This window comes from Salvelinus alpinus, chromosome 20 (genome assembly GCF_045679555.1).
Source record: "Salvelinus alpinus chromosome 20, SLU_Salpinus.1, whole genome shotgun sequence".
NCBI classification, from domain to species: domain Eukaryota; kingdom Metazoa; phylum Chordata; class Actinopteri; order Salmoniformes; family Salmonidae; genus Salvelinus; species Salvelinus alpinus.
This window is the reverse complement of record NC_092105.1, coordinates 34,498,667-34,570,755: the sequence shown is the minus strand read 5'-3', so window position 1 is coordinate 34,570,755 and position 72,089 is coordinate 34,498,667. Positions and strand designations below refer to the sequence as shown.

General features: G+C 43.5%; 3 protein-coding genes across 11 annotated transcripts; 2 read left to right on the top strand and 1 right to left on the bottom strand.

Moving 5' to 3' along the window:
* The first annotated feature begins 18,222 nt into the window (after window positions 1–18,222).
* Window positions 18,223–31,557, top strand: LOC139546732 (cyclic AMP-responsive element-binding protein 1). 5 transcript variants are annotated; one of them, XM_071355462.1, is made up of 8 exons: window positions 18,223–18,362; window positions 22,216–22,328; window positions 22,932–23,078; window positions 23,316–23,416; window positions 23,510–23,658; window positions 23,914–24,096; window positions 24,190–24,346; window positions 31,090–31,557. In XM_071355462.1, exons 2-8 carry the CDS (start codon window positions 22,224–22,226, stop codon window positions 31,109–31,111), a joined length of 864 nt encoding a protein of 287 aa, XP_071211563.1. In that variant the 5' UTR covers window positions 18,223–18,362; window positions 22,216–22,223; the 3' UTR covers window positions 31,112–31,557. The 5 variants fall into 5 exon arrangements, with proteins under 5 accessions (XP_071211563.1, XP_071211562.1, XP_071211561.1 ...); XM_071355461.1 differs by having other exon boundaries at window positions 22,908–23,078; XM_071355460.1 differs by lacking the exon at window positions 31,090–31,557 and adding an exon at window positions 24,788–25,078.
* Window positions 31,558–40,849: 9,292 nt separating this feature from the next.
* Window positions 40,850–56,659, top strand: LOC139546731 (cyclin-Y-like protein 1). Of its 5 annotated transcripts, none has more exons than XM_071355455.1 (11): window positions 40,857–41,333; window positions 41,901–42,081; window positions 46,966–47,046; window positions 47,355–47,398; window positions 49,765–49,859; window positions 49,952–49,987; window positions 50,125–50,176; window positions 52,233–52,352; window positions 54,348–54,514; window positions 55,697–55,859; window positions 56,119–56,659. In XM_071355455.1, the coding sequence occupies exons 2-11, from the start codon at window positions 41,925–41,927 to the stop codon at window positions 56,233–56,235; spliced, it is 1,032 nt and encodes a 343-aa protein (XP_071211556.1). In that variant the 5' UTR covers window positions 40,857–41,333; window positions 41,901–41,924; the 3' UTR covers window positions 56,236–56,659. The 5 variants fall into 5 exon arrangements, with proteins under 5 accessions (XP_071211558.1, XP_071211557.1, XP_071211556.1 ...); XM_071355453.1 differs by having other exon boundaries at window positions 40,857–41,705; XM_071355457.1 differs by lacking the exon at window positions 56,119–56,659 and adding an exon at window positions 54,803–54,924 and having other exon boundaries at window positions 40,850–42,081; window positions 55,697–55,835.
* A 108-nt stretch (window positions 56,660–56,767) lies between these two features.
* Window positions 56,768–64,816, bottom strand: LOC139546730 (frizzled-5-like). Its single transcript, XM_071355451.1, has one exon. It carries the CDS (start codon window positions 61,871–61,873, stop codon window positions 60,122–60,124), a length of 1,752 nt encoding a protein of 583 aa, XP_071211552.1. The 5' UTR covers window positions 61,874–64,816; the 3' UTR covers window positions 56,768–60,121.
* Window positions 64,817–72,089: the final 7,273 nt, after the last annotated feature.

Below are 72,089 nucleotides of genomic sequence, written 5' to 3'. Positions count from 1 at the left end.
GCATAGAGACATTGAACCACACATCACTACCAGTTTCACACTGTGTATTTAAAAACAGTATTCCCTGATGTAGCTCATCATAATATTTCTAATACTGTACATTTTAGTTACACTGTTTATACACACCACATATTTATTGATACACTGGACTCTTGACGTAGCTCACTAATATTGTCACGACTTCCGCCGAAGTCGGCTCCTCTCCTTGTTCAGGCAGCGTTCGGCGGTCGACGTGACTGGCTTTCTAGCCATCGACGCTCCATTTTTCATGTATCCATTGTCTTGTTCCCTGCACACCTCGTTTTCATTCCCCAATCAATTCATATGTATTTATTCCTCTGTTCCCCATCATGTCTTTGTGTAGGATTGTTTTGTGTTACGTGTATTTTTATATTGTGGATATTGTTACACGCATTACTTTTTGTCTATGTTCCGTGTTTTGGGAACATTTTATGTTATTTTGTGCTGTCATTTTGACCGGAATAAAAAGTGTGCCTGTTCACTACACTCTGCTCTCCTGCACCTGACTTCACGCATGCATAAACATAGACACACAAATACATAAACGTATGCGATGGCGATAGAACATCAAATATGCACATAACTCTATAAATGTCAACTAATGTCAATAAACAGGACTTAAAGGAGAAGCAGGTAATGGTCAACATAACATCCTGTTGTCCTGTTCTCCTCTACAGGGCCTGATGACCTCCCCCTCAGCAGACACTTTATGTTCTGATTCAGCTCCATCTTCCATCTCCTGAATCTCAGGCTGCATCCCAAATGGCAGCCTATTCCCTAATTTGACCAGAGCTGGTCAAAAGTAGTGCACTATATAGGGAAGAGGGTGCCATTTGGGATGCTGCCACTCTGTCCAGACACAATCAAATTATGGTGTTGGCATCGATAGAAATTGTAGGGATTGACTGTCCATGATCTAAATTGCTTTGGATAGGGTCATGTGAAGCCCACAAAGCATTAACACTGAGTGGCCTAATGGACAACAAGCTACTGAATGAGCCCCATCGAAGTGAGGGTGCACTGGGCCAACTCAGCCACACAGACTTTTCCAAGTCAAGAACCATTGAAGTGGACTCGATGAAATGGACATTGGAGAGCATAGCTAAATAAAGAACTGCATGTTTTTTCAAGGCCTTTAAGACCATTGTTCTGCTCACACAAATAGTTTTGATGCACAGAGAGGGAAATCATAACACAGACAAAGCTGGGAACCAAGAGACAGGTATGAGACCTAAGATTGGCCCAGAAATTGTCTGATGGTCTGTCTGTCGGTTTGTCTGTCTCTCTCTGTGGTCCCTGAGAGAGAGCACCTGATTGTGTAAGGCAGATCCGTGGCTCCACAGGGGGCATACATTATGCAGTGCTCGCATTTCTATTCCACTTCATCCTCCTCCTGCACCGTGCTAGTAAAAATAGCACCAACCAACCAATGGGGGGGGTAGATCCCCCGCTTTAATATTGCAGATAGATTTTGGGTTCTATCAATTTAATTGTTTGCATCATTTATAATCCCCCTTATTTATTATATTATTTTTTGTATGATCATTTTCCCCAACCCTACCAGCCCTCCCCTGATTAGAGTAAACTAACAGACAACGATACTTCTACTGCTACTTACAGCTATTTTACTCGCATGTAGGGTACATGTAGTTAGCATCGTTGTTTACGACACCCCTCTGCCCCTTTCTCTCAATCCCTCCCTCCATCTCTCCCTCTTCCTCTCTCCCTCCTGAGCATGGTTATTGCTGTTGTTATTTTCATCCCTCCTCGGTAGAGAGAGACAAAAGCAGAGGAGGCTGCGTCAGTCTGGACGACAGGGGCCTTAGATGTCAGAGATGCCTCGTCCCCATCTTTTTATTGCCTGCTTAATAAAATGCCTGTGGTGCCACAGTCCCTCCCTCCCTCATATGCTTGCCTTCACTCTTTCTTTGCCATTGCACTTTGGGGGAATGGATAAGTAAAGGGAGGGAGGAATCATAAGTAGATATGTCTTGGTGTATAGTCCTGCTGTGCTTTCTCAGTTATGTTCACATATATAGTCTAAAGGAGAGGAAACCTTTCTAGAGACAGCGATGTGCAGGGGCCAATGCAATAATATTTCCCAGCATGCACTGTGGGCTCTGAGCATTTACATAACAGTGTCCAATTGCAGGCAGGCGGTGTATGAATATTACATGTTAGAGAAGCAGGGGAGTCTCATCCTGCACTGGTGAAAGTGGTAACTACTACTAGGTACATTAATGCAGGAAATAATGGTATTACAAAATAATTACTTAAGTTCATTCACTGGTAGTTATTTCTTCATGGAAGTCAATATTTAATTTGTGATACATGTGTGATGTGCACTCTATACAAGGTCAACCTTGCATTCACACACCTCCAACACAAGCAGAGTTATAATGAATAGAACTGTGTTGAAAATGGACCTCTAGCTACTAATGAGGTTATATTCTCCTTCTAGCTGTGTGCTGCTACACTATAGTACACTACAGACAGCACCTATTGAGGGCTCAATATAGAGACAGAGTGGAGTGCCTCTCCTCTGGCAGTCAGGCAGTCTGGGATCCTTTGAGCCCACACATCAATAACAGCAACATGCAGTTCTCTGTAAGACTGCAGCTATCAGCACTACTGTTGAAACATACAGAGAGGAAGAGAGAAAGAGTCAGAAAGAAAAAGGGGTGGTGAGGGGACGGAGAGAGACAGAGACGGAGAGATAGGGAGGAATAGAGATAGAAGAATAAAGAGAGAGAGTGAGAGCGAGAAAGTGAGAGACAGACAGAGAAATCAAATCAAATGTTATTTGTCACATGCTTCGTACACAACAGGTGTAGCCTAACAGTGAAATGTTTACTTACGGGTCCTTTTCCAGCAATGCAGAGTTAAATATAAGATTTTTTATGTATTCTAAAAAATAAAAAATTTGATACAGTGAATAACATGGCTATATACAGGGAGTAGAAAATAACATGGCTATATACAGAGAGTAGAAATAACATGGCTATATACAGGGAGTAGAAATAACATGGCTATATACAGGGAGTAGAAATAACATGGCTATATACAGGGAGTAGAAAATAACATGGCTATATACAGGGAGTAGAAATAGCATGGCTATATACAGAGAGTAGAAATAACATGGCTATATACAGAGAGTAGAAATAACATGGCTATATACAGGGAGTAGAAATAACATGGCTATATACAGAGAGTAGAAATAACATGGCTATATACAGGGAGTAGAAATAACATGGCTATATACAGGGAGTAGAAATAACATGGCTATATACAGGGAGTAGAAAATAACATGGCTATATACAGAGAGTAGAAATAACATGGCTATATACAGGGAGTAGAAATAACATGGCTATATACAGAGAGTAGAAATAACATGGCTATATACAGGGAGTAGAAATAACATGGCTATATACAGGGAGTAGAAAATAACATGGCTATATACAGGGAGTAGAAAATAACATGGCTATATACAGAGAGTAGAAATAACATGGCTATATACAGGGAGTAGAAATAACATGGCTATATACAGGGAGTAGAAATAACATGGCTATATACAGGGAGTAGAAAATAACATGGCTATATACAGAGAGTAGAAATAACATGGCTATATACAGAGAGTAGAAATAACATGGCTATATACAGGGAGTAGAAATAACATGGCTATATACAGGGAGTAGAAAATAACATGGCTATATACAGGGAGTAGAAATAACATGGCTATATACAGGGAGTAGAAATAACATGGCTATATACAGAGAGTAGAAATAACATGGCTATATACAGGGAGTAGAAATAACATGGCTATATACAGGGAGTAGAAAATAACATGGCTATATACAGAGAGTAGAAATAACATGGCTATATACAGGGAGTAGAAATAACATGGCTATATACAGGGAGTAGAAATAACATGGCTATATACAGGGAGTAGAAAATAACATGGCTATATACAGAGAGTAGAAATAACATGGCTATATACAGGGAGTAGAAATAACATGGCTATATACAGGGAGTAGAAAATAACATGGCTATATACAGGGAGTAGGAAATAACATGACTATATACAGGGAGTAGAAAATAACATGGCTATATACAGAGAGTAGAAATAACATGGCTATATACAGGGAGTAGAAATAACATGGCTATATACAGGGAGTAGAAATAACATGGCTATATACAGGGAGTAGAAAATAACATGGCTATATACAGAGAGTAGAAATAACATGGCTATATACAGGGAGTAGAAATAACATGGCTATATACAGGGAGTAGAAATAACATGGCTATATACAGAGAGTAGAAATAACATGGCTATATACAGGGAGTAGAAATAACATGGCTATATACAGAGAGTAGAAATAACATGGCTATATACAGAGAGTAGAAATAACATGGCTATATACAGGGAGTAGAAATAACATGGCTATATACAGGGAGTAGAAATAACATGGCTATATACAGGGAGTAGAAATAACATGGCTATATACAGAGAGTAGAAATAACATGGCTATATACAGGGAGTAGAAATAACATGGCTATATACAGGGAGTAGAAAATAACATGGCTATATACAGGGTGTAGAAATAACATGGCTATATACAGGGAGTAGAAATAACATGGCTATATACAGGGAGTAGAAATAACATGGCTATATACAGGGAGTAGAAATAACATGGCTATATACAGGGAGTAGAAATAACATGGCTATATACAGGGAGTAGAAAATAACATGGCTATATACAGAGAGTAGAAATAACATGGCTATATACAGGGAGTAGAAATAACATGGCTATATACAGGGAGTAGAAATAACATGGCTATATACAGAGAGTAGAAATAACATGGCTATATACAGGGAGTAGAAATAACATGGCTATATACAGAGAGTAGAAATAACATGGCTATATACAGAGAGTAGAAATAACATGGCTATATACAGGGAGTAGAAATAACATGGCTATATACAGGGAGTAGAAATAACATGGCTATATACAGGGAGTAGAAATAACATGGCTATATACAGAGAGTAGAAATAACATGGCTATATACAGGGAGTAGAAATAACATGGCTATATACAGGGAGTAGAAAATAACATGGCTATATACAGGGTGTAGAAATAACATGGCTATATACAGGGAGTAGAAATAACATGGCTATATACAGGGAGTAGAAATAACATGGCTATATACAGGGAGTAGAAATAACATGGCTATATACAGAGAGTAGAAATAACATGGCTATATACAGGGAGTAGAAATAACATGGCTATATACAGGGAGTAGAAAATAACATGGCTATATACAGGGAGTAGAAAATAACATGGCTATATACAGAGAGTAGAAATAACATGGCTATATACAGGGAGTAGAAATAACATGGCTATATACAGGGAGTAGAAATAACATGGCTATATACAGGGAGTAGAAAATAACATGGCTATATACAGAGAGTAGAAATAACATGGCTATATACAGGGAGTAGAAATAACATGGCTATATACAGGGAGTAGAAATAACATGGCTATATACAGGGAGTAGAAATAACATGGCTATATACAGAGAGTAGAAATAACATGGCTATATACAGGGAGTAGAAAATAACATGGCTATATACAGGGAGTAGAAAATAACATGGCTATATACAGAGAGTAGAAATAACATGGCTATATACAGGGAGTAGAAATAACATGGCTATATACAGGGAGTAGAAAATAACATGGCTATATACAAGGAGTAGAAAATAACATGGCTATATACAGGGAGTAGAAAATAACATGGCTATATACAGGGAGTAGAAAATAACATGGCTATATACAGAGAGTAGAAATAACATGGCTATATACAGGGAGTAGAAATAACATGGCTATATACAGGGAGTAGAAAATAACATGGCTATATACAGGGAGTAGAAAATAACATGGCTATATACAGGGAGTAGAAAATAACATGGCTATATACAGGGAGTAGAAAATAACATGGCTATATACAGGGAGTAGAAATAACATGGCTATATACAGGGAGTAGAAAATAACATGGCTATATACAGGGAGTAGAAATAACATGGCTATATACAGGGAGTAGAAAATAACATGGCTATATACAGGGAGTAGAAATAACATGGCTATATACAGAGAGTAGAAATAACATGGCTATATACAGGGAGTAGAAATAACATGGCTATATACAGAGAGTAGAAAATAACATGGCTATATACAGGGAGTATAAATAACATGGCTATATACAGGGAGTAGAAATAACATGGCTATATACAGAGAGTAGAAAATAACATGGCTATATACAGGGAGTAGAAAATAACATGGCTATATACAGGGAGTAGAAATAACATGGCTATATACAGGGAGTAGAAATAACATGGCTATATACAGGGAGTAGAAATAACATGGCTATATACAGGGAGTAGAAATAACATGGCTATATACAGGGAGTAGAAATAACATGGCTATATACAGGGAGTAGAAATAACATGGCTATATACAGGGAGTAGAAATAACATGGCTATATACAGGGAGTAGAAATAACATGGCTATATACAGGGAGTAGAAATAACATGGCTATATACAGGGAGTAGAAATAACATGGCTATATACAGGGAGTAGAAAATAACATGGCTATATACAGGGAGTAGAAAATAACATGGCTATATACAGGGAGTAGAAATAACATGGCTATATACAGGGAGTAGAAATAACATGGCTATATACAGGGAGTCAAAATAACATGGCTATATACAGGGAGTAGAAATAACATGGCTATATTAAGGGAGTATAAATAACATGGCTATATACAGGGAGTAGAAATAACATGGCTATATACAGGGAGTAGAAATAACATGGCTATATACAGGGAGTAGAAAATAACATGGCTATATTGTCACGACTTCCGCTGAAGTCGGTCCCTCTCCTTGTTCGGGCGGTGTTCGGCGGTCGATGTCACCGACCTTCTAGCCATCGCTGATCCATTTTTCATTTTCCATTAGTTTTGTCTTGTCTTCCTTCACACCTGGTTCCAATCCCATCAATTACATTGTTGTGTATTTAACCCTCTGTTTCCCCTCATGTCCTTGTCGGTGATTGTTTGATTGTATGTTATGTGCAAGTTATGTGTTGGTGTGCGACGGGTTTTGTACCCACTTTTATTATTTAGTATATTTTGGTTTTCGGAGTTTTGTGAGCACTTATTAAACTGCTGTCACGAATACCACCGAAGGTGGCTCCCCTTCCTGTTCGGGTGGCGCTCGGCGGTCGTCGTCGCCGGTCTACTAGCTGCCACCGATCCCTTTTTCCTTTTCGTTTGTTTTTGTCTAATTGTTTTCACCTGTTCCTTGTTGGGGTTTTGCGATGGGTGTTATTTAAGTTCGTTTAGCCCGCTGGTGTTTGTGCGGGTGTCACGGTCGTCTATGGGTGAAAGAGTGGACCAAGGCGCAGCGTGAGAAAAATACATCTTCTTTTATTAGACGAAGATGAAACACAAACTAAACACTTACAAACTAAACAAAACAACAAACAACCGTGAAGCTAACAACGTAAGTGCATACACAAGCATCAAACGTACAACATAGACAATTACCCACATTAACCTAATGCCTATGGCTGCCTTAAATATGGCTCCCAATCAGAGACAATGAATGACAGCTGTCTCTGATTGAGACCCATTCAGGCAACCATAGACTTACCTAGACAACTACACTAGACACTGCCCCATACACATACAACACCCCTAGACACTACAAAAACACATACATTCCCCATGTCACACCCTGACCTAACTAAAATAATAAAGAAAACAAAGATAACTAAGGCCAGGGCGTGACAGCGGGCTTGTTGTTATTTCACGTTAGTGGTGTTTGTGTTCTTTTGGGTTTTCGCTGTCCGGTATTTTAGTAACTATGGTTTTGGGTTTGTTGCGCCTGTGTTTTGGGCTTCACCCATGTTTGTAACTGGTTACATTGCGAAAGGACATTAAAGCCTTTTTCCCGTCAACCTTCTGCTCTCTGCGTCTGACTCCACACCCATCACTCTCCAGACGTTACAACTGCTCCGTTTATACCAAGTTCATTCTCCTGCGCCTGACTTCCCTGCCACCAACACGCACCCATTACATATATACAGGGAGTAGAAAATAACATGACTATATACAGGGAGTAGAAAATAACATGACTATATACAGGGAGTAGAAAATAACATGGCTATATACAGGGAGTAGAAAAAAACATGGCTATATACAGGGAGTAGAAACTAACATGGCTATATACAGGGAGTAGAAAATAACATGGCTATATACAGGGAGTAGAAAATAACATGACTATATACAGGGAGTAGAAAATAACATGACTATATACAGGGAATAGAAAATAACATGACTATATACAGGGAGTAGAAAATAACATGACTATATACAGGGAGTAGAAAATAACATGGCTATATACAGGGAGTAGAAAATAACATGACTATATACAGGGAGTAGAAAATAACATGGCTATATACAGGGAGTAGAAAATAACATGACTATATACAGGGAGTAGAAAATAACATGGCTATATACAGGGAGTAGAAAATAACATGACTATATACAGGGAGTAGAAAATAACATGGCTATATACAGGGAGTAGAAAATAACATGGCTATATACAGGGAGTAGAAAATAACATGACTATATACAGGGAGTAGAAATAACATGGCTATATACAGGGAGTAGAAAATAACATGGCTATATACAGGGAGTAGAAAAAAACATGGCTATATACAGGGTGTAGAAAATAACATGACTATATACAGGGAGTAGAAAATAACATGGCTATATACAGGGAGTAGAAAAAAACATGGCTATATACAGGGAGTAGAAAATAACATGACTATATACAGGGAGTAGAAAATAACATGGCTATATACAGGGAGTAGAAAAAAACATGGCTATATACAGGGTGTAGAAAATAACATGGCTATATACAGGGAGTAGAAAATAACATGGCTATATACAGGGAGTACCGAGGTAATTGAGGTAGCCATGTACTGTACATATAGGTAGGGGTAAAGTGACAAGCAGCAACAAGTGTGTGTGTGTGTGTGTGTGTGTGTGTGTGTGTGCGTGCGTGCGTGCGTGCGTGCGTGCGTGCGTGCGTGCGTGCGTGCGTGCGTGTGCGTGTGTGTGTGTGTGTAGAGTCTAGTGTGTGTGCATAGAGAGTGCAAAAGAGTTAGAGCAAAAAAGGTCAATGCAGGTAGTCCAGGTAGCCATTTTATTAGCTATTTAGCAGTCTTGTTTAGAAGTCTTATGGCTTGAGGGTAGAAGCTGTTCAGGGTCCTGTTGGTTCCAGACTTGGTGCATTTGTACCGCTTGCCGTATAGTAGCAGAGAGACCAGTCTGTGGCTTGGGGGGCTTCCTCTGACACTGCCTGCTATAGAGGTCCTGGATAGCAGGGAGCTCAGCCCCAGTGATGTAATGGGCCGTAAGCACTACCCTCTGTAGCACCTTGAAGTCAGATGCAAAGCAGTTCCCATACCAAGAGGTAATGCAACCAGTCAAGATGCTCTCGATGGTGCAGCTGTTGAACCTTTTGAGGATCTGGGGACCCATGCCAAATCTTTTCAGCCTTCTGAGAGGGAAGAGGTGTTGTTGTGCCCTCTTCACGACTGTGTTGGTGTGTCTGGACCATGATAGATCCTTAGTGGAACTTGAAGCTCTCGACCAGCTCCATTACAGCCATTACAATGTGAATGGGGGCATGCTCGGCCCTCCATTAGATGTAGTCCACAATCAGCTCCTTTGTCTTACTGACATTGAGGGAGAGGTTGTTGTCCTGGCACCACACTGCCAAGTCTCATCGTCGTCGGTGATCAGGCCTACCGCAGTTGTATCCCTGGCAAACTTAATGATGGTGTTGGAGTCATGCGCAGCCACGCAGTCATAGTGCCCTCACTATGGGAGTACAGGAGGGGACTAACCACTCACCCGAGGGGCGCCCCATGTTGAGAGTCAGTGTGGCAGATGTGTTGTTGACTACTTCACCACCTGGGGGGCGGCAACTGGATCCTGGAGTCCAGGATCCAGTTGCAGAGAGAGGTGTTTTGTCCCAGGGACCTTAGCTTAGTAATGAGCTTTGAGGGCACTATGGTGTTGTATGCTGAGCTAAAGTCAATGAACAGCATTCTCACATAAGTGTTCGTTTTGTCCAGGTGGGAAAGGGCAGTGTGGAGTGCAATAGAGAATGTGTCATCTGTGGATCTGTTGAGGCGGTATGCGAAATTGAGTGGGTCCAGGGTGTCTGGAATGATGGTGTTGATATGAGCAAGGACCAGCCTTTCAAAGAATTTCATGGCTACAGATGTGAGTGGTACAGTGTGATAGTCATTTAGACAGGTTACCTTGGCATTCTTGGGCACAGGAACTATGCTGGTCTGCTTGAAAGATGTAGGTAGGTTGAAAATGTCAGTGAAGACACTTGCCAACTGGTAAGCGCATGCTCCGAGTAGGGGTCATTATGATAATCGGTCTGGCCCTGCGGCCTTGTGAATGTTAGCCTATTTAAAGGTCTTACATTGGCTACAGAGAGCGTGATCACACAGTGTTCGGGAACAGCTGGTGCTCTCACGCATGGCTCAGTGTTGCTTGCCTCGAAGCGAGCATAGAAGGCATTTAGCTCGTCTGGTATGCTTGTGTCACTGGGCAGCTTGTGGCTGGGTTTCTCTTTGTAATCTGTGATAGTTTGCAAGCCCTGCCACATGTGACGAGCGTCAGAGCTGGTGTAGTACAATTCAATCTTAGTCCTGTATTGAAGCTTTGCTGTTTGATGGTTCATCGGAGGGAGTAGCGGGACTTCTTATAAGCGTCTGGGTTAGTGTCCCACTCCTTGAAAGCGGCAGCTCTAGCCTTTAGTTCAAAACGGATGTTGTCTGTAATCCATGGCTTCTGGTTGGGATATGCATGTACGTTCACTGTGGGGATGACGTCGCCGATACCCTTATTAATGAAGCCGGTGACTGATGTGGTAAACTCCACAATGTCATCAGATGAATCCCGGAACATGTGCTAGCAAAACAGTCCTTAAGGTTAGCATATGCTTCATCAGACCACTTCCGAGTTGAGCGTGTCACTGGTACTTCCTGTTTGAGTTTTGGCTTGTAACCAGGAATTAGGACAGCCTGGTCTCAGAGCATTTTGTATTATTCTGTATGTAAATCCGAAACACTCCATTTAGTACGATATGTTACGTTTGGGATGGTTAAATAAGAAAGATCAACCATCTTAAGGGCAAAAAACAAAGTAGGGTGGTTGGTCGGAGTGGATGGGTAGTCATATAATGTGAACGCCTAGCAATCCAAAAGGTTGCGAGTTCGAATCTCATCTAGGACAACTTAAGCATTTCAGGTAATTAGCAACTTTTAAACTACTTACTACTTTTTAGCTACTTTCCAACTACTTAGCACATTAGCTAAACCTTCCCCTACCTTAACCCATTTAGCTAACCCTTCACCAAACCCTAACCTTAACCCTTTTAGCTAACCCTTCCCCTAACCTTAACCTAACTCCTAAACTTAACCCTAACCTTAACCCTAACTCTAACCCCTAGCCTAGTTAACATTAGCCAGCTAGCTAACTAGAATTCGTATCATATCATACATCTTAAAAATTCATAACATAGCATATGTTTTGCAAATTTTTAACATATTATACGTTTTAGGCAAATTTGTAACATATTATACGAATTGTAATTCGTAACATATCATACGAAATGGGTGATGGATATCCACAAATTAACACATACCATACCAAATGGAATATATCATACTAAATGGATTTACGTACAGAATATTACAAAATGCTCTGAGACCAGGTTGATCAGGAGGATAGAGTTATGGTCAAATTTGCCAAATGGAAGGCGAGGGAGAGCCTTCTATGTGTCTCTGTGTGTGGAGTAAAGGTAATCTAGAGTTATTTATCCCTCTAGTTGCACAGGGGACATGCTGGTAGAAATGAGGTAAAACGGATTTCAGTTTTCCTGCATTAAAATCACCGGCCACTAGGAGCCCTGCCTCTGGATGAGCATTTTCTTGATGGCTTCTGGCCCTATATAGCTCATTGTGTGCAATCCTAGTGCCAGCATCAGTTTGTGGTGGTAAATAGACATCTAAGTAAAATATAGATGAAAACTAATCTTGGTAAATAGTATGGTCTAGAACTTATCATGAGGTATTCTAACTCAGACGAGCAGAACCTTGAGACTTCCTTAATATTAAAGATTGCGCACCAGGTGTTGTTAACAAAGAGACACACACCCCCGCCCTTGAGACAGAGACGGAGACAGTTTTTCAGAACTGAGTAGAGAACTCATTCACTTCCACTATACTGAATGAAGACAATAGTCCCCTGCTGTTTCAGACCTATCTGCCTGATGCACATTGAAAGCTTCTCCCTGCAGAGGAAGTAAAGGTGACAACAAGGCTCACTAGCACCTAAACACAGAGCAATTCATCAGTTCCTATTAACTGGGGATAGAATGTAAATAGATGCTGTTGAATGTTGCATAAGGCCCTATGCAAACATAAATTATAACATAGACCAATAACCGTTACAGTTCTACTCAAAACCTCCCCGTCCCCAATGATTAGAAAAATAACCATGTATAAAATATAGCCAATATTTTGTTGCCGTTTGCTTCAGAAAACAAACTATCAAGGGGCAACACAATGCGAGAGAACATCCACAAATAAAGCCTGTATGGTTTTTTTCTATACGAAATCAAACTGTTTTAATATTTCTTTCATGAGCATTTTGAGGAAAGCTTTAGAGAGGAAACAACAAAGAAAGTGTGAGATGCAGTGCAAGCTGTGAGGAACAAATACTACCAAATACTAGATAACAACACACCAAGCTCCTTTAGTAACCAAGGTAAATACATGCATCAGACATAAAGAAATGCCTCATGAACTGTATCATACACTAAGACACCTGTCTCTTTCCTTTGAATTACCATTTGGTTATGCATTTTCAAAGCTTGAGGCATGGTTAGGCCTTTCATGCATTTTTGGTGGAGCACCTTGGCAGTATGAAAGGATCTCCTAAAGGAGAGCAGAGTAATTCAGCTAGCCCGTCAGGTTGGCTCCATGCTGGCCCAGGGATACGGTCGCGATGAGCGTGAGGCGGGGAGCCAAAGACAAAGCGAGCGCTAACCCAGGGGAAGACACGCAGCGGGGCTCAGAGAGAAAGAAAAAGAGCCTCCACGGCCCACTCTGCTCCAACTGTGCCTGCTTTCTCAAGGTCAATCACAGAGCCGGGTACACACACAGAGCCAGGTACACACACACACACACACACACACACACACACACACACACACACACACACACACACACACACACACACACACACACACACACACACACACACACACACACACACACACACACACAGTGAGCACACACTCACAGAGCCAGGAAAACACACAGAGTCACACACACACACAAACAAACATAGACAGGTACACAGTGCCTGCACACTAGACATACTCAAGGTAGAGAATAAAAAGAGAAGCAGCTCCCTGCATCTCTTTCTATGTGACATATCTCTATATTGAACAAACTATAGTGTTTATTAGCCAAGTCAAAGCCAACCACCTGGTGATAAAAAGCTGATTATTCGAACACAGATGCACAGCGTATTTATGATAATAGACCAAATGCTTCTATTGATTATTCTGTGTCTGTTTATGCATATGTGAGCACGGACAGCTCTGTGTTAGTGTGACTGTGATGTTTGTTCCTCTTTCAAAAAGATCGTTACACTGCTTGGTCAAAATTGTATTTTTTTCTCCTTTGAGGTTTTAGCCAGCAGCCGCAAATTCACTGTTGTTCATTAACGAGGCAGGGTCAATTCCCCAAACAATGTGTTTCATGTCACAATAAAAAGCAGTTTTTTATGGCTCGTGGCCATAAAGCACTATTAAACAGATAAAACAAGTACAAGCGAGTATCTGGAGGATTATAAAAAAAATTGCCTTGATAAACTCACATATCCACCGCAGCAGCTACAACCCCCTCTTAAACAGGCAGTAGGTTGAGACTGGAAGCCATTGGTCCTCTTCCAGTACACTGTTGTAGGGTGCCCCCATCTGGACAGAAGAGGTACTGTCAGTGAAAGGACAACCCATGACAAAGTGGTAAGACCACCCTCTTCTGGGTTATTTCACAAGTTTTACATAACAATAAGAAAAAACTAACAATCATCTATGTGCCCATAGGCTTTGTACAGTATTCTAAAATAATAACAGTCATTATCTCATCGGTGCATTGATCAACCGTTTTGTCAACTGAAGTTAACAGTGATAAGCATTTGAATACTTGTTGGAAATAGAGTGGGGCTGACAAAATGCAGTGTATCAGTTTCTAACCTAAATATATTGATTGATATGTGATGTAGAGAATGGAGAAACATCAATCCATTCGTGCTCTTTTGATAAATAAAATGAGTTCAGATGTCTCAACCGCTTTCTTTTTCAATAGGCCCAGACCTACCCTTTTCAATAGGCCCAGACCTACCCTTTTCAATAGGCCCAGACCTACCCTTTTCAATAGGCCTAGGCCTACCCTTTTCAATAGGCCCAGACCTACCCTTTCCAATAGCCCCAGACCTACCCTTTTCAATAGGCCTAGTCCTACCCTTTTCAATAGGCCTAGTCCTACCCTTTTCAATAGGCCCAGAACTACCCTTTTCAATAGGCCTTGTCCTACCCTTTTCAATAGGCCCAGACCTACCTTTTTCAATAGGCCTAGTCCTACCCTTTTCAATAGGCCCAGACCTACCCTTTTCAATAGGCCTAGTACTACCCTTTTCAATAGGCCCAGACCTACCCTTTTCAATAGGCCTAGTCCTACCATTTTCAATAGGCCCAGACCTACCCTTTTCAATAGGCCCAGACCTACCCTTTTCAATAGGCCTAGTCCTACCCTTTTCAATAGGCCCAGACCTACCCTTTTCAATAGGCCCAGACCTACCCTTTTCAATAGGCCCAGACCTACCCTTTTCAATAGGCCCAGAACTACCCTTTTAAATAGGCCCAGACCTACCCTTTTCAATAGGCCCAGACCTACCCTTTTCAATAGGCCTAGTCCTACCCTTTTCAATAGGCCCAGACCTACCCTTTTCAATAGACCTAGTCCTACCCTTTTCAATAGGCCGGCCGAGGCCTACACTTTTCAAAAGGCTTTCTACATTTATACATTCCAGTGGGCTAATGTCAACTGCACGTTTCATTCAAGGAGCAATAGAAAAAAAGTCTGATTTTTATCTTTAATTTGTCTCTTTAATTTATCTTTAATTTGTCTCCAATTTTGGACGTCTATCCATCATCCATTTAAAACACAGGTTCTAGGGGACAGGGAACAGTTGGCGGAAGGTATAAAAAAAAAACTTCATAAAGGCTTCATAGAGCTAGCCTCCACTGTATACAACTGACACCAAGTTCTACTGTGCTTTCACAGACACTAGACTAAGTCCATATACAGTGCCTTCAGAAAGTCTCCATGCTTACATTGACTTATTACACATTTTGTTGTGTTACAGCCTGAATTCAAAATTGATTACATAGATTTTCTCTCTCACTCATCTACACACAATACCCCATAATGACAAAGTGATAACATGTTTTGGACATTTTTGCAAATTCATTGAAAATGAAATATCTAACTTACATAGTATTCACACCCCTGAGTCAATACTTTGTAGAAGCACCTTTGGCAGTGATTAAAGCTGTGAGTCTTTCTGGGTAAGTTTCTAACACAGTGTTTCCCAAACTCGGTCCTGAGGACCCCAAGTGGTGCACGTTTTGGTTTTTGCCCTAGCACTACACCACAGGAGGCTGCTGTGGGGAGAACGACTCATAATAACGCTGGGAACGGAGCAAATGGAATGACATCAAACACCTGGAAACCGTGTTTGATGAATTTGATACCATTTCACTTATTCCTCTCCAGTCATTACCACAAGCCCGTTCTCCCCAATGAAGGTGACACGAACCTCCTGTGCACTACACAGCTGATTCAAATAATCAAAGCTTGATGATGAGTTCATTATTTGAATCATCTGTGTTTTTCTAGGGCAAAAAACAAAACATCCACCCCTTCAGGTCCCCAGGACCGAGTTTGGGAAATACTGCTCTAAGAGCTTTCCACACCTAGATTGTGCAACATTTGACCATTATTCTTTGCAAAATTCTTCAAGCTTTGTCATATTGGTTGTTGATCATTGCTAGACACCCATTTTCAGGTCTTGCTATGGTCTGATGAAACCAAGATTGAACTCTTTGGCCTAAATGCCAAGCGTCATGTCTGGAGGAAACCTGGCACCATCCCTACCGTGAAGCTTGGTGGTGGCAGCATCATGTTGTGGGGATGTTTTTCGGCAGCAGGGACTGGGAGATTAGTCAGGATTGAGGGAAAGATGAACAGAGCAAAGTATAGAGAGATCCTTGATGAAAACCTGCTCCAGAGCGCTCAGGACCTCAGACTGGGGTGAATGTTCACTTTCCAACAGAACAACAACCCTAAGCACACAGCCAAGATGTAATGTCGCAATGTCCTTGAGTGGCCCAGCCAGGACCTGGACTTGAACCTGATCGAACATCTCTGGAGAGACCTGAAAATAGCTATGCAGAAACCCTCCCCATCCAACCTGACAGCGCTTGAGAGGATCTGCATAGAAGAATTGGAGAAACTCCCCAAATACAGGTGTGCCAAGCTTGTAGCTTAATACACAATAAGACTCAATGCTCTAATCGCTGGCAAAGATGCTTCAACAAAGTACTAAAGGGTCTGAATACTTATGTAAATGTGATATTTCTTTTATTTTTTTTATTTTTTTATAAATTAGCAAACATTTCTAAAAACCTGTTTTTGCTTTGTCATTGTGGGGTGTTGTGTGTAGATTGATGAGGACAATTTTTTGGAATGCATTTTATAATAAAGCTGTAACGTAACAAAATGTGAAAAAAGTCAAGGGGTCTGAATACTTTCCGAAGGCATTGAATATGTTTTTAGAAAAGTAAAAAAAAATATTAAAAAAGAAAGCAAAAGTTGTCCAATTTGCTGTCGGTGCAGACGCATCTCCCACGACTTTACTCATCGACTTCCGTCTACAGTTTGCTACTTTCAGCTTAACACTCAAACGCGCCCATTGTTAGTTAGCAGTTTGAAGCACCTGTGCACATGTGCAGATACTTTGTGTGACTGTGTGAGAGCAAATTATTGCATTGCGCTCATCTCAATGGGAGCATGTGTTCATCTGCTCAGACGTTGCTGACGTCTGCTAAATCCTACAACACTTGGATAGGTATTTTAGGTATTAGCTAACCACATCATGGCCGCGTACCGCTGCTCAGAAGTTGCATGCATCAACCAATGGGTGCATGCCAAGTCGTTGACTGTGCAATCGAGCACCAGACTGCTATACCATATGATGTGGTTAGCTGATGCACAAAATACCTATCCATGCATTGTAAGATCTGGCATGCTTTCGGAAATTCTGAGCAGAGGGACGTAACCAACATGTATAGAAATCTGGTGCCGACAGATGATGCATGCAACATCTGAGCAGGGGAACACAACCAATATCTGCATCTCTGCTTGTGGAAATATAATTTTGCTGAGTCTACATTTGAATTAAAGTAAATCTCAATGTGACCCACCAGATTCAGAAGCTTAAAAACACTTTAGAAAAAATTGTGAAAACCTCATTTGATTTTGCCCAAAACTTTGAGAGAAAAAAACTAAAACTGAAAACATGATGTTTTTTATTGTAATTGATTTAGTTTTGGAGTCAAATACAGTATAATAGTGTAAGTATATTTTAGTTTTAGATACATTTAGCGGTTTGTTAATTATTTGATTGAATATTTTTACTAAATTTACTATAATAACCTTGGGACACACACAGCACAGGTTGCCACATTGTAACATTGCACTTCACTTGGTTGGCGTACCAACTAGTCGCTACAAAGTAACCTCGCTTAAATGTATCAAAATACGATGCTACTTTGTAACAGAATTATGACCATTTATGTCTCGCCTAAACGTTCGTTCCTTTCCGCCTATTTTCGAGATGACTTCGGTCTACTCCGTCAGTTGTTCGGCTTGTTCCGGCCATCATTCGGTCGTTCTCGATGGTGCCGCTGACGATTTGATTTTCGTCCCTCTCGTTCTCGGTGTTGTTGTTCTCGGTGACGCGACGGAGGTGTAGCCTGACGCGGTCTCTTACGTGTCGGCCTGAATAAAAGTGGAGCTCCGAGGGCCCGGGAGTGACCGAGGGAGTCTGTTTCGGTAAGAGAGGACTAGTGTCCAGGGGAAGAGAGACAAGGCGCGTCCCACATAAACTGTATTCTGGTCCGGTTCATATCGGATGAACAAAGAGATCATGGCGGCGGGCTTGTTTCAGGCAGGCATGGAGGGAGGGGAGGCTGCTGCGGCTAGTAGAAAAAGGCAGGGAATGAGGAGTATGCTAGCTCGCCAGTCAGGATCGAGAATATTGCTTGTTTGGACAGCATAGTCTGTGATGCGACATTTACAAGCAAATGCGCACTGTGATCAAATATTAGACTTTCTGCTTTCAAAAGCCTAGTGAAGGCTACTCGCGCGCTGTGGGTATTCTTGCGCAGCAGCCTAGCCCTCGCCTGTAGAGTAGAAATGCAAAGGGAGCTGTCTTAGATTTTATGTAGCCTAAAAAATGTAGTGGTTCTATAAGCCAAACTCAACTGCTAAATAATTGTTCGTACGAAAAATGTGTTGAGTATTATTGAACTTAAATTCTTAAAGTGCAAAATGTCGATTTTATTTATAGGGGTAGGCCTAGTACACTTGTCAAACCAACTATTTGGGAGAAGGGTTGTTGCTTTGCTGTCCTAGTCTATAATAAGAAATCGTCAGTTTAGACACGTGCTCTAATTTGGATTATGTATCCATATGCCTGGGTCGCTACAATAATATGACCCATCACGTAATGCTAGTCTATTTGCTTCTAGTCGTTTTTTGCCAAAATAAAGTTATGTAAGTGGAGTCTAGTCAAAACATTCTCAAACGCATAAGGCCATGAGTTTTTGGTAAGCCTATTTTGGATATTCACTTATTATATAGCATGAAATAATGTTATATATCGCTCTCAAAAGTTCACAAAAATTGTCGCGAACTAAATGTTAAACCAATGGTAAGCTATTTATGAACGGTATGACACAAAGGGGGCGTCGCTACTCTCCATGTGGCTCTCTGTCTTGTCACTGAGCAGATATAAAGTCGTTATGTACACATATTTTTTGTTAGAAAATGTGTGATATGGTGGTTAGAGAAATCTTTTTTTATACTGCCATGTTGCACTGAGCCTTGCTGTTGAAAACCACATTAGTGTCCGACTTTCAGCTGTCTCCCCCAACTTCACTCCTCGACTATTGTCTACAGTCGGTTACTTTAAGCCTTACCGCTCGAACACACCCAATGACTTTTGAAGAGGGCGAACTCTGTAAGATTTCACTGAGACGTTATGCACTGTGACCGACTGTGATGCAGTGTGTGAGCTCACGATGCTTTCATTTCTTTCTTTTGAATGGGACTTTAATAATGATTGATCATTCTACACACTATTACTGTTGCATTGCTATTTAGTAAAAACTTTTTTTTTAATTACATTGTCAAAATATTATTGTCAAAATCTATAGGCTACACTCATGGTTGATAGCTTTATTCCACAAATGTTCTTCTGCCGTGCTCTTTCTCTATGGTTCTGAAAAGGTTAAATAAAATAAAAAGGGCAAGAAAAAAGAGTTGACTAGCAGGGGAGAATGAAGCTGTTTCTCTCCCTTTGTCTGCAACAGGCACCTCTTTCATGACCCTGCTTTTCCACTGAGGGAGGGCTTGTGGCTGCTGGCCCTCCCTCCCCTCCACAACCAGACTACCATGTTTAGCAGCCAGCCAATGGTCACTGGTAGTAGGGGGATTTCCAACATTGTATTCTCTGACAGACAGAGCTAGCGCCGTTGGGGTGGCACTGGCAGACCAGACAGGCCAGACAAGTCATAACACATATGTGCCTATGGCCACAGACTGCCTGAGAGCCCTGTCCCGTGTGTGTGTCCTGTCCTAGCTATCCCTGTTAGGTGAAACATTTCTCTGGCTAGTCTAAAGACATGGCATATTGACAAGACAGAGGAGTAGGGGGCGGAAGTGTTTTGGGAATCTGGGAAAAGCCTCTAGCGGATAAAGCCAATGCATGACATGTTGGTAATGGGTTTCTGGCAGTGCACATGTTTGCCAAGTCTGAGTTGGTCGGACTCTGTGGAGTTTAGCAACAGCTATCAGAGAATATTTAAGCTTAAAGGTCTAGAGAAGAGTCCAAAATGGCACCCTATCCCCTTTATAGTGTATTACTTTTGACCAGAGGCCAGCACACTATCCCGTAAATAGTGCACTACTTTTGGCTAGCGCTCTATGGGCCTTAGGTCAAAAGGCGACTCGCGACCCCAAGTTTTATGAGAATTATTATAATTTTTTGGGGACATAAAAGACTGAAAAATCACCAGGGAATTAGCTCAAAATTATTTTAGTTGAGTAAATCTGTTCCCAAGTATTCCCACGCATAAATAGAGAGGCATATGTGATTGTATTCCACTGTAATTAAAGTTTAAAATGATTCTGTTTTTGTCAAATACTGTTTGGGATTCTTGCGGTCTGTTTGCACTGTACAAATTATTTATAACTATGTTCCGGCCCTCCGACCATCCGCTCAAGGAAAAATCAGCCCACGGCTGAATGTTATTGGGGACTCCTGATATAGGGTATAGGATGCCATTTCATGTGCAGCCAAGCTATGTTTGGTAGCCATTAGGTGGATGTACAGGCCTTCTGCTGAACAAGGTGGACCAGAGGGAATGTCAGCTGCCCAAACCAAACACACGCTAGCTGCTAGGCCCTATACGGAGGAAAGTGACGCATTCCTAGACAATGAGATGAATGACCTCTCCAGGGGATAGGGGGGGGTGTTTGTGTCAAATCACATTTTATTGGTCGCAAATACATATTTAGCAGATGTTATTGCAGGTGTAGGGAAATGCTTGTAAATGTGTGTGTGTGTGTGTTTATAACCTAGGAAGGGGTCACTTCCTTACTCCTCTACGCCAGTCTCCAAGGTATTTCTCAGTCAGAATGGAATAATTTGTTCTTTATAGTAATGCCATCTGTTTTCCAAGGTTGTCTCAGGACATTCCTAAAAAGATTTCCAGCCCAAAAAGGACATCACATTGTCAAAGGGTAGCCCCAACTCTCTTATGTAGCTTTAGAAGAGTATGATCAAGCTTAGGAATAGCCCTGAGAACTTATCAACTTACATTGCACCTCTCAGTTACATCCGTGAGAAGCGGCTTCGCCCCGCTTGACTTCTGAGAGGTACAAGCTATCATGTTGCCAGTCACTTTTAAGTGACACAAGACATATAAAACTGGGTCAGTTACAAACAGTCACATAATCCACATCTGTTTCAGTTATTAAATACTCTGTTCATAAAAGCTGGAAGGACGGCTGTGGTCAGTTTGCAGAAACAAACTCTTGTCTAACAGACAAGGAGTGGGTTGATTCTAGAGACAGGCTTTCCACTGATTTCCTTTCAATGAGCTGTGAAGGCAGATTAATTACATGCATTGCTCACAATCTGCTATTACATGTTAATTAGCATGATAATAACACATTTTTACCTTTATTTAACTAGGCAAGTCAGTTAAGAACAAAGTCTTATTTACAATGACGGCCTAGGAACAGTTGGTTAACTGCCTTGTTCAGGGGCAGAACGACAGATTTTTACATTGTCAGCTCGGGGATTCGATCTTGCAACCTTTCGGTTACTGGCCTAACGCTCTAACCACTAGGCTACCTGCCGCCCCAAATTCCATTTGGTGCCAGGTAACTAACTATCTGTTGTGTTGAATCCTTCAAAATAAGTACAAGTAGAAAGTACTACTAAGCACAATACTACCATATCTCTCAACAAAAACCAGGTCAAACCAGCTGAAATGATCATCAGCATTACTGAGATTTTCTCCTTAATGATCATAACAAGACATCCATAAAATGTATCAGAAAGTCCAATATAAGCCCTCTCTAACCCTAATGTCCTTCTCTCCCTTTTCCCCTACAGCTAAGTCGATGACCATGGAGTCGGGAGCAGAGGTTCATCAGGGAGGAGACACGGCAGTGTCAGAGACAGAGAGCCAACAGATCTCCCAGGCACAGATAGCCACCCTGGCACAGGTAAGTAGCCGGCCCATCTACCTACCACACACTAGTACAGTATAACATTACTACTACCACTCACAGGTAAGCCTACTCTGCCTCTCTACCACACACTCGCACATTACATCTACCACTCACTACCCCACTGACTCATCTATGACTGGACTCAGTCCCTCACAGGGTTGTGAATACTCTCTGACTGATAGGGAATGGTATGCCACTTCACACACCCAGCAGATATATACAGTATGACTCACTGGGAGACGGTAGTCAGCATGACCCTGTTGTACAAGAAATAGGAAGACATGGAAATAGTCACCCCCCCCACAAGTTCAGTTACAGCAGAAGAGGCTGATGCAAGATGCAAGCAGGAGACAGTAGGATGTCACAGAATATACTGTACATACTGACATCATTCACGCTACCGCTTCATTCTCATATGCACACCAATGCAGTAAATATGTATACATACAGAGACAAAAGAATGTAGCAAACAGGTGTTTTATAAACGTAAGTAGTAGGGCCCAGAAAACCCCAAGTTTTTCCAGACCAGGAGAACTCGGGGGTTCTAGTTATAGGTGTGTGTCCCCTGGACAGCAGGATTATGTTTATGCTTTGCAGGTTTCCATGGCAGCAGGTCACGCCACATCCAGCGGTCCTACGGTCACCCTGGTGCAGCTGCCCAACGGTCAGACGGTCCAGGTTCACGGCGTCATCCAGGCCGCTCAGCCCTCTGTCATACAGTCACCACAGGTCCAGACTGTTCAGGTGAGTAGACCTTTTCATCTAACCTTTATTTATAGATCTTTGTCGTTAAGATAAAAAACTTTAGCCAAACCCTTAGCTTAGATACAACAACTTAGCACTAGAAGAATTCACTGTGATCCCAACCAGACTAGGTCATAATACACCAATTATGATCACCAACCCTGGTGTTGAAGAAATACAGTGTAAATAAATATTTGTTCCTGCCCAGCACTAACACACCTGATTGGACTTTTCCAGATCTCCACCCTAGCAGAGAGTGAAGACTCTCAGGAGTCAGTGGACAGTATGACTGACTCTCAGAAACGCAGAGAGATACTCTCACGACGCCCCTCATATAGGTACCATTTGGTGTGTGTGTGATAATGCAGTGCTGTGATTACTGTAGGTGTTCCTTTGTGTTTATCTGACATCCTGCCCTCTAACCCCAACAGGAAGATCCTGAATGACCTGTCATCAGGTGACACCCCAGGGGTTCCCAGGATCGAGGAAGAGAAGTCGGAGGAGGACACAGCGCCCGCCATCACCACGGTTACCATGCCCACATCATGCCCCATCTACCAGACCAGCAGTGGCCAGTACAGTACGTCACGTTTGACCCTTTGTTCTTTTACTCAACAATGTCATGGTCATCGGAGCAGCAAAAGTTATTTTTTCAGTCACTGACAGAGGTAATTTAAGAGGGTATTTTAAGCAAGATGTTTAGTTGCTAATGTTACAACATTATTTTCCTTCTCTCGCTCTCTCTTTGTCTGCCCTCATTCTCTGTCTCTCTCTTTGTATTCTCTTTGTCTCTCTCTCTCTCTCTCTTGCTCTCTCCTTCCCTCCCCTCTCCCAGTCGCCATCACCCAGGGCGGGGCAATCCAGCTGGCCAATAACGGAACAGACGGGATCCAGGGACTGCAGACCCTGACTATGACCAACGCTGCGGCCGCCCAGCAGGGCACCACCATCCTGCAGTACGCTCAGACCTCGGACGGCCAGCAGATCCTGGTGCCCAGCAACCAGGTGGTAGTGCAAGGTGAGTGGTAGTGCCTTACCTCTTGATATGAATAAAAACACACAGTCAATCGGAGTGGTTGAGATCGTTTGGATCGTTTCCATTGTTCCCCAGCTGCGTCGGGAGATGTGCAGGCCTACCAGATCCGCACGGCCCCCACTAGCACCATCGCCCCTGGGGTGGTCATGGCCTCCTCCCCTGCCATGTCTGGCCAGGGGGGCCCAGAGGTAGAAGTTACCCGCAAGAGAGAGGTCAGACTCATGAAGAACAGGTAAGGACAGAGTGAGGTTCCCTTTGGTTATGGTCTACTGTGAACTCCATTTAGCCAAGACCTGTAAACCTTATAATAAGCCATTTTAGGGCTTATACATGCTACAAGTAATAAAGCATTATACCTGCTTGCATTAAGTAAAGTGTAACCAAGACCATCAATTCATTCAATTCCAATAACTTCATGTGTGGTGACGGATTGCTAGATACAAGACAGATGACATACAACACAAAACATGTACAGCATAAAGGATTGGAAGAATTCTATGCAGTCACAGGCTATATATATACATATTTACAAATACAAATGAAGAAAAACTTCAAGAGTTTTTGGCACAAAACTAGAAGCTGCTCTAGAGAAGATGATGTGTACCATCCCATGCTAGCTGAGCCAATAGCCAGAGGTTTCCCTAACTGTGTCTTGGTCCTTGTTGTGTCACAGAGAGGCGGCCCGCGAGTGTCGCAGGAAGAAGAAGGAGTATGTCAAGTGTCTTGAGAACCGCGTGGCCGTGCTGGAGAACCAGAACAAAACCCTCATAGAGGAACTGAAAGCACTTAAAGACCTGTACTGCCATAAATCTGAGTAGCTTCAAAATAACCCATCCTAGCCCAACTGTCACTCCCTATTCAGCGGGCATCAGACTGCCCACTGACCTGTACAGAGACTCTGCCAAGCATTGGCCTACGGGCATGACCCATGACATCTGAAGCAAGAGGATGTGAGAGAGAAGACAGAATGAAAATGGATTGATGGACGGGAGATCAGTGATGGACAGTGCTTTGTGGGAATTGTAGTAAACACGACCACTTTGGCCCATACGTCCCCCAATCTCCCATCCACCAATCCATTTTCACCCTGTCTTCTCTCTCACATCCTCTTGCTTCCACTCCTTCTTCTCCCGCTCACTTGTTATCCACCTTTTCATCTTTCTTTGCCTCTCCCAACTTCTCTCAATATTATCCCACCGCGGAACTGAAAGGATGAGGATTCATTCGTCAGTTGTGGTTCCAGGGATAACGTGGTGAAACACAACACTAACTCTTTTACCCTATTCAAGCTTCTTGTTTGGGGTTTGATTACTGGGAAGAGAAGTCACAGACTTCTGACATAGTCATTTTTTATTAACCCAAAGCCTCTTATGTCTTCACTAACAAAGGTTAGCCAATCAAACAAGAGGGTTAGCGTCTGAATGTCCAATCAGCTCAAGAGGAAGTCAAGACAAGGAAGTCAAGGTAGCCTCCAGAACCCTGGCATTGGAGTCAGTTAAGACATTGTAGATTTCCCTGGGCCCGGTTTCCCAAAAGCATCTTAAGGCTAAGTTCATCGTTAGAACCTTTGTAGGAGCCTCGTTAAATCTCGTTCTTAACATTGCACTTGAAAGCGCTCGTAATCTAACGCATGCTTCACACCACTCGTAGAACAGCAGTGCGTCGTTAGATGCTTTTTTGCCCTCCCTTTATATACAGAAGATCTCTGCTAAACATCACATGGTTTATCCGTCTCTCTGTGACCGCCGATAACTTCAGAACAAAGTTGACTACGAATGCAAAGTTGACAATGTCTTTGTAATTGATACAAACAAGCAACGTCTAAAAATATGCTTCAAATGAAAACCGAGATGACTGCATTAAAATATAAACAGTAGGATATAGGCCTATTTCAGTCCTATTGAAATACATACCATGTTCAATCAATTGAGTTCTATTTTGCTACTAGGCTAATGTTTGTAATTTGTCTCAATATATTTCATGATGTGTAGCCTAACGTGCTCAATGATGTGCCAAATCTTTGATTTAGTGGGTAAGCATTAGACTAAAGGCGCCTCAATATTTGCATCCATAGGTGGTAATATCCACAGCCGCGGGAAGTAAGGGTGCTGAATCACCCCCTGATATATCACAATAAACCAAATTAGTCCACTAGGCCTTTGAATAAACCAAATTGGTGCACTAGGCCTTTATTACCCCTGTATGAGCGGAGAAAAATACTCATCAGCAGAGCGGGGAAATGCCCCCCAACTCCCCCGTCAACAAAACATTTCAGCACCCCCACCCCAAAACAACTTCCTGCGGCCATGGTAATATCACTCTAGGAGCTGATCTGTCGTCAGTATTGTGAAATAATTATAATGTTGAGGAAAGTTCCCTTTCTTTCAATCCTATCAGTATCGACACATGATCAAACGACGCTCTTAGCGAGCGTTCTCTCTATGTGGTGTTTTGGGAAACGCATGTTACATCTTCGGGAAAGATACATTGTTAAAACACGCCTAAATTCCATCGCTATCAGGAAACCGGGCCCTGCTTAGTAGATGATATGAGATCAGATTATGTTATTTTCTAGATCTCAGTGCTTAGGTTAAACCTCCATAATCAGTATAACCCATCAACTCGGATTCATCTTCCATTTCAAGTGTCTTGGGTATTTTCTTTATTTCGTTACATTTTGATATCTGAGATTTGAGCTACTTTTGTTACGCTCTAAAGATTTGGGCTGTTGCTAGGTGGTGGTGGAATATGGATCCCATATAACTACTGAAGAAAACAGATTCATGTCTGAATACAGGGGAAAGTTGTCAGTACACACCACATAGCCCTCTATGGGTTAATGGCAATTATCTGAGATTAAATTCACCCAAGTAAATCTTGTTGGAATAGATACATTTGTAATCTCCGGCATACACATATTTATGGTGAGTGTACTACTGTACATACATTCAGTACATACACTACCGTTCAAAAGTTTGGGGTCACTTAAAATGTCCTTGTTTTTCAAATCAAAGCACATTTTTGGGGCCATTAAAAGAACATAAAATTGATCAGAAATACAGTGTAGGCATTGTTAATGTTGTAAATGACTATTGTAGCTGGAAACGGCTGATTTTTAATTAATTATCTACATAGGCGTACAGAGGCCCGTTATCAGCAACCATCACTCCTGTGTTCCAATGTCACGTTGTGTTAGCTAATCCAAGTTGATAATTTTAAAAAGCTAATTGATCATTCTAGGCAAGAGTTCCTCTGTCCAGTGTCTGTGTTCTTTCGCCCATCTTAATCTTTTATGTTTATTGGCCAGTCTGAGATATGGCTTTTTCTTTGCAACTCTGCCTAGGCCAGCATCCCGGAGTCACCTCTTCACTGTTGACGTTGAGACTGGTGTTTTGCGGGTACTATTTAATGAAGCTGCCAGTTGAGGACTTGTGAGGCGTCTGTTTCTCAAACTCGACACTCTAATGTATTTGTGCTCTTGCTCAGTTGTGCACTGGGGCCTCCCACTCCTCTTTCTATTCTGGTTAGAGACAGTTTGCGCTGTTCTGTGAAGAGAGTAGTACACAGCGTTGTACGAGATCTTCAGTTTCTTGGCAATTTCTCGCATGGAATAGCCTTAATTTCTCTGAACAAGAATAGACTGACGAGTTTCAGAAGAAAGTTATTTGATTCTGGCCATTTTGAGCCTGTAATGGAACCCACAAATGCTGATGCTCCAGATACTCAACTAGTCTAAAGGCCAGTTTTATTGCTTCTTTATTCAGAACACCAGTTTTCAGCTGTGCTAACATAATTGCAACAGGGTTTTCTAATGATCAATTAGCCTTTTAAAATGATAAACTTGGATTAGCTAACACAACGTGCCATTGGAACACAGGAGTGATTTCAGCTACAATAGTCATTTACAACATTAACAATGTCCACACTGTATTTCAGATCAATTTGATGTTATTTTAATGGGCAAAACATTTGCTTTTCTTTCAAAAACAAGGACATTTCTAAGTGACCCCAAACTTTTGAACGGTAGTGTATACGATTACATTAACAATTCGTTAGTAGGTTTATGTAGGACTTGGGATCAATCTTCCAACATCACAGACAGAGATACTTTATATTCTGTTTATGATAGGATAAAGTAGTACCATGTTGTATTACATATTGATTATTTTTCTTTTGATATAATTACTGTACATGGAGCCTACAGCATGTGTAGATTTTACTATGATATTTCTATTGATTTGATAAGAAAATTGTTATGCATAATATGAAACCAATATAGATTAACGTATTTGTATCATATACTGCAGCACATAAAAAAATAAAAAAATATATACATGTATATTCCTTTAGCTTACCAGGCCTATTACAATGTCGGCAGCTATTTAAGAAAAAGGCCTTTTTTAAACTCATCATGCTTTGTGGTGCTCTGCTCATCTTCTTTTGAGGCAGGCGAGTGAACAGCCTGTTGGAAGCTATTACAACCCACAAGACATATTAGTTCAATTATTCCTCTGGGTTTCATTAAACTGTAAATGGCTAAGAAATAAATGTGATTCTGCCGGCCACACCACTCATCTGTACAGAGGACTGAGAGCCCTAAGTGGTTGTAAAAGCCTCTTGCGAATGTTGTAACATGCTTACTATAAATGCATTTCATCACAGAGCACACCCCCACCCCCCTAGATTAGGAAGCAACACCATCATGCAACAAAAGCTTTTTTTTCTTTTTGTTAGATATTATGTCATATGTAATGTCACGGTACAGTAAATGCATTTCTTCCTACATTTTTTGTCTTTGTTTGTACTTTATAAATAAGAATACATTTTAGACACTAGAATATTCCTGAATTGAATGTGAAATAAATACATGGTTCAGCCAAGTCCAAAACTGTAATATCTTTTTTTTTAAACATTATTTGTGGAAATAATCAGTACCAAAATCCTAGTTTGTTAGTCTTTTTGTATTCAGGAGGACGCATCAGGAATCTAAATATATTGATCCTGGGTGAACCATGAAAAACAAATCAACACATTGGAATTGGAATGTATCTTCAGTGTGAATACCCAGATTCATCTCATGCACATCAAACAGCATAGCTTCTTGAGTTTTCAGTTTTCTGTTAGGATGGGGGTAGTTTGTTAATGGTTATCATTTTTACTGTGTTTGTACGTTGAGATTCAGTCAATCCAGTGTCACTCTGCTTGCTTTATTTTTCTACATTAAGAGACTGTTTATAATGTACACCATTCATCATATTATGTGAATGGTATTGTAAAAAGAAAAGTGGGTTGGGTTCGTGTGAAATGGTCACAGAAAGTAATGTTTCTGATTATCATTGTGCAAGGGTAGCACTGTAATTTTGTTCTTCTGTTGCTTGCAAAAGGCAAAGCCATCTATTAAGTCGTTTGAATCATTACCTTGTCCTGGCCCTACTCTTTCAGTTTTTACAGACGCTTTGACAAGTCATTTGTGCGGCTGAATCCAAGCATGACGAATTGCAGAGGTAATCTCTTAGCAAAGCTTTTTCAGGGTAGATTATGGATTCATGCTGAAGGGATGCAATTTGACACAGCACACCTTGAGCTTCAGCTTTGCCGGCTCTGTAAAACTAATTATTTTATGACAGAAGAGCAGAACTGAGCAGAGCAGGTCAATGGCGCTTACAAAACAGTAGGTGAGGTTTGCTTGAACAGAAGAATTCATCTTGACAAAATACCAGTGAAGATACCAAGAGGTAAACTTGCCTATAGGCTTTTTTATTTAGCATTTAATTAAATTTAAGTAGCTGAATGAATTCAAAAAAGATCAATAGCCTAGTGGTTTGGTTTCTGTATCATTTTGAGGTACATAACCTGGCTTTACTTCTTGCATGAACAGCCTGTCATAGTGGAACTTTGAACAATAACCTTTTTCTAAACTTTTGTGCCCTGTTTGAATATTGCCAATTTTACAAATTGTAATCTTTAAATACCATTTATTGTACATAATGTAATCCTGTTAAGGGAGGTTTTATTGTGTTCCAGTTGTGTATCTGTCCATTGTATATACTGTCTGTGAACAGCATTAAACTAAAGCGCTAAACGATCCACAATTTAGACAGATACAAAGCCGCGGGGAATAGGGGTGCTGTCCTCTGATCAATAAAGAAATAAACATTTAATCAAATTAGTGCACTAGGCCTTTATTACTCCTGTACAAGTGGAGCGAAGCAAAGTACTTGTCAGCAGACAAAAGAAAATCTTTAAAAAATGTCACCACCCCGAAACATCTTTCCACAGCTATGGACAGATAGACATTTTGAAAGCGCTATGTAACACATTGTACCACTCTTTTGTAAACATTTATGCCACAATAAATTGCATTCAAAGTGCCTTATTTGTCATCATTTTATAGAACTTTTTAACTGTCAAAACAATAACATGTTCGATATGCACGCGCAAATCATCAGACAACGTTAATTTCCTGGTTATTATCCGTTTGCTCTGGTGCTGTTACATTTGGCGAGCACAGCAAATAACCACAGAGCTAGCGTGATGTCAAAGTAAAGATCAGCTTACCTTGTTAGCCAGATAATTTATCTCAAGACAGCCAACAATATAACTAAACTAAATGTTGCTAGCATACGAGTCCAATGTTTTGACGGCCACATTGTTTACATCAAAAGTTAGCTAGCAGCAGTAATTATCTCACTATCAACCTCTCACTCCCCCCTCACCAATCTGTCTCTCCTAGCTCTTCATCTACTTCCTCCAAAACGCAAATATATTTTACCAAGCGTATAGCTCACTTAGTTTCAATTAAGAAATATACTGTAGTTTTAATGACCCACTAGCTTGTGCTAGGCATGTATTATTGACCTCACAACTACTAGACCTAGCTAGTGGTTTGTTTACATTGTAAAGCTATAGGAGACTATTGTACAAATGCTAACGCAGATCATTTTTATTTATTTTTTACCCCCTTTTTCTCCCCAGTTTCGTCATATCCAATTCGTAGTTACAGTCTTGTCCCATCGCTGCAAAGGTCAAGAGCCATGCGTCCTCCGAAACACAAGCCGCACTGCTTCTTGACACACTGCCCGTTTAAACCAGAAGCCAGCCGCACCAATGTTTCAGAGGAGACACCGTCAAACTGGCGACGTGCATGCGCCCGACCCTCCACAGGCGCGATGGGACAAGAACATCCCTGCCTTGCCAAACCCTCCCCTAACCCGGACGACGCTGGGACAATTGTTTGCCGCCTCATGGGTCTCCCGGTCGAAGCCTGCAATACAGTCCAGGATCGATGCAGTGCCTTGGACCGCTGCACCAGTCGGAAGGCAACTTGTGGTGATAATGTAGAACTGCATATTAATTACACCAGAATGATACATGAAGCAAACAAATTGCAACTTTATTTAAAGCAACATGTATTTTGAAATTAAATCAAATAACCTTAAATAATTCCTTTCTGCACACACTCATAGTGATATTTGCTAGTAATATCTCTCTCCTGTGCATGTCATCCTTAAGGCCTACCTACCTTCATTACAAGGATAGGGCTTGCACTAATCCATTTCATGACAGCATATACAGTAGCTGTAGAAGTCAAATTGGATATCCTTCAACATGGTTAGCCTCATTAATTGTCTTATGAAAAAGAAAAACCCACACACTGATCTTGCCAGTATCAGCCTTTTCTATTCTTTCATGTTATTAGCAAATGATTCCCACACACCACAAAAGGTTGCAGAGGGGAGAATGGTTCATAATAATGGATGGAATGGAGTTAATGGAATGGTATCAAACACTCTGACACAATGTGTTTGACTTGTTCGATACGTTCCAGCCATTACTATGAGCCCATTCTCCCCAATTAAGGTGCCTCAGGCCATCTGTGACACATATAAATTATCACTGATATGTGATTGCGTTTCCTATTTCTAATACTATAATTTGAAATGGAGAAAACATCTCAACAAAATGTAAACAATGTGTGAGGATTTGCTAATCCGGTTTCAGTATAGAAATGACAAGCCAAATGTTCAAGTGCATTAAACAAATCAAATTTCAAATCAAATGTATTTATATAGCCCTTCTTACATCAGCTGATATATCAAAGTGCTGTACAGAAACCCAGCCTAAAACCCCAAACAGCAAGCAATGCAGGTGTAGAAGCACGGTGGCTAGGAAAAACTCCCTAGAAAGGCCAAAACCTAGGAAGAAACCTAGAGAGGAACCAGGCTATGGGGGATGGCCAGTCCTCTTCTGGCTGTGCCGGGTGGAGATTATAATAGAACATGGCCAAGATGTTCAAATGTTCATAAATGACCAGCATGGTCAAATAATAGTAATCACAGTGAACAGGTCAGGGTTCCATAGCCGCAGGCAGAACAGTTGAACAAGGAGTCATCATGCCAGGTAGTCCTGAGGCATGGTCCTAGGGCTCAGGTCCTTCGAGAGAGAGAAAGAAAGAAAGAGAGAATTAGAGAGAGCATACTTAAATTCACACAGGACACCAGATAAGACAGGAGAAATACTCCAGATATAACAGACTGACCCTAGCCCCCTGACACATAAACTACTGCAGCATAAATACTGGAGGCTGAGACAGGAGGGGTCAGGGGACACTGTGGCACCATCCGATGATACCCCCGGATAGGGCCAAACAGGCAGGATATAACCCCACCCACTTTGCCAAAGCACAGCACCCACACCACTAGAGGGATATCTTCTACCACCAACTTACCATCCTGAGACAAGGTCGAGTATAGCCCACAAAGATCTCCGCCACGGCACAACCAATGGGGGGGGGGGGGGGGGGGGCGCCAACCCGGACAGGAAGACCACGTCAGTGACTCAACCCACTCAAGTGACGCACCCCTCCTAGGGACGGCATGGAAGAGCACCAGTAAGCCAGTGACTCAGCCCCTGTAATAGGGTTAGAGGCAGAGAATCCCAGTGGAGAGAGGGGAACCGGCCAGGCAGAGACAGCAAGGGCGGTTCGTTGCTCCAGTGCCTTTCCGTTCACCTTCACACTCCTGGACCAGACTACACTCAATCATAGGACCTACTGAAGAGATGAGTCTTCAGTAAAGACTTAAAGGTTGAGACCGAGTCTGCGTCTCTCACATGGGTAGGCAGACCATTCCATAAAAATGGAGCTCTATAGGAGAAAGCCTCCAGCTGTTTGCTTAGAAATTCTAGGGACAATTAGGAGGCCTGCGTCTTGTGACCGTAGCGTACGTGTAGGTATGTACGGCAGGACCAAATCGGTAAGACAGGTAGGAGCAAGCCCATGTAATGCTTTGTAGGTTAGCAGTAAAACCTTGACATCATCCCTTGCCTTAACAGGAAGCCAGTGTAGAGAGGCTAGCACTGGAGTAATATGATCCATTTTTTTGGTTCTAGTCAGGATTCTAGCAGCCGTATTTAGCACTAACTGAAGTTTATTTAGTGCTTTATCGGGGTAGCCAGAAAGTAGAGCATTGCAGTAGTCTAACCTAGAAGTAACAAAAGCATGGATTAATTTTTCTGCCTCATTTTTGGACAGAAAATGTCTGATTTTTGCAATGTTACGTAAATGGAAAAAAGCTGTCCTTGAAACAGTCTTGATATGTTCGTCAAAAGAGAGATCAGGGTCCAGAGTAACGCCGAGGTCCTTCACAGTTTTATTTGAGACGACTGTACAACCATCAAGATGAATTGTCATGCCCACGAGGTCAATATTAATCTCATCGTATGTCTGCATTTGGCATGCATGCCATAAATAATCTCACATCCACTGTAACCAAAAGGGTAGAGCATGGATAGGTCTGATGGGCGGGACCTTGCACCTTCTCCTCCAATACAGTTGCAAGACAATACAGTTGAGGAGGTAGAATGCGAGTAATCAAGGAAAGACAAAGTATGGCAAAGCCCTAGTAGCCTTCGTGTGGTGATGTCCCCTGCCCTGCGAACTAAAGTACTGTTATCCTAGCCCAACCAAGATTATGTTTTTTGTAGGATAATGGACGCTGCTTTGTGGGTATGAAGTGCTGTTGTGGACAGGGGTTGCATCCTAGCTCAGCCATACAGAGATTGTTACACCTATAACAATGATCAAGGACATCAGCTGCAGCTGCAAATCTGGGCAATATAATCAGACAAAATGAGAGTAAATGACAACCAAATAAACCAGACAAACAAGGAATGTTAAATTACCAAAAAATACACTATACTTAAATCAAAGAATCAACACTTTATTTCATATCATACAAAGAACGCATATGTAAATGGTTAGTGGGTTTAAACATTCATCTTACTCTAAAACAAGTGTCTATTACAAATAATAGCCAGAATGTCAGGGCTGGAACAGAAACCTGCACACCCAGTAGCTAGACCTCTAAGAGCAAGGTTGTCCATGCATGTTCTAGGTCTATGCATTGTTACTTTTAACAGTATTTTGGTAGTCCTACAACCAATTGTAACAGTAAACCAATAGCATATATGACACGTTGGAGATATACCCTTCAGTCTCTCCAGGACTTGGGACTTTCTTTGGGACATTCATCAGCAGACAGGGTTTATCAGCTTTCACAGGTCTCTGTATCTGAGGTTAGGAAACAGAAATTAGACCTGGACTTGCATCATTATTTTGAAGTGATATAACATTTGATATTTTTGTTGCAATTGTGTTTTTGTATTTTCATAGTTCTCTCTTTGGGACTGGAAAGCTGTTCATTAGCTAGCTACTAGCTATGTAGCTAACATCGTTGATTTTACCAGGTCAAGCTAAGAGGGGACACTCTTCCCCCGGTACTGCTGCTCATTCAGTTCACCAGCTCCGGAGGTCTACATCACCAGCCTTCTAGGCGTCACTGAACTGAATTCACTACCACCAACCGCGGACTGTCTTATCTCATTACGCGCACCTGGTTCCCATTCCCCCTGATTAATATGTGTATATATGTGCCCTCTGTTCCCCATTGTCCTTGTCGATCATTGTCCCATGTCCGTTGGTCGTGTGCTCCGTTGTATCGGCTTTCGTGCTACGTGTTATTGTGCACTTGTTATTACGGGTCTCGTCCCGTGTATTATTTAGAGGTTTACACCTCACTCTATTGTTTGGGTTACATCCCTGTGTTATATATATATACGTGTTTGTTTTTGGGCTTTGTCCTCATTGTTTTCATGACGTACTTTATTTTAGGTTCCTATCATTATACAGCGTGACAACAGGGGTGTCCACTGAAAGTTGACTAGAAACAACAACTGGAACCTAAAACACACCCACCATGAGCACGCACTAATTAGCCTAAGTTAAAACCCACACCAAACTTCAAGACAAAAGCAAACCAAAAAGTGCAGCAAAACGAATACAGGGAAGATCAGATAAAGGATTGTTTGTCTAGAAATCAAATACGGAGAGACAACTAAAGGTGTTAACCATCCACCTCTCTCAAGACCAACAGACAACAATTCCGTAAATTACAAAAGACGGAATCACAAAGCCATGTTAAGTTCTTAAGGGAACAAGCCTGTCTTTTTGGACTTTGAGGATTTAAAGACACTCATACTTCTCAAGCAGTTCAAAAATTGCCTTCACGAAAAGGGTTGCTACCTACATTTATGGATCTCACTCCTGAGAAAGCTGCAGTTCTTGTAGATGAACAAAGCACCCAGTAGTTATCCCTACGCAAAAAGCAATCCAGAGAAGTCACCTCCTACTGCGAGGTTTCAGTCCTTTTCTACAGTGCCCAAAGATAAGGATTGGCGCAAAACAGTATTTTTTGTATCTGCCAGTTTGTCATTACTACCGTGGGAAAGGACACATTGTCTCTGTGTCCTAAGTTAAAACATAAAAATGAGAGAAAAAGCAGTTTGTTCTTGTGGGAGCACTCCAGCCCATTAAGTTTCTGGTTGTGACTGGTGTAGCTCCTAAACAAGATTTTGGATCAGATGTGCATGAACCCGGGTTCGTGTCTCTGCAGAGTGGAAATGCTGTTAAGTAGCCGGTGAAGACACTGCGAGATACTGGGCAGCCCAGTCATTCATTTGAAGGGTGTATTGCCTTTGTCTGACACTTCAACAACTGGTTAGTGCAAGGCGTGGAGATGGGTTTCATGGAAGTTCTTTTGTATAATGTGGAACTTGAGTCTGATCGTTGGAGTGAGGCCTAGCCTACCAGTGACAGGGGTCTCATTCATTTTGGGAAACGATTTGGCTGGAGGGAAGGTCGTGCCAAATCCTGTCGTTTGTAAGGAATCCAGAGTATAGGAACCTGATGGGTAATCAGAAAGTACCCTAGAGTGTTTCCAGCGTGTGCCGTTACACGTGCTGTCTAAGAAAGTCGCCGGGAACAAGTCTAGTGTTGAGGAGGATGTCAACAATCCCACCATGGTCAATCTGTCTGAGACGTTTATGGGTTATCCTGATTTCGGTAAATCTCCTGAGTTGACCTCTCCTGAGTTGACCTCTCCCTTGAAAACACCAAAAGTGGGCCTCCCGAGTGACGCAGTGGTCTAAGGCACTGCATCGCAGTGCTAGCTGTGCCACTAGAGATCATGGTTCGAGTCCAGGCTCTGTCGCAGCCAGCTGTGATGGGAGACCCATGGGGCGGCGCACAATTGGCCCAGCGTCATCCGGGTTTGGCAAGGCAGGGATGTTCTTGTACCATCGCACACTAGTGACTCCTGTGGCAGGCAGGGCGCAGTGTACGCTGACACGGTCACCAGGTGTGCGGTGTTTCCTCCGACACATTGGTGTGGCTGGCTTCAGGATTAAGCAGGCATTGTGTCAAGAAGCGGCTTGGCTTGGCTGGGTTGTGTTTCGGAGGACGCACAGCTCTGGACCTTCGCCTCACCCGAGTCCGTATCGGAGTTGTAGCGATGGGACAAGACTGTAACTACCAATTGGATACCACGGAATTGGGGAGAAAAAGGGGTAATAAACAAAAAAAAGAAACCCCAAAGGTGAGCGAGTTTGTAGGACTTGATGTCTAGGAAGCAGCTGATTGCTGAACAAAGTAAAGATGTTTCCTTTTCCCCTCTTTTCGCTGAGATACGTCCAGAGGAGGAGTTTGATTAAATTTGTGGGGGTTACTTTGACAGAGATGGTGTTCTAATAAGGAAATGGCATTCTCGCGCCACTTCTGGGCATGTCGATTGGCCCATTGTTTCTCAAATTTTTGTTACAGTTACACTTTGACAAGAGATACTGAGGTTGGCTCACAATGGTAGTATGGCAGGCCATCTTGGGGTCAACAAGACGTATGACCGTATCTTGCATAAATTCTTCTGGCCTGGTCTGAAACAGGATACTGTGTCTTACTATAAATCCTGTTGTGCTTGCTAGCGGACGGGTAAACTGAACCAAGTTGAACCTGTTGCACCTTTGCTGCCTATTCCTGCTTTGGACAAACCTTTCAGCAGGGTTCTAGTGGTTTGTGTTGGTCCTTTGCCCAAAGCAAAGAGTGGTAACCACTTTATCTTGACCATCATGTGCACTGCCACTCATTTCCCTGAGGCCATTCCACTGAGAAAAATCACAGCTCCCTGTGTTGTTAAGGCCCTGGTGAAATTATTTTCAGCGTTTGAGCTTCCGCAGGTAGTGCAATCGAACAAAGGTTCGAATTTCATGTCAAAGGTCTTCCCGTCACTGCTACAGCAATTGGGTGTTACCCATTGCCCCTCTAGTGCATACCACCCAGAGTCTCAAGGTGCTCTTGAGATTTTATCAGACTTTGAAGTCGATGTTAAGAGCTTACTGCTTTGAGTTTGAGAAAGACTGGGATGAATGGATCCCGCTGTTTTCAGCCCAGGAGGTTGTTCAGGAATGTCTTGGTTTTAGTCCGAATGAGCTTGTGTTTGGACATCATGTCAGAGGTCCTTTGAGCTTGCTGAGAGAGAGGTTGTTGCAGGGCAACACCTTAAACACAAAACAAATCTGTTGGAGCACGTTTGCGCTTTTCGATACAGATTGCACCGCACGTGTGAGTTTGCCAGTGAGAATCTGCAAAGCACAGCCCCCACACCACTAGAGGGATATCTTCTACCACCAACTTACCATCCTGAGACAAGGTCGAGTATAGCCCACCCTTTCGGTGCTAGCTGCTCCGGATTTTCGTTGTCCATTTGCTTTGTACACCGATTCCAGCGACGTAGGAGCAGGGGCCTACGTCGCTGGAATCGGTGTACAAAGCAAATGGACAACGAAAATCCGGAGCAGCTAGCACCGAAAGGGTCTTTGTCTTCTCAAAAGCCAGAAAACGATGTTCGCACTGATCAAATCTGTAAGTAGCGCAACAATCACAGCAAAGTTCTTGCAAAAAGTCCAGTAGTAACAGAAAGACGATAACAATGTTAAACTCCCTATGGGGTACTTTTCAAAGAAATTGGCTTTAGTTTTTATATTTCGAGGTTGGATGTTAGCACGTGGGGCGCACCAATTAGTGTCACCTCGTTAGTCAGTATGGTTACACCTGTGCTGGTTCGTCATCTCGGAAACCACATGTTTGAGTCTGTTCCATTGATTCCATTCCAGCCATTAAAATGAGCCTATTAAAGCACACTATTCAATTCAGAAACATCATGTCCCTAGACACCCCCATCTTCCAGGAGTCTGTTTTCCCTGCCCTACAAGCTGACTGTCATGAGTCCACCCCTGATGTGATGGTTGACCTGTATAACAGCACTCTAAGGACCATAAACAGCCTTGCCCCTGAAAAAACACGTAAACTATCCTTCCAATGGTCATCCCCATGGTTCACAGAGGAGCTGAGTTGCATGAAGGCCAATGATGTGTATAAACCCTGGATGACTGACAGGGGGCGCTGTATTGAAGCCACCGCACAGCAATCTTGTTACTCCTCTACCATTGTTAAAAAGATTTTGGAAGCTATAAAAATGCACTTATTAATGTCTACATTTGTTTTTGACACGTTTATTCTATTAGACACCTTAATGCGTACATAATTATATAAATAAACATAAAAATAAAACATTTTCCTTAAAAAAAAAAATTGTAGCGCACAAATGTTACTGTTCCCACTATAACAACAAAAATACTTCCATACATTTAATTTCGTCCTTGAAACATTTAATTGAAACACTGTAGAATTCCATTCATTCCTATGGAGAACTGCTGCTACTGGGGAGTGCCAATATGGCTGACCGGTGGCTTCAAAGCCTCTCAATATCCAATATATAGCATCAGCAATCCAGGGTTTATATACAGTACACCATTGATGAATACCCATGGCCGCAAGCTAGAGCAAACCATAAAGACCACCAGGCTTGCTATTTCAAAGCATTAAAGCAGCCCGCTCCACCTTCTACTCTGCCATGATAGACAACAACCGAGGAAATCCTAGGACCTTGTTTTCCACCATCAGTCACCTCCTCCACCCTACAGACTCTGGCCCTCCCACAGCAACTACCGAACAATGCAATATATTTGCTGAGTTCTTCAAGGCTAAAATCAACACCATCCGAGAGAACATACTATCCTCCAAATCTAACCCCACTCTGGCTCCTACACCACCACCCGTATCTGCTCATCCTCTAAGTGACTTTGCTAATATAAACTAATATAAAAATTGAAAACTACCAGTGGCACTCTCGACCCTATTCCAACATCACTGTTCAAAACATGCTCAGCTGCTCTCATCCAGTTTTTAACAAATCTGTTCAACAAGTCCCTCCACAGCGGGCAGGTGCCTTCACTATTCAAAATTGCTGCCATCACCGCTTTTCTCAAAAAAACATCCCTTGACCCAGACCTCCTCTCAAACTACAGACCTATTTCCAACCTCCCATTTATATCTAAATTCCTGGAGAAGATGGTGGCAACTCAACTTCCCTCACACCTCAGCGCTAACCAGCTTTACGAAGCTCTCCAGTCTGGCTTCAGACCCATGCACAGACAGCCCTGGTGAAGGCGGCTGCTAATGACCTGCTCATGGCTGCAGATACAGGATCCCCCACCATCTTGATTCTTCTGGACCTCAGTGTTGCTTTTGACGCAGTAGAACACAGCAGCACCTCAGAGAGCACACTGCCATCTGTGGGACTGCCCTAAACTGGTTCACCTCCTACCTCTCTAACTGCAAGCAGTATGTGTTATAATTTCTGACCTGAGCGTCTTCTAATTGGAATTTTAAAATGTTCAGAATGAAGAGCTATCTCAATATAAAGGCGCTGCTTCTGTAAGAATAATTGAGGTATGGCCTTTTCCTTGTTTTTTGTCCAATCAAATGACGATTAAACAAGCGGTGTCGTTATATGGAACAACTTGATTGTCTCCCGAGTGGCGCAGCTGTCTGGCACTACAGACACCCTGGTTCGAATCCAGGTTGTATCACAACCGGCCGTGATTGGGAGTCCCATAGGGCAGCGCACCATTGACCCAGCGTCGTCCAGGTTTGGTCGGTGTAGGCCGTCATTGTAAATAAGAATGTGTTCTTAACTGACTTGCCTAGTTAAATAAAGGTTACATCAAAATAAAAATTGGACATGTACAATGAGGGGATTCGATTAATCAGGCGGTCGGGTCGGCGTGTTTTGCACAGGGTGAAAGTTGATTGCATTCGTTTTAGTAATAAACTGTTCGGTGAGTGTATGTTTTATGGAAAATATATGTATGTTTCTGGACGATGCACCATGGTGCCTTGTTGACGACAGGACCACGCGACGTAGATTACGGCGTTCATGCCTTACCGCCATTGCCCGGTTACGTCACGGGCCATGGGCCGGTGTCCCGCGGCTCAGAATGATCGAATCCGCCCATTGAACGATGGGAGACGGTCATTCTTAATTATTCATATTTTGAAGAGCAATAAGGATGAGATGTATGCTCTGAACGTATTTATTTTCCCGAATTAATTTCAATTTACACGTTTTTGAACCAATGGCCATTGAGAAATTCCACTCGTTTTGATTACACGCCCAATAGTAATTTAAGGAATTCTGTCAACTGTGCATGCCAGGTAGCGGTGTTCGGAACAGATGGCCGTAGTGGCTGCGAGCGGTACGCAGAACTGTCCGGTGGGGAGGAGGGGGTAACGGATGATCCTGAGTCCGAAAGTTAGGGGGGTGGGGTCGAAGATGAACTTCGGGAAGACTTGACCAGATTGACTTCGATAAATGATTTGAACCGCTCCGGCTTTGATTTCTTTATCAAGACGGCAGCTACGTGAACACCAAGCCTCGGGATAGAGTTGGCGTCTGATCCTGGGATTGGTAATCAAAAAAGGGACTGGCGTGAGATATCTAATTTACTTCGGAATCGACGGTTGGAAACTAGTTGCATATGCGTGGAGTAGTTATATTGTTTAAAGGGACAAGCTAATCGCTCATACAGACAGTGTTCCGTTGCTGCTATAGCTAGCTTGCTGGCTAGCTGACTTTGCTTGTAAAGGAATGGCCAATGGATGAATGGGCAGCCACTTGTATTGCTCAGGTTTAAATAGCTTCTTGATGACCTCGGTGTTACAAATGATTTATGTCTTTAAGTAGCGAGCAACCTTGTTTTTGCTCAATGTAGCTAATATAGTATACACGAAGAAACATCGCTTTTTATTTTTGTTGCACAGCCAGCAATCTTGATTAATGCATGGTGCGGAAGGAGAACAGGCAAGCACACCCCCATGGACAGAAGTGCAATTTATTGATATTTATTGTCAGCAATTTGGTTTATAATTTAATATTTAAAGTTTTTAATGTTTTTTGTAGCTGAATGATAAGCGTATGTATTTGTTGGTAGCTGAAACTAGCTAGCTGGCATACTTGATTTGAAGGAATTTTGCACTACTCTTGATTCTAAAATAGTATTGAAGTTATTCCTCGTGCGGAATGGGGAATACGATAGCATGCTGCGTGTCCCCGGAGAGAAGCCCAAAGTTACCAAGGCAACTGGCGGACCGCCAGGAAGACTACCAAATAAGCGCGAACGTGAGGGAAGACACCGGCCCGTACCTGCAGCACATTAGCGACAGAGAGGAGCCTGACGGTAGGTGTCAAGCACGCGCAGTTGGGATTAGCTGCTGTAGTTGCTGCAGTAGAGATACTAAAGGTACAATATTCTGATTAGTTTTACACACATTTAGTCTTTTGCGCACACCATTTCTCATACACCTCCCTCAGGTCTGTAGCCAATTGAATTACATGCACATAAAGTTAGGTGTGGTGAGGCTGCCTGGGAAGGAGGAGTGTTTGATCCAGGCAAATAACAGCGCAGTACAACAGTGGTGTGTGGAACAAAATCTCGTAACACACAACTTGTCGGTCCTTGTCAAGGATGGGCTATTGCAGCAGACGACCACACCGGGTTCCACTTCAATCAGAGGAAAAACAAGAAGTGGTTCCAGTGGGCACATGATCACCAAAACTGGACAATTGAAGAGTGGAAAAACATTGCCTGGTCTGACGAATCCCAGTTTCTGTTGCATCATGCTGATGGCAGTCATGATTTGGCGTAAGCAGCATTATCGGAGTGGAACCCGGTGTGGTCATCTGCTGCAACATGGCCCTATCCTGCCTGGTCTCAACAGTACAGGCTGTTGATGTAATTGTGTGGGGAATGTTTTCCTGGCACACGTTAGGTCCCTTGATACCAATTTAGCAACATTTCCATGCCCCAAATAATTCAGGCTGTTCTGGAGGCAAGGGGGGGTCTGACCCGGTACTAAATGGGTGTACCTAAAATGTGGGTGTACCTAAAACGCTAGTGAGTGTATGCCATTTACCAGATGCTTTTATCCAAAATGACGTAGTCATGCATTTATACATTTTACATATGGTTGGTTCTGGGAATCAAACCCACTACCCTGGCATTACAAGTGCTATGCTCTACCAACTGCACTACAAAGGACTACATTTCGTGCACTACCAGAGCCCTATGGGCCCTTGTCAAAAGTACTGCACTATGGCATAGGGTGCCATTTGCATGGTGAGGCTGGCTGGTTGGTGTAATATGGCACAGACCCCCAAGAATCTATTCCCCAAATCTGCCAGATATCCCTGGCATCCTGATGTTATACCACAGGACAGCTGACACACACACACATACACACATCATATACAAGTGGAAAATCTGTTTTAAACCAATACTATGTACACTATGCTCTGATAAGCAGTGTTATGTAGCTACAGTATAACTATTTTAATCCTCAGTGAGTATAAGACCCCTTGTGTCTATGGATGACTCCCATGTGATTTCATTGCATGCCTTCCAGCTTGGGATATCCTCCCCATGAAAGAATTGCAGCAATGTTACAAGGATGTTTTGTTTTAGCAGTCCTTGCCATAAACGGATGAATGAATCATTGATATAGCCTCTGATCTCTGCAACACCCTACTGTAACAGAGGCATTCCCTTGAGAGAGCACTTTTCCCCAGCCCCCTTGGTTTATTTTTGACTTCAGAGAGAGTGAGGGTCTGCCTGTCTACTAGCACTAAGCCTAGTGTGTTGGACCCAGCTGTTGTAAGGCTAACCCTGGGTCAGGGTTAGATGGTCAGTCTCTCTTTGTGTCCTTATGTAGTAGTGCTGAGTTGGTTGTTTTGTTACTGAAATGTTGGTTATTTTTCATTTTTAAACTGACTTTGGTTAAATTATTTGAATTCCATGTTCTTTTTTGTTGTTGGGTGAGCTCAATGTGTGCTGCAGTTTCTCTAGAGATAAATCGGATCAAGCTCAAACGGTGTGATGTAGAAGGGAGTTGTAGTTTCCAACATAGTTTCTACATAGTTTACCGCAGACAACTTGATAATAAACTACAATGACCATAGTCCATTGACTGCTAAACTTGTCCAGTCTGTTTCTTTTACGCCTGCTACATAGGAGACAGAAGAATCCACGATCAAGAGAGCAGTTTTTTCATGAGGCATCTTTACCTGAAAATACATTATCTAAGTGATTAATAATTGGTATTCAACCGTTACAAAAGTATTCTTATTTACTTTGAACTACTACAATAGTGGTTTTGTTAGACAGCATAGGAAACAGCTCTATAGAGATGATTTGGAATGAAATACAAGTTATCAAATAAAACATGTTAAATACACAACCTGAAATATTTTTATTAAATACTGTGAATAACTGATTGTTAATAAGTGTCATGGGTATGGCAGTCACTACCGTCATGTGACTTTTATTCATTGTTTTATTGTGGTTTTACAGCATTCAACCGACATAATGCATAGTGCATTTCATGTTTAAAAACAATTATCGAAACGGAAAATCTTTATTTTTTAATAACCAAACCGACCTCAAAAAGCACTAATTGCTCAGCACTATTATGAAGACAGTCCTCCTGCTTTTCATCACAGGTCTAGGACCAGCTGTAGGTGGATGATAACGAGTAGGAGACTGAACTGAGGGTAGATCACCTGATAAGGGCCACTCATGCCAAAGTGTTGTCTTGTGAGAGCCAGGAAATGAGAAGTTTTAGAGCGTAATCACCATGTGCAGAGACTTCAGACAGCCACTCTTCGGCCTAGCGCCAGTGACGCATTTTAGCACAATAGACTACATCACCATCACAACCATCGCAGCGTTAGCAAAGTGGATACTAGATATGTTTTTATTTAGCATGTAAGAACAAACAGGCAAGTCAGACTAGGCTTCGCTGTCACGCAGCCTCTGAGTGCCCGTGACATAGAGGAAAAACAGAGCGGTGAGTGACGGTTGTGCTTTCGCATTTACATCACTGAATCGCAACACTAAAATTCAAACATGGCATGGGGCCCCCATTGATTTTGAGTCACTCGGATAGTATAAGAACACAGCATGAGCCATGGCAAAATGGGACGAATACGAGTGAAGGGGGCTGAATGAAGTAATCTGTGTATCCAGTTTGTATGACCACTGGTTATGACTCGGAAGACCTATACCTGCTGTAGTAGGTCCAGGGGCAGGGCAGATTCTCATAGGCCTACTACTGCAGTAGTGGGTATGTATAGGCTAGTGGGTAACATGCTAACCATGGCTTGCCCTCCTTACTGTTGAGAGATACTGTATGCCCGCCTGGCTCCAACTCCACATCCCATTCCTGGCATCACATGGCAGTGGCATACCTCTTAAACTGGAGCAGTGGAGCCGGGACAGAAATACCATGACGGGCACAGACAGTGCTCAGCGGGCATGGGATTCCCCGGCAGGAAGACTCCAGTCCATGTAGGGGTCAGGGCGTGAATGGTAGATGCTGGTGGAGGGAGGAGATGTGTGGCTGGGTAGGGGAGCTGAGGCTCTATCTTATCTAGGATGCAGTAATCACATGATGGTGTCTGATGTACTCTAATCTGAGTTGTATTTTATTTAACCTTTTAACTAGGTAAGTCAGGTAAGAACAAATTCTTATTCACAATGACGGCCTACCCCGGCCAAACCCTAACCCGGACGACGCTGGGCCAATAGGGCGGCGCACAATGAGATTCCTGATCACTGCCGGTTGTGATACAGCCTGGAATCGAACCACGGTCTGTAGTGATGCCTCTAGCATTGAGATGCAGTGCCTTAGGCCGCTGCGCCACTCGGGAGCCCAGGGGCTCACAATCCCAGACAGCGTGCCATTTATCTGATCGGTAGTGGCAGAAGTGTGTATGTTGCACCGTGTTGCAAAAGTCTACCTCGGCAGTTCTCAACATTTTCTGTTCCGGGGACCACCAAATCACAAATATTTTAGTGGTCAAATTTAAGAGTCAATTTTATCAGTGACTGTAACAGATTTAAAGGCCTATTGTAATATCAAATAGCTTTTTACCAAAAAACTACCTCCAGTACCCCACGGATCAACAGTGGTTGGACCACAGGTTGAAAACCACTGGTTTTACCTGTTGGTCCAAGTTGTCCATGACGCTTCTCTATGCTCTGCAAAGCGCACACGCTGTTCGGTAGCATGTCTGCAGATGGGCAGGCATGACTGGCACCCCTCCTCTCTGCTCCACCTTCTGTTTCTCAGCATGCTGGCCAGTATGGGTGGAGCTTAAGGAGAGAGGACCCAGTGTTCTCCACAGAGACCCCAGACAAAGGCCTCATTGTTGCCCCTTCCCTGCCAGTCCCATACCACCATCCCCGGCCACAGCCTGAGTGGACGGGGGGGTATGCTGGCTCTGCCAAGCCGCCTGATCTGATATCCCCCTGGCCCTGCCTGCCACGTTCCACACCAGGGGCTCACAATCCCAGACAGAGAGGCAGCTGTTAATACATTACGGTTGGTTCAGGTTGTCTAATTGCTAAGCCTAACCATTGAACCTGTGTGTAATGGACCGATTATGTGGTGTGGTTTCAAATGAGGTCATCAAATCGATCTTCATCGTTTAGTATGCGATGATGCTGCTGTCAACATACCGGCCTCGGGTCAACATACCGGCCTCGGGTCAACATACCGGCCTCTGGCCAACATACCGGCCTCTGGTCAACATACCGGCCTCTGGTCAACATACCGGCCTCTGGCCAACATACCGGCCTCTGGCCAACATACCGGCCTCTGGTCAACATACCGGCCTCTGGTCAACATACCGGCCTCTGGTCAACATACCGGCCTCTGGTCAACATACCGGCCTCGGGTCAACATACCGGCCTCGGGTCAACATACCGGCCTCGGGTCAACATACCGGCCTCGGGTCAACATACCGGCCTCTGGTCAACATACCGGCCTCGGGTCAACATACCGGCCTCTGGTCAACATACCGGCCTCGGGTCAACATACCGGCCTCGGGTCAACATACCGGCCTCTGGTCAACATACCGGCCTCCGGTGAACTAAGAGTTTACACAGGCTGTTCTCTGTATCACTAACCATGGAACAAGTCAGTCTCTTCAATAACAGTCTGTATCATTATCCCCCTTTTATCTACTGTTTTCTATTGGTCCATGGTGACTTTGTGTGTTCCAGACCTGGCCCAGGAGTCCCACCCATCGAACCATGCCCGAGTCAGCACCATCTTCCTCAGCAAGTCCCAGACAGACTGTGCGTGTAAGTAATCTACTCTGCTCGCATCACATCATCACACGAGACATGATCATGATGCCGTGAGAGTCCATACGGCACACGTCTCAAACTCTCGTTTTATGCACTTTAGCTACTTGGTACGGTGGTAACTCGCCCTCTCCACCACCAATGTCTCTGCTCTAGCACGCTATGTAAAGAGATGATACTTAGGCTACTGTAAGTGACTCTTCTATGCTCTCTCATAAGCACAATGTGACTGTTCCTCATCCTTTCCCTTTCAATGTGACTGTTTTGCCTGAGTCTGACATGGCCTATTTTCTTTTTCCTTCCAGTGCAAGACAAGAGGAAAAGCAATCACATAAACCATGTTAGTCATGTAAGTATTTCATGGTTAGGTTGGGTTTTTGTCAACCAACAATAATTAAGGTTTTGTGTGTGTGGGGGGTGGCTACTGTGTGTATTCATCACATGCTCTAGAGTTAGCTGTATGATGTCATTGTCACCTGGGGTCATCGGATGCACTGTGGCTCTGGCAGATGAGACACCAAAACATTGTGTCCCTACTCTGGAGGACAACACCAAACTAATACATATGCAAATTTAACTATCTGACATCATACCTGATGATTGGTCAGCTTTTATAGGGTCTGAGCAGAGGGTTGGCTGACATTATGGCTCCCCTCTTAATCTTTGTTTACTCTGACCTCTATTTAATATCTCCACTGTGGAAACTAACTAATTGCCTAGACTTTTTGACCTGGTCAAATACCCTACTGTGTGTGTGTTCATGTAGCCTATGTGCTTGTGGTGAACAGAACAGACTAGCCCTGTAGTAAGTGGCTGGGGTGTCCGGTCAGCTAAAAGACAAACACAATTAAACAGGAGACCTGGTATGAATGTTTTAAGTGTGTCCACTGTCCTGCCTCAACTACACATCTGTATTATAGTGACTGCCCTGACCCAAGATTACATAGCCTAGTTCACCCACATTTCAAACCTAACCTTTTACCTTGGAAGTAGTTTGTCAGGAGTGACTGCAACCAATTGGTGACGTCATTATTTGGCTATAGCCACCACAGGCTAGCGTTAGCATCAATTACCTCAAAGGGATAGGGTTCAATATACACTGCTCAAAAAAATAAAGGGAACACTTAAACAACACAATGTAACTCCAAGTCAATCACACTTCTGTGAAATCAAACTGTCCACTTAGGAAGCAACACTGATTGACAATAAATTTCACATGCTGTTGTGCAAATGGAATAGACAAAAGGTGGAAATTATAGGCAATTAGCAAGACACCCCCAATAAAGGAGTGGTTCTGCAGGTGGTGACCACAGACCACTTCTCAGTTCCTATGCTTCCTGGCTGATGTTTTGGTCACTTTTGAATGCTGGCGGTGCTTTCACTCTAGTGGTAGCATGAGACGGAGTCTACAACCCACACAAGTGGCTCAGGTAGTGCAGCTCATCCAGGATGGCACATCAATGCGAGCTGTGGCAAGAAGGTTTGCTGTGTCTGTCAGCGTAGTGTCCAGAGCATGAAGGCGCTACCAGGAGACAGGCCAGTACATCAGGAGACGTGGAGGAGGCCGTAGGAGGGCAACAACCCAGCAGCAGGACCGCTACCTCCGCCTTTGTGCAAGGAGGAGCACTGCCAGAGCCCTGCAAAATGACCTCCAGCAGGCCACAAATGTGCATGTGTCTGCTCAAACGGTCAGAAACAGACTCCATGAGGGTGGTATGAGGGCCCGACATCCACAGGTGGGGGTTGTGCTTACAGCCCAACACCGTGCAGGACGTTTGGCATTTGCCAGAGAACACCAAGATTGGCAAATTCGTCACTGGCGCCCTGTGCTCTTCACAGATGAAAGCAGGTTCACACTGAGCACATGTGACAGACGTGACAGAGTCTGGAGACGCCGTGGAGAACGTTCTGCTGCCTGCAACATCCTCCAGCATGACCGGTTTGGCGGTGGGTCAGTCATGGTGTGGGGTGGCATTTCTTTGTGGGGCCGCACAGCCCTCCATGTGCTCGCCAGAGGTAGCCTGACTGCCATTAGGTACCGAGATGAGATCCTCAGAACCCTTGTGAGACCATATGCTGACATGCACATTTGTGGCCTGCTGGAGGTCATTTTGCAGGGCTCTGGCAGTGCTCCTCCTTGCACAAAGGCGGAGGTAGCGGTCCTGCTGCTGGGTTGTTGCCCTCCTACGGCCTCCTCCACGTCTCCTGATGTACTGGCCTGTCTCCTGGTAGCGCCTCCATGCTCTGGACACTACGCTGACAGACACAGTAAACCTTCTTGCCACAGCTCGCATTGATGTGCCATCCTGGATGAGCTGCACTACCTGAGCCACTTGTGTGGGTTGTAGACTCCGTCTCATGCTACCACTAGAGTGAAAGCACCGCCAGCATTCAAAAGTGACCAAAACATCAGCCAGGAAGCATAGGAACTGAGAAGTGGTCTGTGGTCACCACCTGCAGAACCACTCCTTTATTGGGGGTGTCTTGCTAATTGCCTATAATTTCCACCTTTTGTCTATTCCATTTGCACAACAGCATGTGAAATTTATTGTCAATCAGTGTTGCTTCCTAAGTGGACAGTTTGATTTCACAGAAGTGTGATTGACTTGGAGTTACATTGTGTTGTTTAAGTGTTCCCTTTATTTTTTTGAGCAGTGTAGCATTGTCTGACTTCCAAGACAACTTCCACTGAATGTCACACATTTCCTTTTGCAGACCTCTCCTCTCTCTAAGAAGTACAGTTCCTGTTCCACCATCTTTATAGATGACAGCACGGTCAGCCAGCCCAACTTGAAAAGCACAATAAAATGGTGGGTTCCTGCTACCTTCATATGCACATACAAGACATGTACCTTTTCTAGTTGAACACAGGTCCTAATGAATTATCTTTCTCCTCTTCCAGTGTTACACTAGCGATATACTACCACATTAAAAACAGGTGAGTGGCAGTGTCTTGACTTGTTCATTTTGAGTATACATAGGTAGTAGGTATTATGGATCTGTTGGTGGTCTCTGGGCCTGGCAAAATGTCTGTGTATTGGGGTTTGTGAAAGAGTGGTGTTCTCTCTGTCTCAGGGACTCTGACAGGTCACTGGACATTTTTGATGAGAAGATGCACCCCTTATCGGTGAGTGGGCAGTTCCAGTTTTGCCATAATCCACTCTGGGTTTGCAGAATCTTATGTATTCCAAAGAATAGCTTCTAATATAGGTTTACATCCAAACAGGGATCTGCAGTGGATCTACTGTTGTCTGTACTGGTGTGTCTGCCCTTGTCTACATCAATATCTGGCATCAGCCAGTCTGCCCACACCCTTCTAGACCTTACACTGTAACTTTATGCCATAGCCCAGCCCAGTGCACCTCTAGTTCCAACTTCAGCATAAAACACACCACTGCAGGAGGATTGAATAATATTTAGTTTAGCTAGTAGAAAACTCAACATAAACCCATTAGGTTTGATAGTTCACCTAAATTTAGAAATTACTTAAATATTTTATTTACAGTTGAAGTCGGAAGTTTACATACACAGAGGTTGTAGTCATTAAAACTTGTTTTTCAACCACTCCACAAATTTCTTGTTAACAAACTATAGTTTTGGCAAGTTGGTTAGGACATCTCATTTGTGCATGACACAAGTAATTTTCCCAACAAATGTTTACAGACAGATTATTTCACTTATAATTCACTGTATCACAATTCCAGTGGGTCAGAAGTTTACATACACAAAGTTGACTGTGCCTTTAAAAAGCTTGGAAAATTCCCGAAAATGATGTCATGGCTTTAGAAGCTTCTGATAGGCTAATTGACATCATTTGAGTCAATTGGAGGTGTACCTGTGGATGTATTTCAAGGCCTACCTTCAAACTCAGTGCCTCTTTGCCTGACATCATGGAAAAATCAAAAGAAATCAGCCAAGACCTCAGAAAAAAAACATGTACAAACAATAGTATGCAAGTATAAACACCATGGGACCACGCAGCCATCATACCGCTCAGGAAGGAGACGCGTTCTGTCTCCTAGAGATGAACGTACTTTGGTGCGAAAAGTGCAAATCAATCCCAGAACAACAGCAAAGGACCTTGTGAAGATTCTGGAGGAAACGGGTACCACAGTATCCACAGTAAAACGAGTCCTATATCGACATAACCTGAAAGGCCACTCAGCAAGCAAGAAGCCACTGCTCCAAAACCGCCATTAAAAACCCAGACTACGGTTTGCAACTGCACATGGGGACAAAGTACACCATCCCAACTGTGAAGCATGGGGGTGGCAGCATCATGTTGTGGGGTGCTTTGCTGCAGGAGGGACTGGTCCACTAAACAAAATAGATGGCTTCATGAGGGAGGAAAATGATGTGGCTATATTGAAGCTACATCTCAAGAAATCAGTCAGGAAGTTAAAGCTTGGTTGCAAATGGGTCTTCCAAATGGACAAGGACCCCAAGAATACTTCCAAAGTTGTGGCAAAATGGCTTAAGGACAACAAAGTCAAGGTATTGGAGTGGCCATCACAAGCCCTGACCTCAATCCTATAGAACATTTGTGGGCAGAACTGAAAAAGTGTGTGTGATCAAGGAGGCCTACAAACCTGACTCAGTTACACCAGCTCTGTGAGGAGGGATGGGCCAAAATTCACCCAACTTATTGTAGGAAGCTTGTGGAAGGCTACCTGAAACGTTAAACAATTTATAGGCAATGATACAATCAATTAGTATTTGGTATGTAATCTTCTGACTCACTGGGAATGTGATGAAATAAATCATTCTCTCTACTAATATTCTGACATTTCACATTCTTAAAATAAAGTGGTGATCCTAACTGACCTAAGACAGGGAATTTTTACTAGGATTAATTGTCAGAAATTGTGAAACTGAGTTTAAATGTATTTGGCTAAGGTGTATGTAAACTTCCGACTTCAACTGTATCTTGTTGAGAGTAGTCTATACGCCATTTAAGACTGAATGTGTTGAATCTGGGCTGGTGTATCATGTGAGGTTGGTGGCACCTTATTTGGGGAGGACGGGCTCGTGGTAATGAGTGGAATGGTATCAAATGCATTAAACACATGGTTTGATACCATTCCATTCGCTCCTTTTCTAGACATTATTATGAGCCGTCCTCCCCTCAGCAGCCTCCACTGGTGTATATTGTATCTGTGTCTAACACGGTCTTCTCCCTGAAGAGAGAGCAGGTTCCTGGTGACTACTCTCGTACGGACCCCGAGCACAAACTCATCTACCGCTTTGTCAGAACTCTGTTCAGCGCTGCACAGCTCACTGCAGAGTGTGCCATCGTCACCTTGGTGAGTCCAGTCAGCAACAACACAATCAAAACACATTATACACCCACGTATCAGCAGCGAATACATGATTAATCAACACATATATGAAAGGATACAATAGATCAGTGGAGTTTGCTGAGGGGAGGATGGCTCATATTAGTGGCTGGAACGGCGCGTGTGTTTGCTGTATTTGATACCATTCCGCTCCAGCCATTAACACAAGCCCATCCCCAAATAAGGTTCCACCAACCTCCTGTGCTGTAGATGTATTCCGCTAGTTATTGTTGTCCAAGAAAGCGAAGGTAACCTTCCTAAATGATTACCACCACGTAGCACTCACGTCGGTACTCATGAAGTGCTTTGAAAGGCTGGTCATGGCTCACATCAACAGCATCCTCCCGGATACCCTAGACCCACTCCAATTCGCATACCGCCCCAACAGATCCACAGATGACGCAATCTCAATCGCACTTCACACTGCCCTTTCCCACCTGGACAAAAGGAACACCTATGTGAGAATGCTGTTTGTTAACTATATCTCAGCGTTCAACACCATAGTGCTCATGAAGCTCATCACTAAGCTAAGGACCCTGGGACTAAACACCTCCCTCGGCAACTGGATCCTGGACTTTCTGACTGGTTGCCCCCAGGTAGTAAGGGTAGGCAACAACACATCTGCTACGCTGATCCTCAACACTGGGGCCCCTCAGGGGTGTGTACTTAGTCCACTCCTGTACTCCCTGTTCACTCACGACTGCATGGCCAAACACGACTCCAACACCGTTATTAAGTTTGCTGACGACACAACAGTGGTCATCGACAACGATGAGACCGCCTATTGGGAGGAGGTCAGAGAACTGGCAGTGTGGTGCCAGGACAACAACCTCTCCCTCAATGTGAGCAAGACAAAGGAGCTGATTGTGGACTACAGGAAAAGGTGGGCCAAGCATGCCCCCATTAACATCAACGGGGCTGTAGTGGAACGGGTTGAGAGTTTCAAGTTCCTTGGTGTCCACATCACCAACGATCTATCATGATCCAAACACACCAAGACAGTTGTGAAGAGGGCACGACCAAATCTTTTCCCCCTCAGGAGACTGAAAAGATTTGGCATGGGTCCCCAGATCCTCAAAGGTTCTACAGCTGCACCATCGAGAGCATCCTGACCGGTTGCATTACAGCCTGGTATGGCAATTACTCAGCATCTGACCATAAGACGCTAGAGGGTAGTGCGTATGGCCCAGTACATCAATGGGGCCAAGCTTCCTGCCATCCAGGACCTAATATAATAGGCGGTGTCAGAGGAAAGCCCATAAAATTGTCAGACCAGTCACCCAAGTCATAGACTGTTTTCTTTGCTACCGCACAGCAAGCGGTACCGGAGCGCCAAGTCTAGGACCAAAAGGCTCCTTAACAGCTTCTACCCCCAAGCCATAAGACTGCTGAACAATTAATCAAATGGTCACCGGACTATTACATTGACCCCCCCCCCCCATTTGTTTTGTACACTGCTGCTACTTGCTGTTTATTATCTATGCATAGTCACTTCACCCCTACCTGCATGTACAAATTACCTCTAACCTGTACCCCCACACATTGACTTGTTATTGTTACTTTTTATTTTTTACTTTAGTCTACTTGGTAAATATTTTATTAACTCTTCTTGAACTGCACTGTTGGTTAAAGACTTGTAAGCATTTCACGGTAAGATCTACACTTCTTGTATTCGGTGCATGTGACAAAGTTTGATTTGATTTTGTATTAACCTGCATCTGCACTAATGTACCACCAGAGGGCAGCAAAGTATTAGAAACCATTGATAAAGCACAGCAAGTCAAGTGAACAGAGCCTCATCTCAATGAACAGAGTAGACCTGCATTTGTTTATTACAGTGTGATTGGTTCAAATAAATCAATAACATGCTGTTACCCACTGATTGCGCTTACTTATTTTCTTTGTTGTGCCAATCACATTTCTGAAGTGAAATAGCCACCGCAGGTTTATCTACCTCACCAGGTGTACCTGGAGCGTCTGCTGACCTACGCTGAGATAGACATCTGTCCATGTAACTGGAAGCGCATTGTACTGGGGGCCATCCTGCTGGCCTCCAAGGTGTGGGATGACCAGGCTGTCTGGAACGTAGATTACTGCCAGATCCTCAAAGACATCACCGTGGAGGACATGTACGTCTGCCACAGTTGTCACTTTTATATAGAGTCATTACACACAATATACCCTTTTTTCACTATTGTGCCAACCTGAACCGTACTGTGCTGGTTCAGATGTCATCTTTTCACATTGAAGGAAGAGGCTCATTGGCAGTCATTCTTTTGAGTCATGTCCAGGTGGAGGACAGACGTAGACCGCCTTCCTGGTCTGATGATCAGTCATTGGGCAGTGGTCTGTAGACTGGTACAGTAGTCTTGTCTCTAGCTCTGATCAGGGCTGTGTGATGTGGGCCCCTGTGTTAGGATCAAACTGAGAGGAGACTACAGAGGGAGAGAGGCACGGAGGCTGAGTGAGGTTGTGTTCAGAAGGCAATCTCAAAGCAATCAGTAGGCTGCTCCTCACTACACTACTGGCCATCATTCTAGTAGGTTTTGGAGTGTGTTGTATGTCTCATTTGTTTAACAGTACACGTGTGTACATGTTTTTCTGTGTGTGTGCTGTCCCTCTCTTCTCGCGGTCTAGTTTCATCTCCTCCATTGAAGTGCTCTTTGTGAGCTGGGCCGAGGACTGGCGGGGGTAGGAAAGGGGAGGGAGGGTCTGGAGTGGCTCTCACCGCTACTACATAATGGCCCCAGCCCTCGCCCGCTCCATTAGTTTCCCTGGGAGACCACACACACACACACACACACACACACACACACACACACACACACACACACACACACACCAACCTTCAGCCACCCTGGCCCTCTCATGTCTCCTTTCCCACAAAGCATCCTGGATGCTGTCTCCATGGTGACCGGCATGCCGCTCTTATTCATTGTCGTGAAGATGAGGATGATGAGGGGGATCTGTACAGGGAGAGACATGATATACCTGAAGCAAGCCGCTCTGTCAGAAAGCCAGTATGGTCTTCACTGCAGGACAGTTAGAATGAATAGCCCTCATGTACCGTTCTCCTTGCTGCTCCAGGGAAAGACAAGTGGAGTTTGCTATGGATTAGATTGATGCCCTGAGGGCTTGCCTGTGGATGAAGCTACCCCTATCACTGATCTAAAGTCCATTTGGCATTTCTCCCCCACTGATTGTCAGGGTTATTATTTAATTTGGGGAGGTTGATCCTATAGCTGTGCCTAAGAGCAACTTTTACTAGGAATGTGTATATTAACCATGTTTCCCTCGCTCTCCCCTTTCAGGAACGAGATGGAACGCCAATTCCTGGAGCTGCTGCAGTTCAACATCAACGTCCCGGCTAGTGTTTATGCCAAGTACTACTTCGACCTGCGCTCTCTGGCTGACGACAACAACCTCCGCTTCCCACTGGAGACACTCGGCAACGAGAGGGCACAGAAACTGGAGGTACGGCAATGAGGGGTAGTTAAAGGGTGGTGGGTGGGAGAGGGCTATGATGGAGCTTACAGGTATCAGTAGAAGTTTGAGAATGCGTCACAGAAAAGATGGTAGCAGAGAGGGACACAAGAGTTGTAGAAAGGGAATTTAACCAGTCCATTAGGTTTGAAGCCACAGTGACTAGTCACTCATCCCTGTGTGTGTGTGTGTGTGTGTGTGTGTGTGTGTGTGTGTGTGTGTGTGTGTGTGTGTGTGTGTGTGTGTTCAGGCCATCTCCAGACTGTGTGAGGACAAGTATAAGGACCGGAGCCGAGCAGCCATGAGGAGGTCCTTTAGCGCTGACAACCTGGTGGGCATCCGCTGCTCCAATGCTGTACTCTCATAGGCCAGCCATACTACAGTGCTGTTCTCTCATTGGACAAATGTCACTCGAATGCTGTTCTCTTATTGGACAGCCATACACCAATGTTGTGCTCACTGGACAGCGACACAATATCTGACCTCTACGGCCTAACCAACAAACACTCCAGGATACCTAACCATGACTCGCCACAAACCCCATACCAACTCGTACCTCTCAGGGATTTGTCGTTGGCAGCCCCTCATGCCCCCTCCCCTGACTGGCTGGTCCCAGACCCCTGTGCAAAATAACTTATTCACTACAGAGAGAAAAGAAAAGACTCCTTTCCTGTTTATTTAAAAAAAAAAAAATTGCTTACTATGTAGGCTGCTAGCTGTGACATTTTTCTGTTTTTAAATGGAAAAATAATTTGCAGATGGAGTATTTTAAATAAACACTAATCATGAAACATCCGTGTGGCTTTCATTGGAGTGGAGATGAGACTATGCAAGAGTGGCACAGCGCATTGTAAAAATGTACATTTTACTTTACACATCAAATGACACATACTCAGAAACAGATTGGTCCACAGTTTAATTCTCTATCAGTCAGAGACAAATGAAACGAGTGAAAGAATGCATTTTCATAAATATCTATTTAAAGAAATCTGACATTTCATTCTTGGAGAATTAAGTACACACAACGATGCAGTCCAGACTCCTATGGAAGGATGCCAAAGCAGATGTACAAATGATGGGGTAGAACACACACAGAGGAAACAGGCTAATAAATGAAACAGACACTGGACCATTTACACATTAGTCTAGTTAGAAAAACAACGAGGCACACGACAACTTGGACAAGCACAGCAGAGTAAAACGGCTACTTGACAAGGTTTTGGTTCACCCAGAGTTTTGGTTCAACCATACTCTGGCTCTCCACCACAGTTCCTATAGATGATTAGTATATCAAGTGTGAGAAGACAGTTTTTGATGTCTGCAGGATACCATTGAACAGAAATGTTTTGCCATTTTTTGTAAACCTCTGACTTGTAAAACTCACAAGATAAGTACTGACACGGTCATTGAAAATGTATACAGAGCCCTAAGAGATACATAAGTTCACCATTGGGTTGGTGTGAACAGTTCCTGTGTGTACCACTAGGGGCAGTAACACAATGGCAAAGGACTCACTGAGCAAAAGCCAGGTGCACTTTGAGACTACTCTCTTCTGGCCTGGGAGACTGATCTGACAGACAGTAGTCTCTCCAAACCACTTTACAACATGTTCAGTATCAAGGCTATTCCAAAGCACTACATTTACTGCAATGGCTATTATGGGGCTTGTGGTTTTTTAGAGGTTACCTTTGACATTGATTTCTAAAATAAAATAATACACTGTTTGAGAAAAGTATAGACTTCATAACTGTTGTTTACTGGTACATTGCTCCACATCCATACTCGGATTACCTCTTGGGAGGCTGTTTTACCATAACTCCAGTCCAGCAACTGGTCAACAGTTGGGCTAGAGGTCCTCATCCTACTATTGTACTGACCGGCTAGGTTGTTCACAGACCGGCCAGTCAACCAGCTGGATTTACCAGGCAGAATATGGCAAAGATTTTGTGCATTGGTACATACTGATTGATTCAACTCGAGCAGCATACAAACACATCCATACCACATATGTACTTGATTCATACAGAATATTGTGATTTAAATCACGGGATCATGCTGAAAATAAAAAAAAAATATTTTCATCAGTGTTCCTCGAGTTTTGTTTTCACCCATTACGGACTCAGTGTCCACAATGAATAATACCCTGGATAATTGGGGCATTCTGGGCCAGCTCAATCCATAATCTTTTATAGAGCATCATACACAGTACCAGTCAAAAGTTTGGACACACCTACTCATTCAAGGGTTTTTCTTTGTTTTTACTATTTTATACATTGTAAATTAAAAGTGGAGACATCAAAACTATGAAATAACACATATGGAATCATGTAGTAACCAAAAAAGTGTTAAACAAAGCAAAATATATTTGAGATTCTTCAAAGTAGGCACCCTTTGCCTTGATGACAGCTTTGCACACTCTTGGCATTCTCTCAACCAGCTTCATGAGGTAGTCACCATTTCAATCAACAGGTGTGCCTTGTGAAAAGTTCATTTGTAGAATTTCTTTCCTTCTTAATGCATTTGAGCCAATCAGTTGTGTTGTGACAAGGTAGGGGTGGTATACAGAAGATAGCCCTATTTGGTAAAAGACCAAGTCCATATTATGGCAAGAACAGCTAAAATAAGCAAAGAGAAATGACAGTCCATCATTACTTTAAGACATGAAGGTCAGTCAATCCGGGAAATTTCAAGAACTTTGAAAGTTTCTTCAAGTGCAGTCGCAAAAACCATCAAGCACTATAATGAAACTTGCTCTCATGAGGACCGTCACAAGAAAGGAAGACCCAGAGTTACCTCTGCTGCAGAGGATATGTTCATTAGAGTTACCAGCCTCAGAAATTGCAGCCCAAATAAATGCTTCACAGAGTTCAAGTAACAGACACATCTCAAAATCAACTGTTCAGATAAGACTGCGTGAATCAGGCCTTCATGGTCGAATTCCTGCAAAGAAACCACTACTAAAGGACACCAATAAAAAGAGACTTGCTTGGGCCAAGAAACACGAGCAATGGACATTAGACCGGTGGAAATCTGTCCTTTGGTCTGATGAGTCCAAATTTGAGATATTTGGTTCCAACCGCCGTGTCTTTGTGAGACGAGTAGGTGAACGGATGATCTCCACATGTGTGGTTCCCACCGTGAAGCATGGGGGAGGAGGTGTGATGGTGTGGGAGTGCTTTGCTGGTGACACTGTCTGTGATTTATTTAGAATTCAAGGCACACTTAACAAGCATGGCTACCACAGCATTCTGCAGCGATACGCCATCCCATCTGGTTTGCACTTAGTGGGACTATTGTTTGTTTTTCAACAGGACAATGACCCAACACACCTCCAGGCTGTGTAAGGGCTATTTGACCAAGAAGGAGAGTGATGGAGTTTTGCATCAGATGACCTGGCCTCCACAATCACCCAACCTCAACCCAATTGAGATGGTTTGGGATGAGTTGGACCAAACATTGAAGGAAAAGCAGCCAACAAGAGCTCAGCATATGTGGGAACTCCTTCAAGACTGTTGGAAAAGCATTCCAGGTGAAGCCGATTGAGAGAATGCCAAGAGTGTGCAAAGCTGTCATTAAGTCAAAGGGTGGTTACTTTGAAGAATCTAAAATCTAAAATATATTTTGAGTTGTTTAACACTTTTTTGTTTACTACATGATTCCATATGTGTTATTTCATAGTTCTGATGTCATCACTATTATTCTACAATGTAGAAAATAGCTTCAAAAAATGTAAAAACCTTGAATGAGTAGGTGTGTCCAAACTTTTGACTGGTACTGTATACAGGAATAAATAGTGAGTAATCTCTAATGGTTCAGATAGATTGACAGGAGTACTGGTTTATACACATAAAAACACATCTCCATTTTCCCCCTCTCAGAGAATGTTCTAGTGGCTCTTTTGAAGTAGTGGTACTTTACCAAAGCAGTAAGGCGCATCAGAAGTACCACAGAGTTCATATGATACAAACGTTCCATTTCTTTCCTGTTAAAACACATTTGTGTCTGTTCTTCGTGTTCCAAGAAGAAGAGCTAGTGAGGCTGGTTGGTCAATAAATGTTCTATTTACAACCTGTGGAATTACTTGGTTATCTCCTTGTCCTCTGTCCCTTTTCCTTCCAGAGAGCTGTATGGTGTTTTTATCACAGTCACCATCTTGTCCAATTTCCAGGTGAGGCACGTTCACAGTCAACATAGGACAGGGGGCTATCACTGGACATGTGCATTCGTGGCTCCTCTACCCTCTAGGGTCCCGTTCACACGTGTGAGGGCAGGGCAGGTTTGTGGTAGGACCCTGGTGGCAGGGCCGCACTGGGGTGTCCTGTGAGGGCCGTACTGGCCTCGCTGTACATGGAGGGGGGTGCGGTGGGCTTGGAGGCCCAGCAGAGGCAGCAGCGAGCGGTGAACCTCCTCCACGACTCCAGGGTCTTTCCGGACCAGATCCACACACCGGACGTAATCCCCACCACCAGACACATGAAGTATTTCAACATGAAGACGGCGTAGTCGGGCCCCAGGCCCAGCCTCTGTCTCTCAGCCTGACAGGAGCAGGATAGAGCCCGGTCCCAACCAGGCCTGTAGTGCTGCTCGTACACCAGGCAGGCTACTACTATAGTAGCAGGAACCGTGTAAAGCACCGTGAACAATCCGATCCTGATCATCAGCTTCTCCAGTTTGTCTGTCTTGGTCCCTCCCTGTTTGATGATGCTGCGGATGCGGAACAGAGACACAAAGCCCGCTAGGAGGAACAGGGAGCCGGTGAAGAGGTAGACCACCAGGGGAGCTAACACAAATCCCCGCAGGCTCTCCAGACTCTGGTTCCCCACGTAGCAGATCCCCACCACTGGGTCTCCGTCCACAGAGCTCAGAGCGAGGACGACGATGGACTTGACGCTGGGGATCAGCCAGGCAGCCAGGTGGAAGTACTGGGAGTAACCAGCGATCGCCTCGTTGCCCCACTTCATGCCCGCGGCCAGGAACCAGGTGAGGGAGAGCACCACCCACCAGATGGAGCTGGCCATGCTGAAGAAGTAGATGAGCAGGAAGACCAGGGTACACAGGGGTGGGCCAGTGGTGTCATACAGGATGTGCTGCTGGTCTCCGCTCCCAGTGCACGCCACCCTCTCGTGACCCGCCACTAGTCTTATAATATAGCCCAGGGAGACAAAAAGGTAGCAGGCAGCCAGGAAGATGATGGGTCTCTCAGGGTACTGGAAGCGCTCCATGTCGATGAGGAAGGTGGCAACGGTGGTCAGGGTGGAGACGAAGCACAGGACGGACCACAGGCCGATCCAGAAGGTGGTGAAGGTGCGTTCGTCCTGGGAGAAGTAAGGGTGGTGGCAGGGCTGGGCACAGTTATCCACAGGGCCAGTGTGGACCCGGTTGTATAAGGGGTGGGCGTCTTTCTTGATAGGCACCAGAGGGTCCCGACAGCGGCAGTCCCGGTCACACTCCTGGGGGGCGGGGGGTTTGGGGGCGGGCTGCCTGCGGCGGGTGCCTTTGGGGGTGGGTTTGGGCAAGGGAGGGGAAAGGGTGGTGGTCTCGCTACTGTTCTGTTCCATACACAGAGTCTCGTCTCCCAGCTGAGGCAGCTGCTCACAGCTCATCCTCTCTGGCCACTCAAAACCATACTGGATCATGAGGGGTGAGCAGCCTCGCTTGGCCCGCTCACATACAGAGCGGCAGGGGGGCAGGGGCTTCTTGTAGTCCTGCAGACAGATAGGGGTGTACATGGAACACAGGAAGAAGAGCAGATCTGGGGAGCAGTGGATGCGGACCAAGGGCCAGAACTGATGGACCTCCAGCCCCACCTCCTCCTGGGTGTCGTGGTTGAACTGGTTGGGCATGTAGGTGAGGTTGTATCCGATGCCCTTACACATGGGCACCGTGATGGGCTCACACACTATATCCTTGGAGGCAGTTTGCGCGAGCCGGGGCAGCTGGGAGAGGAGCAGCGCGAGCAACCAACGGACGACACCGCATAGCGGGGTTTTTACTGTGGTCGCCATTGGAAAGTGGGATATTTCCAGAAAGAAATATAGGTAGAAAAATTGCACTGTGTGCTGTGGATTTGAGTATTTTCTCAGCTCAGTCCTTCTTTTAATTTATGACTGCATCTCGGAAATATGAAATCCCAGGAGAGAGTAATTGCTCCAGCAGCATGCCCAGAGTCCTCTGTTCTATAAATCACCGACAAGTTTCATTCCAGACCACAAGTTTCTGTTCCAACAGCACGAGCACCTTTCGAATGAACCATGGTGATTATAAATGCAGTTAAGGTCCGGGAAAAAATCTAAATAAACGTTCACTGTTGTTTAATCCAACGAATCAATTAAACATGTGTGAGGATTTCGAAAGATGGACTAAAGCACCAAGTCGAGTGTCTAAAGAGGTCGAATTGTAAATCATTCACCAAGCTTTACAATTACATGAGTTTAAAATGAATTTCCTCTTTACTTGCAGTTAAGTCACGCGCCAATAAATGTAACAACTGTAACCGCAGGCTTAATCCGGAAACGATTTCCTATTCCTAGTTTGTATCCCGCATGACAGGTGAAGTCACCCGTGCCTCGGTCACAGCGGCTCTATATTCAATAAAAAACAGTTGGAAGCAAAAATGTTTGAATACATTTTAGGAAAATAATGTGTTTAATTTGAAGTCCAGATTAAAATCCAATAAAAACAGAATCCACTCTTTATGCAGCCGCTCTCGGGGTCCTAATGTAGAGGTAGAAAACAGGTTTACACTCCTCTCTATCCAAAGTTTGGGAAACTCGTTACGCTTGCCTTTGTCCGATCACTTGGATAACCACAAAGACGTTTTATTCCAAACTAAAGCACTTGTTTTCCAAATTTGTATCCAATGATATTAGCAGGTATCACTGTGTTGCGCTACACATCTCACTGCGCTGGAGCCGAAATAACTCAGGAGACCCCTCTCGTCCCGCTACAGAACGCCCACCTCATTCAGAGCGCCAGTCCTCGAGCACTCGGTTTCATTGCCCAGGACTGTTTGGATAGTTTTACCACGCCTACTCGCACTTCAACGCCGCGCCCCTTGTACCTTTTGTGCCAATCAGGACCTGAGTTGTGGGCGACAATATTGACCAAATCAGTTCAATTATGGACTAAGATGTAGCCCACCGGATGTGGAGGGACAGGTGGCATTTGGAGACGTAACGCACCTGCACTTCAAGGGAAAGTATGATGGTGAAAAAAATAAAGTATGATAACACACACCAAATATGCCATACTCTAGATGTATACTGTGGGCTGAATACAACCTTTTGAGTAGTATGTGGGGAAATGTAGCCTACATACCCTCAGTATGTGAACTTGTGATCCAGATGATGGCAGCCAGACCCTACTGTAGTGTAGTCTTAATACAGGATTTCACACAATACATGGATGCAGCCAGCAGGTTGTATATGTATATGCACCGTGGGTCAAACAAATAGCTAAAGAGTCAATGTAGGGACAAATGAAGGGTGGGGATTGTCTTGGAGAGGGTGTGTGTGTGTATTCATGGGTCCCTGTATAGTGTGTGTTTACCCTAAGGGCCTATTCCAGCAAAGGAATGAAGTGGCATGAAACTCGTCTGCTTAGCTATTAAAATGCAGCCTGAATGATCAACACACACCTGCAGAAAAAGGAACTACACCCCCTTGACATCACTTCCTATAGGTCCCTAGGGTCAGTCTCAGCTTTGCACATGGTCAGGAAAAACGAATTCATATAATAATAACATAATATATGCCATTTAGCAGACGCTTTTATCCTAAACGACTTACAGTCATGCGTGCGTACATTCTTACATACGGGTGGTCCCGGGAATCAAAGCAAGCGCCAAAGCTGGGGAACAATAATAAGTTAAGGGGAGGGGAGAGGAGAGGAAGGGGAAGAGTGGACCCTAAGGTCCCCAGTTCGAGTACTATACAATTAGTATCTTGCAATTAGTATCTTAAATATTCAGTTATCTGTTGCAGTTTCTTGTGGACTGCATATTACCTGATATAATTATAAATTCATCACATTCCACTGGGCACAGATGTCAATTCAATTTGGTTCCCACGTCATTTCAATGAAACTACGTTGAACCAACGTAGTAGTTCAACGTAGTAGTTCAACGTAGTAGTTCAACGTAGTTTCATTGGATTGACGTGGGAACCAAATAGATTCTACCCAGGTGTGCCCAGTGGGAAGGAAGCTAGTGGTTTGTGACACACGAGAACAACCGTGGGTTAATGCTCAGTCTGATTTACTGGATGACCCTAATTTTAGAAAGATAAAAAGGGCTGGAGTATAGCAGGGTCTATAAGGAAACTTCCAGCAGGGTCTATATGGAAACTAGTGACGCGTTGTCACTCAAGTTTTTTTGCATGGGAGGACTTGGCTGGCAGCAGACTGGGCTGTGGGTGAAGCAGGCCAGGTATTGGTGGCAGCAGACTTGACACTGGAGGAAGCAGGTTGGACTGTAGTGGGAGCAGTTTGGGTGGGCCTGGCAGCAGAGAAGTCAGCAGTGGTGGTGTTAGTGAAGCCATCCAAAAGACTAGCCTCTGGGGTCCATTGAATAGTCCTGAATATCAGTCTCTTCTGAGTCAGGTCCATGTCATGTATGACCTTCCCAGTCTGTCTGAGCAGGTTGTCCACACACCAATCAGCTCTCCTGAGAATGACAAAGACAACTGAATGCAAAACAAGCCAAAAATAGATTAATATGATTACTCACAATATCTTAATAAAATCAAAACACTGACACAGTTTTAAAAACAATATTAGTTAAGAAATGACAGCGTGTTATGTACTGAGGTTCCTCTTAGAGGCTCTATCAGAGGAGAGCACTTAGAGGCTCTATCAGAGGAGAGCACTTAGAGGCTCTATCAGAGGAGAGCACTTAGAGGCTCTATCAGAGGAGAGCACTTAGAGGCTCTATCAGAGGAGAGCACTTAGAGGCTCTATCAGAGGAGAGCACTTAGAGGCTCTATCAGAGGAGAGCACTTAGAGGCTCTATCAGAGGAGAGCACTTAGAGGCTCTATCAGAGGAGAGCACTTAGAGGCTCTATCAGAGGAGAGCACTCAGAAGCTCTAGAAGAGCTGGCGGTGCCCATTAGAAACAGCAGAGTGGCTGTCTTCACAGAGGATGTAGCAGAGGGGGTCTGGGAGAAAGGCGAGGTGGTCTTCACAGAGGCTGTAGCAGGGCTGGAGAAGGGCCGAGAGGAAGGGGAAATGGTAGAAGATTATTATATAACCTAATATGAAAATGATTTGAGGGTGAACAGTATTAACCAAACAAGCTCTTGACAGGTTAAGCTATATAATATTTTCCCAAACAGGCTTCCTAGGCACATCATGCTGAAATGCTAAAGGGAAATATGTGTATGAATACCGACAATATGGTCATGCGATATTTCAAACATGACACACAATACTTTTTCTCCATCATGTTTGATTGATGTAAGTTCTAGGTATTAGTTCTAAAATGACAACAGTGTATGATGTAGCAGGTACAATTCCACTCACAGACAGGGGTGCAGGGATTGGGGTACTCAGACGCTGTGTAGTGGTGGGGGCACTCAGAGAGGCTGTAGAGAACTTGGCCGGGCTACGGACATCTATGTAGTTACATTAAGATTATTTAAGGTTATACTGTTATAAAAACAGATCAATACAAGCCAAGCTTTTGACAGGTTAGTCTGTATTTGATTTACATGAGCAGGATTTCTTAACTGACTTGCCTAGTTAAATAAAGGTTAAAGAAATAAAAAATTAAAAGGCTTCCTTGCCAAGTTAAGGTTTGGTCTTACTGCAGAAACGAGAGCCTCCAAAAACTTTGCTTATTGAACTGCAAAAGAGAAAGAAAAACCTAATGGTAAAAAAAGAAATGTAACATTTACCATTGACAACAAGTTCAATTCCAGTCCTCAATGGAGGAGTCTGAACAGCAGACACAGACACAGGCACTGGCGAAGCTGTAGATAGAGACCTGCTTCAAATATAGGGGGGAAAATACAGAGACAACACTAGAGTATGGTATCTAATTTCAGTAAATCAGAAAAGAGAATGCATGTTCGTTTAGCCTGTAAGCTTTATTCATTTGATCTCCTGGGGGTGAAATCCACAGACACATCTCTGAAGCCCCCCGAGCAGAGTTGTCCATGGACCTGCATTGGACAATTCTCTATCTGTAACAATACATAAGCAAGCCTGTTATGAAGTCACCTGCTGGTGACTTCACCATCTCCCAGAACTCACAAGCAGCTCACCCCACTACCCATCCCCCACACCCAAAACATCAGTCAAGAGTCAAGGGGTGATGAACTCTACCTCTCTCTGGAACTTTTGTTAACCTGTTGTGATTGGTTGACAAGATCACAGCTTGGGACTTTGACACTGTGTATACTCTTTGTTACAATATGCAATGACAATTTGATGGCCAAATATTATAATAAAGTTGCTGTTCATTAGTAGTAAAGGGCTATATTTAATGACAGCTTTTTCTAGTAATACAGTATGTTTTCTAGACGAACAAAAAGTACAAAAGCACACGGTGTCGCCCCACCTCCCGCCTGCAGTGTGCCGGAGTCCTCCTTAGGACTAGCTGGCTAAGCTAGCACACAGTGCCCTTCTTTTAGACATCTGAAACCAACAGGATGGATGTATAACACTACCACAAGAACAATTAGCAATACACAGCAAAGCTAATGTAAACTATGCTAATATAGTCAGCCTACAAGAATTCATGGTGTTAGCAAATAGTCAATTTAGGCTATGAAATAGGGTGCAGGCCAGGCAGCAGGCTGTTAGCCAGCCTGCCAGCTTAATGGAGTCTGCCACTAGCACACTCAGTGTAGTCAGCTCAGCTATCTCCATTGAGACCGTGCCTGTGCCACGACCTAGGTTGGGCAAAACTAAACATGGCGGTGTTCGCCTTAGCAATCTCACTAGAATAAAGACCTCCTCCATTCCTGCCATTATTGAAAGAGATCGTGATACCTCACATCTCAAAATAGGGCTACTTAATGTTAGATCCCTCACTTCAAAGGCAGTTATAGTCAATGAACTAATCACTGATCATAATCTTGATGTGATTGGCCTGACTGAAACATGGCTTAAGCCTGATGAATTTACTGTGTTAAATGAGGCCTCACCTCCTGGTTACACTAGTGACCATATCCCCCGTGCATCCCGCAAAGGCGGAGGTGTTGCTAACATTTACAATAGCAAATTTCAATTTACAAAATAAACCCCAACGTTTTCGTCTTTTGAGCTTCTAGTCATGAAATCTATTTAGCCTACTCAATCACTTTTTATAGCTACTGTTTACAGGCCTCGTGGGCCATATACAGCATTCCTCACTGAGTTCCCTGAATTCCTATCGGACCTTGTAGTCATAGCAGATAATATTCTAATTTTTGGTGATTTTAATATTCACATGGAAAAGTCCACAGACCCACTCCAAAAGGCTTTCGGAGCCATCATCGACTCAGTGGGTTTTGTCCAACATGTCTCTGGACCTACTCACTGTCACAGTCATACTCTGGACCTAGTTTTGTCCCATGGAATAAATGTTGTGGATCTTAATGTTTTTCCTCATAATGCTGGACTATCGGACCACCATTTTATTACGTTTGTAATCGCAACAAATAATCTGCTCAGACCCCAACCAAGGATCATCAAAGTCGTGCTATAAATTCTCAGACAACCCAAAGATTCCTTGATGCCCTTCCAGACCCCCTTCGCCTACCCAAGGACGTCAGAGGACAAAAATCAGTTAACCGCCTAACTGAGGAACTCAATTTAACCTTGCGCAATACCCTAGATGCAGTTGCACCCCTAAAAACTAAAGACATTTGTCATAAGAAACTAGCTCCCTGGTATACAGAAAATACCCGAGCTCTGAAGCAAGCTTCCAGAAAATTGGAACGGAAATGGCGCCACACCAAACTGGAAGTCTTCCGACTAGGTTGGAAAGACAGTACCGTGCAGTATCGAAGAGCCCTCACTGCTGCTCGATCATCCTATTTTTCCAACTTAATTGAGGAAAATAAGAACAATCCCAAATTTATTTTTGATACTGTCGCAAAGCTAACTAAAAAGCAGCATTCCCCAAGAGAGGATGGCTTTCACTTCAGCAGTGATAAATTCATGAACTTCTTTGAGGAAAAGATCATGATCATTAGAAAGCAAATTACGGACTCCTCTTTAAATCTGCATATTCCTCCAAAACTCAGTTGTCCTGAGTCTGCACAACTCTGCCAGGACCTAGGATCAAGAGAGACACTTAAGTGTTTTAGTACTATATCTCTTGACATAATGATGAAAATAATCATGGCCTCTAAACCTTCAAGCTGCATACTGGACCTTATTCCAACTAAACTACTGAAAGAGCTGCTTCCTGTGCTTGGCCCTCCTATGTTGAACATAATAAACGGCTCTCTATCCACCGGATGTGTACCAAACTCACTAAAAGTGGCAGTAATAAAGCCTCTCTTGAAAAAGCCAGACCTTGACCCAGAAAATATAAAAAACTATCGGCCTATATCGAATCTTCCATCCCTCTCAACATTTTTAGAAAAAGCTGTTGCGAAGCAACTCACTGCCTTCCTGAAGACAAACAATGTATACGAAATGCTTCAGTCTGGTTTTAGACACCATCATAGCACTGAGACTGCACTTGTGAAGGTGGTAAATTACCTTTTAATGGCGTCAGACCGAGGCTCTGCATCTGTCCTCGTGCTACTAGACCTTAGTGCTGCCTTTGATACCATCGATCACCACATTCTTTTGGAGAGATTGGAAACCCAAATTGGTCTACACGGACAAGTTCTGGCCTGGTTTAGATCTTATCTGTCGGAAAGATATCAGTTTGTCTCTGTGAAGGGTTTGTCCTCTGACAAATCAACTGTAAATTTCGGTGTTCCTCAAGGTTCCGTTTTAGGACCACTATTGTTTTCACTATATATTTTACCTCTTGGGGATGTCATTCGAAAACATAATGTTAACTTTCACAGCTTTGCGGATGACACACAGCTGTACATTTCAATGAAACATGGTGAAGCCCCAAAATTGCCCTCGCTAGAAGCCTGTGTTTCAGAAATAAGGAAGTGGATGGCTGCAAACGTTCTACTTTTAAACTCGGACAAAACAGAGATGCTTGTTCTAGGTCCCAAGAAACAAAGAGATCTTCTGTTGAATCTGACAATTAATCTTGATGGTTGTACAGTCGTCTCAAATAAAACTGTGAATGACCTCGGCGTTACTCTGGACCCTGATCTCTCTTTTGACGAACATATCAAGACTGTTTCAATGACAGCTTTTTTCCATCTACGTAACATTGCAAAAATCAGAAACTTTCTATCCAAAAATTATGCAGAAAAATTTATCCATGCTTTTGTTACTTCTAGGTTAGACTACTGCAAGGCTCTACTTTCCGGCTACCTGGATAAAGCACTAAATAAACTTCAGTTAGTGCTAAATACGGCTGCTAGAATCCTGACTAGAACCAAAAAAATAGATCATATTACTCCAGTACTAGCCTCCCTACACTGGCTTCCTGTTAAGGCAAGGGCTGATTTCAAGGTTTTACTGCTAACCTACAAAGCATTACATGGGCTTGCTCCTACTTATCTTACCGTTTTGGTCCTGCCGTACATACCTACACGTACGCTACGGTCACAAGACGCAGGCCTCCTAATTGTCCCTAGAATTTCTAAGCAAACAGCTGGAGGCAGGGCTTTCTCCTATAGAGCTCCATTTTTATGGAATGGTCTGCCTACCCATGTGAGAGACGCAGACTCGGTCTCAACCTTTAAGTCTTTACTGAAGACTCATCTCTTCAGTAGGTCCTATGATTGAGTGTAGTCTGGTCCAGGAGTGTGAAGGTGAACGGAAAGGCACTGGAGCAACGAACCGCCCTTGCTGTCTCTGCCTGGCCGGTTCCCCTCCACTGGGATTCTCTGCCTCTAACCCTATTACAGGGGCTGAGTCACTGACTTACTGGTGCTCTTCCATGCCGTCCCTAGGAGGGGTGCGTCACTTGAGTGGGTTGAGTCACTGACGTGATCTTCCTGTCCTAGTTGGCGCCCCCCCCTTGGGTTGTGCCGTGGCGGAGATCTTTGTGGGCTATACTCGGCCTTGTCTCAGGATGGTAAGTTGGTGGTTGAAGATATCCCTCTGGTGGTGTGGGGACTGTGCTTTGGCAAAGTGGGTGGGGTTATATCCTGCCTGTTTGGCCCTGTCCGGGGGTATCATTGGATGGGGCTACAGTGTCTCCTGACCCCTCCTGTCTCAGCCTCCAGTATTTATGCTGCAGTAGTTTATGTGTTGGGGGGCTAGGGTCAGTCTGTTATATCTGGAGTACTTCTCCTGTCTCATCTGGTGTCCTGTGTGAATATGAGTGAGAGTATGCTCTCTCTAATTCTCTCTTTCTTTCTCTCTCTCTCTCGGAGGACCTGAGCCCTAGGACCATGCCTCAGGACTACCTGGCATGATGACTCCTTGCTGTCCCCAGTCCACCTGGCCGTGCTGCTGCTCCAGTTTCAACTCTTCTGCCTGCGGCTATGGAACCCTGACCTGTTCACCGGACGTACTACCTGTCCCAGACCTGCTGTTTTCAACTCTCTAGAGACAGCAGGAGCGGTAGAGATACTCTTAATGATCGGCTATGAAAAGCCAACTGACATTTACTCCTGAGGTGCTGACTTGTTGCACCCTCGACAACCACTGTGATTATTATTATTTGACCATGCTGGTCATTTATGAACATTTGAACATCTTGGCCATGTTCTGTTATGATCTCCACCCGGCACAGCCAGAAGAGGAATGGCCACCCCTCATAGCCTGGTTCCTCTCTAGGTTTCTTCCTAGGTTTTGGCCTTTGTTTTTCCTAGCCACCGTGCTTCTACACCTGCATTGCTTGCTGTTTGGGGTTTTAGGCTGGGTTTCTGTACAGCACTTTGAGATATCAGCTGATGTAAGAAGGGCTATATAAATACATTTGATTTGATATATCAGCTAGGCTCCTGAGTGGTGCAGCGGTCTAAGGCACTACATCTCAGTGCTAGAGGCGTCATTACAGACCCTGGTACGATTCCAGGCTGTATCACAACCGGCCGTGATTGGCCCAGTGTCATCCTGGGTAGACCATCATTGTGAATAAGAATTTGTTCTTAACTGACTTGCCTGGTTAAATAAAATATCATGGACTGACTGATTTTAATTCCTAAATTCCTAAACATATGTTAGCTATGGCTAGAACAAAGTTCATCCCCTGGATATCAAAGCATTATCTAACTTAGCTGGCATAATAATACAGCTAGCTGGCATAATAATATAGCTACCTAGCAAAAAAATGTCAAAATGTAATGCGTGACCATACCTTAAGCTGTTTACATAGATTGCAAACATTAGCTAGATAGCTAATAAACTTAGCTAGCAGAATAACATTTACTACAATGGGCAATAACTTAACGTTAGCAGATTGTATTATATTTTAGATCTCACCAACTTTGAGAGTTTTCTTACCTATGAAAACTAATGCTAGAGTTACTGTAACTTTACTGTACCGTTACCAGCGGTTGCTATTTAACTTCTACTGTTGGAAAACAAGTTTGCTCTGGTTAATATCACCATTGCAGTATGGAGTTTAATCTTACCTTGTGGTATGAAAAGCTGATCATTTAGGAGAAAGTTAGAGACGGTTGGCTACAGTAGCTAGCTAGCTACAGTTCTGTCTGGTTGAGTCAACCAATAGCATCACACCCCTCCATCTTTCAAAAGATGGAACGACGCTATAGGCTGAGTCCTTCTTCCAAAGAATGAGAAGCTATACATGATTGGCTTTTGAATCATGGACATGGAGATGGTGATTGGACATGGTTGACAGCCTAGCATTAGTAAAATAGCGCCAAAGTCAAAGCCATGCTCTGCGAACTGAGCTACAGAGGACCACAAGGACCCACCTTGAGGCCCTGCATTATTGGACCAGTCCAATTCTTAACATCCTGAATTATCAGTCAGTGCAGGCCGAGGTATGTAGGTAGGTAGGGAAGTAGGGAGGTAGGGGTGGCAAGTAGCCTAGTGGTTAGAGCGTTGGGCCAGTAACCGAAAGGTTACTAGATTGAATCCCCGAGCTGACAAGGTAAAAATCTGTCGTTCTGCCCCTGAACAAGGCAGTTAACCCCACTGTTCCTAGGCTGTCATTGTAAATAAGAATTTGTTCTTAAC

Excerpts from the sequence above, each read along its gene's own strand:
- LOC139546732 (XM_071355458.1), top strand. The coding sequence starts at position 22,224 with ATGACCATGGAGTCGGGAGCAGAGGTTCATCAGGGAGGAGACACGGCA. Across the intron at positions 23,079-23,315 it reads CACAGGTCCAGACTGTTCAG|ATCTCCACCCTAGCAGAGAG; the intron begins GTGAGTAGACCT and ends GGACTTTTCCAG. Across the intron at positions 24,347-24,787 it reads GTCAGACTCATGAAGAACAG|AGAGGCGGCCCGCGAGTGTC; the intron begins GTAAGGACAGAG and ends GTTGTGTCACAG.
- LOC139546731 (XM_071355455.1), top strand. The coding sequence starts at position 41,925 with ATGGGGAATACGATAGCATGCTGCGTGTCCCCGGAGAGAAGCCCAAAG. Across the intron at positions 50,177-52,232 it reads AGAAGATGCACCCCTTATCG|AGAGAGCAGGTTCCTGGTGA; the intron begins GTGAGTGGGCAG and ends TTCTCCCTGAAG. Across the intron at positions 55,860-56,118 it reads AGAGGGCACAGAAACTGGAG|GCCATCTCCAGACTGTGTGA; the intron begins GTACGGCAATGA and ends GTGTGTGTTCAG.
- LOC139546730 (XM_071355451.1), bottom strand. The coding sequence starts at position 61,873 with ATGGCGACCACAGTAAAAACCCCGCTATGCGGTGTCGTCCGTTGGTTG.